The sequence below is a fragment of the Ostrinia furnacalis genome, unplaced genomic scaffold (genome assembly GCF_004193835.3).
Source record: "Ostrinia furnacalis isolate ACB-3 unplaced genomic scaffold, ASM419383v2 OfSCF1350, whole genome shotgun sequence".
In the NCBI taxonomy this organism is placed as follows: domain Eukaryota; kingdom Metazoa; phylum Arthropoda; class Insecta; order Lepidoptera; family Crambidae; genus Ostrinia; species Ostrinia furnacalis.
The window spans coordinates 2,108-74,196 of NW_021131589.1; the positions used below are offsets into that span (position 1 = coordinate 2,108).

At 38.4% G+C, this 72,089-nt stretch overlaps 5 protein-coding genes and 1 pseudogene across 7 annotated transcripts; 3 read left to right on the forward strand and 3 right to left on the reverse strand.

Moving 5' to 3' along the window:
* Positions 1 to 2,672: 2,672 nt before the first annotated feature.
* On the reverse strand, positions 2,673 to 3,665 carry LOC114352388 (uncharacterized). The gene has a single exon (XM_028303979.1). It carries the CDS (start codon positions 3,663 to 3,665, stop codon positions 2,673 to 2,675), a length of 993 nt encoding a protein of 330 aa, XP_028159780.1.
* Positions 3,666 to 20,813: 17,148 nt separating this feature from the next.
* On the forward strand, positions 20,814 to 22,415 carry LOC114352393 (uncharacterized). The gene has a single exon (XM_028303984.1). It carries the CDS (start codon positions 21,136 to 21,138, stop codon positions 22,135 to 22,137), a length of 1,002 nt encoding a protein of 333 aa, XP_028159785.1. The 5' UTR covers positions 20,814 to 21,135; the 3' UTR covers positions 22,138 to 22,415.
* A 233-nt stretch (positions 22,416 to 22,648) lies between these two features.
* Positions 22,649 to 28,350, reverse strand: LOC114352392 (solute carrier family 22 member 5). Of its 2 annotated transcripts, none has more exons than XM_028303982.1 (8): positions 27,902 to 28,350; positions 27,603 to 27,682; positions 27,153 to 27,312; positions 26,466 to 26,792; positions 26,143 to 26,364; positions 25,118 to 25,335; positions 23,461 to 23,660; positions 22,649 to 22,866 (listed from the first exon to the last, which is right to left on the reverse strand). In XM_028303982.1, exons 1-8 carry the CDS (start codon positions 28,117 to 28,119, stop codon positions 22,657 to 22,659), a joined length of 1,635 nt encoding a protein of 544 aa, XP_028159783.1. In that variant the 5' UTR covers positions 28,120 to 28,350; the 3' UTR covers positions 22,649 to 22,656. The 2 variants fall into 2 exon arrangements, with proteins under 2 accessions (XP_028159783.1, XP_028159784.1); XM_028303983.1 differs by having other exon boundaries at positions 27,940 to 28,031.
* Positions 28,351 to 32,040: 3,690 nt separating this feature from the next.
* On the reverse strand, positions 32,041 to 34,700 carry LOC114352390 (putative nuclease HARBI1; annotated as a pseudogene).
* Positions 34,701 to 34,758: 58 nt separating this feature from the next.
* Positions 34,759 to 46,176, forward strand: CCT3 (chaperonin containing TCP1 subunit 3). 2 transcript variants are annotated; one of them, XM_028303981.1, is made up of 13 exons: positions 34,759 to 34,865; positions 34,943 to 35,004; positions 35,097 to 35,273; positions 35,465 to 35,662; positions 36,089 to 36,213; positions 36,973 to 37,168; positions 38,526 to 38,680; positions 39,631 to 39,799; positions 40,250 to 40,342; positions 41,349 to 41,405; positions 41,575 to 41,632; positions 42,532 to 42,710; positions 44,281 to 46,176. In XM_028303981.1, the coding sequence occupies exons 1-13, from the start codon at positions 34,829 to 34,831 to the stop codon at positions 44,404 to 44,406; spliced, it is 1,632 nt and encodes a 543-aa protein (XP_028159782.1). In that variant the 5' UTR covers positions 34,759 to 34,828; the 3' UTR covers positions 44,407 to 46,176. The 2 variants fall into 2 exon arrangements, with proteins under 2 accessions (XP_028159782.1, XP_028159781.1); XM_028303980.1 differs by lacking the exon at positions 41,575 to 41,632 and having other exon boundaries at positions 41,349 to 41,463.
* Positions 46,177 to 51,639: 5,463 nt separating this feature from the next.
* On the forward strand, positions 51,640 to 53,431 carry LOC114352394 (uncharacterized). The gene is made up of 2 exons (XM_028303986.1): positions 51,640 to 51,785; positions 52,057 to 53,431. The coding sequence occupies exons 1-2, from the start codon at positions 51,684 to 51,686 to the stop codon at positions 53,266 to 53,268; spliced, it is 1,314 nt and encodes a 437-aa protein (XP_028159787.1). The 5' UTR covers positions 51,640 to 51,683; the 3' UTR covers positions 53,269 to 53,431.
* The last annotated feature ends 18,658 nt before the right edge of the window (positions 53,432 to 72,089 follow it).

The following is a 72,089-nucleotide window of genomic DNA, read 5'->3' on the forward strand; positions in this document are numbered from 1 at the left end:
CAATTCAAACCACCATGAATAAGTTTTTGTAAAGTGACGAGATCTAAAAGCTTACGACGGTTCTCCAAGGAAATAATCCCAAAGCATGAAAGCCTGGTACAGTAATCAGCTCTACGGGGACAGTCACGTCTTTTATGAGCGAGGAATCGAGTAAACTTTTTTTGAATACGTTCTATTCTCAAAGAGTGGACTTTATATGATGGGTTCCAAATGCATGAAGCGTATTCCAGACTACTGCGAATAAGGGCATTATAAATTACTATGAATGTATTAGTATTTTTAAAGTTTCTACATATACGTTTGACGAATCCTAACAATTTCCAAGATTTAGTTACAATGTTATCGATATGATCGATGAAGCTTAATTTATTATCTAAAAGGACACCAAGGTCGCGGATGTTGGGCGATTCCTGCAAGACCTGGCCTGAGATGGAATAACACGATGAAACATATTTCTTTTTCCTTGTGAATTTTACGTGAACACATTTCATGGGATTAAGTGTCATCTTGTTTGCCAAACACCATTCGCTCACGGCATCGATATCCCTTTGTAACAAGATAACATCAGCATGACTCTTAATATATTTGTATAATTTTAAGTCATCAGCAAATATTGAAAAACGGCTATGTTTAATGAAATTAGAGATGTCATTTATAAAAAACAAAAAGAGAAACGGTCCGAGATGCGAGCCCGGAGGTACGCCGGAAACAGCTATGTACTCAAACGATTTAAACCCATGCACAGTAACTGTTAGTATTCGATCCCTGAGATATGAACTCAGCCAACGCAAAAGGTCCCCATGGATTCCGTAGGCTTTGAGTTTCGACAGCAAAATTCCGTGGTCAACCTTGTCGAATGCACTAGAAAAGTCCGTGTATATTGAATCCACCTGTATTTGATTATCCATTGCTCTAGCTATATCCGCAACATAGTCCATCAAGTTACTGACTGTAGATTTACTTTTACAGAAACCATGCTGAGAATCCACAATAATATTTTTGGAAAAATCCGTCAGGACGGGGCAAATGAGACGTTCAAATATTTTAGGAAACAGGCTCAAGATTGAAACTGGTCGATAATTTTGGACTTCTTTCTGAGTGCCTTTTTTAAAGATCGGTATAACGTTAGAACGCTTCCATTCAGACGGAAACTTACCTGAATTGAGAGATCGTTCGAAGATAAGCTTCAGAGGAAGTGTCAAAAACTTGGAAGTCATTTTGATGAATAACGGGGGAATCCCATCTGGACCAGCACCCTTGGTAACGTCAACGGAACCAAGCACTTTAAGAATCTGATGCTCAGTTACGTCGATACCACCAAGGGAATATTGAGGATATTTATCGCCGAAATCGAGAGGAGCGGAATTATCTGGTGCAGTGAATACCGAGGAGAAATGCGCCGCGAAAAGATTACATATACCTTCGCCATTGTTTGCCACATTATTATTGTAGTGCATTTCCTCAGGAATACCAGAAGCTGCACACTTCTCCTGACGAACAAAAGACCAAAATTTTCTGGGGTTATGTTGTATTGATGTCTCCATGCCATTAAGATAATTAGAATAACAGGATGACATAACGGATTTGATACGGCGGCCGCAAAGCTTAAGTTCCAACCCATCCCTAGGATTTTTGTAAATTTTAAATTTTCTTCGAATCTTTTCCTTTTCCCTGATCATATGTATCAAGCTACGAGTAAACCAGACTGGATACCCCGAAAGCCGAGGGCGTGTCTTAGGAACAGTATCATCGATTATAGAATAGATTATTTTATAAAATTTGGATAATGCGACATCGACATCTTGCAAGTGAGCCAGTTCAATGGTCCAGTCAATTTGCCCTAATCTTGAGTTAACCAAGGAGTAATCCGCTTTTTTGAAGTTATGAGTAGCATACATTTGCCTCTTCAATAAGTGTGGTAGAGAGATATTTATTTCAATCTCTAGAGCGGGGTGATGAGAATTTAGTTTACTTATTGGACATTGACATTTCGTAACATTAACATCATTTAAATCACTCAAAACTAAATCAAGAATCCTGTCGTTTTGATTTTTTACATTGTTAAACTGAGACAGACCGCCAAGTGACATGAAGTCGATCAATTGAAACCCTAAGCCACAAGAATAATTAGATGGAGTCAATTTGCTGCTATTTATATCATTATTCCACTCTATAAAACCCAGATTAAAGTCTCCTAGAATTATAGCACTATTGTTAAGCTCTTGCATTGCAACACCACAGTTTTCGAGAAACACCTCCAGTACACTGGTCGTCACCGGGGGAGGCAAGTAAACTGCACAGAGTAAAAGTTCCACAAGACTGCCATTAATTTTTGCCTTGAGAGATATCCACAAATCTTCGTGCAAACTCTCAAAACGATGTATTCTCGTCGAGCTCAGCAATTTTGAGACAGCTATGAGGACACCTCCTCCGCGCCTACCAGCCAAGCATGTCGAGTCACGGTCCCGTCTATGGACGTGGTAGTTCTGTCCAAACAACTCATTATTCTGTACGGTGTCGTCTAACCACGTCTCTGTCCCCTCAATAATATCATAACTATTAGAAAGTGCTGCCAATTGAATATCTTTCATCTTAGTTTTCATTCCTCTAAAATTTTGGTAGTAAATAGTGAATTTCAAAGTTAACTTACGGACAGAAGCAGAAGGGGCGTATCAAAGTTGATTCAACGAGTCTTGACCCTTTATTAGTTTGGCAGGAGCCGCACGAATNTGGTCGTCTTTCCGCACGAATATACGACCGCTGCGTATCCACACATATTTATAACCCTTCTCGTGCGCGATCCTTCTTGTACTAGCGTGCAACGCTTTATTGTGAGGAGACAGATGTTCAGACACGTAGACAGGGGACTTTTTTCCGCCGTACCCCAGGGAGGAAGTGTTAAGTTTGTCGTTCTGGTTAGCTCTATTAAATCTTGACACAGCCGCCAGTATTTCATCACGTTTCTTAGTAGTTTGAAGTTTTATTACAATTGCACGTGGTCGATCACTGTCTTCGTTTAATTTTCTAACTCTTGTGCCATTAAGGACATCAGCATCCAGCAGAGGGATGGAAACAGCAGTGCACAGTTGGCGGGCAACGGATAGTAAGTTTTCCGATTTGTTTTCAGGGACGCCATTAATCTCGATATTCGTTTCCCGGGAATGTTGTTCCATAAGATTGAGTCTGTTTGTGAGGTCGGTCACCTTGCCCACCAAATTCGAATTTTCCTTAATTATAACGTTCATCCTCTCCTGAGAATCCTTTAAATCAGCTTTCATTCGATCGTAAGCTGCACTCAGGAATTCCATGCTGTCTTTTAATTCACGTAGAACTGACAGTTCCTTTTTAATGTCGTTGAACTCCCTTCCGAAGTACATCCTCACCGTCGATTCCACGGACTCAGCGACGGAACGCTGAATCTCTCGACGAATAGTGGCAAGCAGGGCGTCGTCGACGGGAGGAGAAACTGGGGACGACGAGGTGTTAATTTGGTTGTCAGTTGGGGGTCTTCTACGAGTTACATTGCTCTCTTCAAAAGCCCTGTCGGAGGAACTAGGGTTGGTGTGCATCCTTTGACCTTGCACAGGAGTATTAGTGTTGTCTATCTTCTTTTGTTTACTTTTACAAGCAGGGCAGTGCCAGTTATCTTTCTTATCTTTACTCATAAGCGTAAATAGTTTGTATGAGTAATTGACGCATTCAATGTCATACACTCCCTCGCATAAGCAACACACCAAAACCTCGCGATTCGNGAAACCCTACGTAGAACATACATGGGGGTGAAATCGATAGGTCTAGTCCTCACCTATCACCTGCCTTCGGCTTGACACATTACAAGAAACACCCTGTATACCTACATACATACATACATATACATACATATATACAGATACATACAAACATATAATATAAATAAATATAATTAACATATAATACCATATAATATGTGATAAATAAATAAACAATATTACGCAATCATGTGGAAAGGTGTTTACGTACTCTAATTTTAAATGATGTCCTCGTTTCCGACTCTCTGACATCTTGTGGCAACGAGTTCCAAAGGCGAGTAGCCTGCACTGTAAAGGACTTCGAGAAGAAGGCAGAGTGGTGGACAGGTGTCACAAGCCGAAGGTTTCCGGAAGAACGGAGAGTTCGGTCATGCGATTGGTGCAGATATGTAAACTTTTCTTTAAGGTAGGAAGGAGAGGTGGGATTAGAGAGAACGGCGAAAAGAATGCCAAGAAGTCTAGAGTTCCTACGCTGACGAATGGGAAGCCAATTGAGTTGGGATCTATAACTCGAGATATGATCAAATTTCTATGAATGAAAACTTTAGGATGAAAAATTTTAGGAAGAGTGATCATTCGGATTTAAAATCGTTAGGAAGGACAATTTCGGGTAAATAACTTTAGGTGAGCCAATATGGACCCGCCATAATTATAAAGCGAAGTCAAGCAAGAAGGATCCTTAATACGAAGCAATAAGCGCGCAACACAATGTAACCGGCCAATACCAAATTCTAAGTAGTGCGTCGCTCGTACCAGGCAGGCCGCGAGAAAAAGGACGTAAGCGCCGTGCAGACCTCGTCGCTTACGCGTTCGCTCCAACACATATCACAATTTGAATGTAGGTCGTTAATTTCTTGCACTGGATTGTTTATTTTTAAAAAAATTGTAATAAAAATAAACTTTTTTAAAAACAAGCTTTTATTCTGAATTTCGAAAGTTTGTATCGCGCATGGAATTTATTCCTCTTTTTCTCTGTTTGCGCTACAAGCTTTCGAAATTCAGAATAAAAGCTTGTTTTTAAAAAAGTTTATTTTTATTATAATTTTATTTTACACTTCTAACGTGCTCGCCTTCTTATGAGAATTGAGCGCAGGGAGATCTGTAAAATGGTGGTTAATATCGTTGAGGTTCAGAGAGATGGGAAGGATGTTAGCTTTTGACCGACCGATTCCCAGTGTTCCCAGAAACTTCCAAACATTTGGGGCTGAAGAGTTCTGAATTTGATGGTGAATGTGTCGTCGTTTAGCATTTCGTATCATCTGGTTACACCGGTTACGCGCAGTCTTATACAGATCCCAGTTGTTCTCACATTTGTTCCTTTTAAACCTTCGGAATGCCTTGTCTCGCCTAGACATAGCACCACGTATGGATTGGCTTATCCAAGGTGCTGGCGGCCGCTTAATGCGGACTGTGTGAATGGGCGCATGTTTGTCGAAAAGCTTAAGGATATTCCCAGTAAACAGCTCGACCTTCAGGTTAATACATGTAGTCAACGTCAGTGGCTCCCAGTCAATTTCCAGAGCGTCTCGCAGCAAGTTTTCATTGTTAATACGCCCGTAACTACGCAATTGAACCGTCTGGGGCTTGCATTTTGGAGGCCGCAATCTGTATGACACATAAAGCAAGTCGTGCCTTGAGAAACCTGGTGCCAGCAGCTGACCGAAACCAGTAACAGACTGAGAGGAAGATATAATAACATGATCAATCCATGTATCACAAGAGTCAATGTTATGATGAGTGGGGTTAAAAGGGAGATGGAGAAGACCAGTAGACTTGAGAAGAATTAAGGGAGTATGGTTATTAAAATACTAAAAATCCCATGTAGAGAACATTGAGGTACAGTTGACAGTACATTAGACTACACATTTTTGTGTGTTTACCTAGACTTTTCACTCTAAATGCACTGTGGCACAAACTTCATACTTCGGACCTCCCGAAGAGTTGGCTATAAAGGCTCTTTTGTGCGACCACAATCATTCAGGGATTGGATTTTTGTTTGCGGCTCGCATTTCGTTTATTAGCGGTCTCCCCCGTTTACTTTAATCCCTTGGTAATTGCTATTTGTTCTGACTTGGTTTTTGGTTTTACAACGATTTCCTTTAGAACTGTTTTACGCTTTTAAATCACGGTTATTTTAATTCATTATCATTCTTTAAGCGTCAAAAAGCTTGGTAATAATATGTAGTTTAACCTGACACTGTGATTACGCGGCACCGTGATTTTCATTGACTGTAAGTAAGTACTTATTTTATCCAAGCTTTTACTTAAAAAGTAAGAATGTAATCAAAGACTCGTGTCGTTTCGCGTGCTTTTTAAATAAGGGCCCCACAAACTTCCTTTAAAGTATGTTTCGTACATCCATAAATTCCGTTTGATTTATCAAAGCGCGCAAAGAAGCGGTATATTGCCTCCGCACATGACGTCTTACAGCTTACCCACCTTCTTTATTAATAAAACGGAGATTTATGCGTCCAACTTTTTAATATTTATGGCCACGCAATAAATTTCTTGGCGACGAGTTGGGAAGGGTTGATTATTTCCTTGTAGGGGAGGCATCAACAAGTAGGATTATTGCTTTTTCATTCGTTGCTATACGGCTTTGGATTGTGAAACATTTTGCGAATTTTAAACGTCTTTTAATTGCTTCTTTTCATTCTGCGTTCCATTCAGCGCAATAAGTTTTCAATTACATGAAATAATGTTCGTTTTCTAACCAAGTTTTTTAGGGTTTTCCTGTGTATCATCTAAATACCTGTTATAAGTGGTGGGCATTATAAATTACGAAGGGATTAGTTACTTTGCTCTGTCACAGAAAGATTTATGCTCAAAACGGAATGTAAAGTATCCTAATTTTTCCCTGAGCCTGAAACTAGTCTCTATCTTTCATCAAAACCGATTCAGTGGTTTAAATGTGAAAAGAAGAGGAAGAAGAATGATCTAATTAATTGAAATTCTAGTCTAGATAGATTCATAATAAAATTAACTTAATAAAAGTAAAGTTTAAATTGGTTTATATAGTTTTTTAAATATTCAGGTACGCAGCTACGCTCTGATAAAATGACGAAATAATTTCCAAGCGGTTCGTGCCGTCTTTAATTAAATTACTATTACAAATGTAAGCAGACGCTAGAGCCCATTCTTGACGTGTCACCATAAATCATAGAGCAGTAATTGTAGACTGCCCGCGGCTCCTTGGATTGTCTTTGCGCGCATTACCCTAATTTGTGGGACGTCTGCGAGTGACTGGCAATCGCGTTAATAACAGAGGGACGGATTAAGATTTACCCGAGATATTTGGGGATGAGATTTGAATGTACCCACCCTTGTTTGAATACGCGACTAATTTTCCAAGAGTGTGACGTATTGTGAATTTCAGAAATATCTTAGATACGATACCTTACTTTATTTGTTAGTATACAATAGCCCATGTTAACATGCGCTAGTGTTGGCTCATATACCCATTTACCTAACACCCTGTATCGTGCTCTAAGTAGCAGAGGAATAAAATATAATGTTAGAATTTGAACATTTATTGTGTTTACTGTTCTTAAATGTAGGTAACAGCTACTTACTGGACACTGCAACTCCTCTGTAGCCAGGATCTACAGCTTGCCGCTAAAGTGAGGTCAATTTAATGTACCTTCTTGTATGGAATTGTTTTCTTTCTTGTAGGATTTTTAAGTTTTCAGTCCTTTGCGAGTGCTAGTTGTAAAAAGTGTGGCGTTTTCCCTCCTTTAGAGACTGAAGTGGATGGGAAGCTTCTGAAATGGAGGTTTGCGTCACAAGTCACAATCACAAGATGTCATAGCCCACTCAGAACAAAGCGCCCTCGCTCAAAGCGATGTACACACGATATAACTCCAGGTAGGGCGGATAAGGCGCTTTCACACTGTCGCAGAGTGTTGTCTGGACGCAACACTTTAACAATGAAACGAGTACGTGTTGATGTATCATTAAGGAATCGATATGTTTATTGAAATTAACATTACTTGTGATCAAGCTTAACGACATATTTTATCGGTTTCATTTGCTGTATTATAATGAGTTGAGATCAAACACGTTCTCATGTTGTTGGGTACTTAGGCACTCACTTATGACAATCAATGTACTCGTAATTTTGCAAAAATATTACTTGTAAATAGACTCTACACACGCATCTTGTATCAGCACAGTCAGACCGAAAAAAAAAACACTCACCTTTTACGTGAATATAAACTGTGTCATATTGTTTCATATTGGCCGTCGTTTAAAGTTGCTGAGGAGTGAAGTGACTTCCACAGTAATATCCAAAAGAATGCTTTTACATTTGTTTTAATTTCCCTATTCGGCCAGTAGCTAGGGTTACGTAAAATAGTCTGTTACTATCATTTTACAAAAACAATACCCTCGGCAGGGGATTGTTAAGGCCTGTCCACACGCCGCCGCGTCCGGCACTCGGACAATACGTTTTGTCCGGAACGCAGACGGCATTGTCGTGCAGCTAGTGCGACATTATGCGTTGGAGCCAGCATGACGGATTTTCAGTGATGGCCATCACTTTTATTTAAAGTTGGCCGTAGATACTTACGAATGACATAGCCACGTCACGTGTTTTTATTAATAAAATAAATAAATACATAAATATCCTTAGGACATTTTACACTACGCCCCTATACAGTGTGAGTCACGTTAAAGTGTACATATGAAAATAGATGAAACTAGACCTATTTTTATCGACAAAAAAGAGGTCAACAATTTTTTGAGATTTTTTTTTAATTTTTTATAGTTTTTTTTCTTCTTCCAATTACTTATTGTAAAGAAAACGTAATAACTTTTAAACTAAGCGGTATATCCTGATAAAATAAAAACAGTAATAACGCTAAATAACAGGCGATACTAAAAAAATACATTAAATACACAAAAAAGGCCTCAAATAATAAAAAATGATACTTTTTGAAAAAAAAAATTGCTTTTAAATTCGTGTTTTTTACACAGGTCAACAAAAAATCAAAATGAAAATGGTGCCGAGATTCTGTTGATAGTTTATTATTAGGTGTGTATTAGTAATAATAAAAATATTTTTCTTTTTTTTTTCCTACGTGTAGTTTTGGATCTTCCCTCAGTTTTAAAATTTAGCTTTAATCGGTACTTTGGTTGCACAGTTTTTAGTGTTATCGGTACATTTTTATAAATGCATTTATTTTAATATCATGTCTACATTGCCAAGAAGTTGTCTCAACAATCAAAATGTATTTTTGTTTCATTTGTGGTGTGTACACAGTACTACACAGTTAAAAAGTTCAAAAATTCAGGCAATATTTGATTAAAGGTGCTTATTTTTCTTACTTTAAGTCGGAAATTGTGGTTGTATTCAAGCCGTGGATACCCAAAATTGTTTGTATAAGCTGCTGTGAACACTTAAGGCAATGTTACAATGGTCAAAGAAGCCGTAACATGAAGTTCAGAGTGGACAAAGTGAGGAAAGAACAAAAAAAAATCCTAGTTTGAGCATAAAAAAAGATTTTAATTAATTTATTAAGTAATTTTTGATGGTCCATCAATAACAATATTAATAAAATATACTGATTTCTTAAGTTCGATGGACTATTTGGAACGATTTGCGTAGATTTTGTTCATTGAAATTACATTTTATTTTTCGGAAATCACTAGTCCAGTAACTACGTTGAAATTGTGAGACATGCCTTAAAAACTCAGGATGTCATAATTTTCATCAAAGGGCATTACCTCCACAGTCATCTTGACCAATTCCCAGAGAATCTTGGGTCACTATAGCATGCTATAGCTAAGAACAGGGGGAGCGATGCTATCAAGACCTAAAAACCATTGGAAGAGAGGTACCAAGGCAGATGGGATCGGTATATGATGGCTGATTACTGCTAGAGGATGTAACGTGATAGTTCCATTACACCTCATTCACAAAAGTCATGGAAAAGAAAGTTTTTAAGCACTTCAAAATATTATAAACGCTGATTTTGGTGAAATTTTGTATTTTTCTATACACGTCAAAATCTAGAAAACCACACGTAGGAAATCAACAAATTTGCTATTAAAGCAACCAGGATAAGGTCCTCAATCAAAAAATATATACAGTTCCTTGGCACCAAAACCACTGTTGACCAGTGTTATTTATTTGCAATGATCAAGCTTGAAGGATTACTTCAAGCTCCGCTAATCTAGACACAATAGATAATCAATTGTTATGACATTAATTAATGCCGTCTGGGACTCAATCGGTTAAAAGTAAAGCTTGTACTATGAGTTAAATACTGAAATATTAAAGTTATGACTAGGAAACTACTAGTGACGCTACTGATTACTGAATAACAATAATTAAATTATATTTGGGTAATTACATTTGAAGATTTTGTATTATCAGATTTTTTTTGTAATGCCCTGTTTTGATAAAAATAATGCTTTTCTCCCGCAATATTAGCATTAAACATTAAATTTAATCTACACGGAGCCGCAGACAGGTATCCCCAAAGCAAACACAAGACTACCTCACTTGTTAGTAGGTACTGGGGATTACACTGGGGACGCTTTGTCTGCGGGTAATTTGATTTGATCGTGAATATTTTGAAAGATACTTACCAAAGTAGGATACAAATTCTATCTATCGACAGAAAAACGTTTTGATAAACGAACAAGGTATTGACAGCAATCAATTGAAATGGAGTAGCAAAAAAGTTCAAGTGTACTCATTCGACTTCCTACATCTCTTTTATCCCACCCTTCAGAGAAAACAGTTCATTGGATTGTTTCATCTGTAATTCGGTATAATTAAGCCTATTTATTTTAAAGTAACTGCAAAAGTTACGAATATGTTTTAACTGGCTTTGGCTTTGTTATCAATCTAAGGTTATTCATAAAATTACAGTGATACCGATTTGTAAGTAGTATCATATATGTACATATTTTAGCCAAAAACGTTAACATTCTACATACAAATGTTTCTGCATAGTCAACATTCAACATGCATCTGAGTATAGGTACATCATTTGATTAGGCGCGCAATATTCATAAATTCCACGCGCGCTAGATATGATGCATTTTCAGCGAGCGGAGTTTCACAACATCCGAGCGTGATAGTACACGGCTTTTTACTTTTTAGCGCTGCGGGAATATCGTGTTGCCGTGATGGACCGGTACACGCAAACTCACTCACGTGAATTTAAATATGGCAGCGTTCATTCCGATAGATAGCATCATTCGGTCGAGATTTCAGCTCGTTTTTTGTGAGTCCCGATTGCTGAAAATATTTTTTGGGCGACTTGTTTTTACGGTTACAGTTACCTTCAATGTGTACTTTTACGTTACGTTAAGGGAAAAATATCCAAAAATCTGATGTGCTGTTTTAAATATACAAACAAAAATAATAATATTAAACTTTATTCATTAATATCGATTCCACAATACCAATACTACGTATTACCGATTTCTGTGTGCCTACCATGAGTTTACGTTAGGTGAGCTCGCTAGCGAATACGTCAAAAAATTATATGAAGATTTTATTTCTTGAAAGTAGCCGCTAGGGGCGCTGCACAATATGTCATACATTTAAATGTCATTTTTTTACGCAGTCGCTAGCGAGCACACCTAACGTAAACTCATGGTAGGCACACTGTTCTTGAGTAAAAATACAAAACGAAAAATGCGTTCGAAATAATGCACATCCCTAAGAAAAGTTATTCGTAGCAAGTCGTCTACGAGATGCTATGGCTGTAGCTACGCCGCGTTACGGTGTAGCTCTCCCGTAGCACTGTAGCGCACCTTTATTGCCTGACGACAAAGAAACCGCGTCATACCGCGCTGAATTGCGAAACTTGGAGTGTGAATGTAGCTTGATGGAGGTGGCATAATATTTAATGGCATGTATTTAAATGATCTTTTTAAATTAGCAAAAACGGCAAATAAAAAAATCTAAATGGTCATCTATTTTAATGATTGATCCTCTTTCTTTGAGACATAAAATAAATGAAATCGATCGATATTTTAACCTCTTTTGAACTACGCAAAAAAATTTTGAGATGTAAAAATTATATCTGATCGTTACTTGTTGGTCCTTAAAAATAAGAGAAATGAGCACCAAATATTCAATATTGTGATACTTTTTTAAATAATTCGATTTATATAAATTATTTTTTGTCTATATCAAATAATCTTCAAAATAATTATGTTATGGTACTTATTTTTATTAAGTTGTAGTCAAAGGATGGTAACTATTTAAAGGCACTTGATGTTCAAAGATTTATTTTTTATTAAAAAAGCATACTTAACACGTTCACACTGCGTTATCGGGTCGAATTGACCTTAGGTGCTGGATGCGTTGGTGCGGGATGGATATATTCAGTCTTTTCAGTAGTACGAAAGATAAATATTGTTTTGCAGTTGTTTCCTCAAACACAGTAAATATTTGGAAAAAAGAAATATCAGGTCCTTACGACCCGATGTCGCACTAAAAGTAAAAAAATATCGTTTAGTGCTTTTGTCGGGTCTAATCGACCCGTTGACAGATAAATCTATGGTCACTGATCACGCTCGAGATCGGTATACTAAGAGAAAATCAACCTTGCGATTTGAAAATAAAGAGGTAAAAATTATGATGTCGGGTTCAGGGATGCCGGAAGTAAGAAATTATTTTACATAGCGCCTCTAGTCCCAAACTAAGCAAAGCTTGTAATTTAAACAAACATGGCAATGTACCATTCTGCTTGCTAAGCCCTTGGCCAACTCAGTAAACGACCAATGACGGACGATTGTCACTCAAACACAAAGTACCGCGTAAATTAAAAGATATTTTTTAATCTATATATATAAAAATGAAACCCGTTTCGCGTTGTCACGGCATCACGTGTGAACGGCTGAACCGATTTCGATAATTCTTTTTTTTAAATGTTTGTGGAAGTCCAAGGATGGTTCTTACGGAAAAAAATATTAAGAAAATCTATACGCTAAGGCGGTACGAAGTTCGCCGGGTCAGCTAGTTAAAAATATTAACCAATAATATTTTTAGATAGATCAAATATATTTTAAAGTTAAGTTATACTTAGATCGAAATGTATTTATTAGGTGATCAATATTAAAAGGCAAACTTGATATAAAAATCATCAAATTAACAAAATTAAAGATCAATAACTAAAAAAGAGGATCAAATATTATTTTTGTGTACCAAATATTAAAAGGGTATGTTAAACATAAATTTTATGTTACCTTAAATGAAGATCATTCATAATTTATCCATAGATCAACTAATATAGACCCAATAATTGATATAAAGATAAAATATAATAAAACACATCATTTATATTTAAAAGAGCACATACAAAAAAGATCAATTAGTTTTTAGAGGATCAAATAATATTGTCCCATATTTAATTGCAAATACGGACTTTTTGGCGGGGATGTGAAGCGTTATGATAGCGGTTTTGTTTTATTTCCTAAAATTCGTGTTTGGACGACTTTTAATCTGTAATAATGGTGGATTATTAACCATAAAGTGTTCGTGAACGTGCATGAGTGTGGGCAAATGAAACAGAACAGTGCAGCGTGATTCTTCGAATTCTCTCAAGTAGTCCATATGAAGTCTCAGTCTTTACAACACAACTTTACTGAGACTCAAAGGGTGGGAAAGGGTATCACCTATCATCCTTCATTATATCATTTAATAAAACCAAGTTTTTTTTATGCAAGACAAGGCAGGTATTTGACCGCAATTGCACCTGGTGTTAAGTGAGATGCAGTCTAGGATGGTAACTACTCTGTTTCATCGTATTTTTATGGATGTTCTAAAATATTAACTTTGACAATCTCGTACAACAAATAAGCCTTTGCTTCCCTTAGTACATCTGCGACGCGTGCTTTGACGGAATGTAAACGACAGCGCGGCATTGTGTGGCGATACGATAACGCTTTTATTATTATTAGGCCAGAGGGAGGAAATAAAATAAAAAGAGCCCTCAGCTGAACAGCGCAGACGTTTCACATACACTTCCATTTGTATTTAATGAAGGCATTTTGCTGGGGATTTTTTCATTTATTCCATCCTTTTTGTTATGCATGTTCGTCAGTGTCGTATTTCGTTTATCATTCGAACAATTTTTACTTTTATTTATTGAAATACGGTATCGATGGAACAGGTATTTTGTTGAAACTTACAGTATCTATAGTGAAAGCCAGCATTTATTTACTCTTTTTTGCGACACAACGCTCACTTTTCTGATATTCATAAATTAGAATGAAGATGATGGGGCGGTTAGTTATTTATCAGATACGGCATATCGCTCTAATTTAAATGTAGCTGTTTAATGATTTAACTAACAAAATAACGACGTCAAGACGTTAGTAGATTGTGATAATAATACGCTTGTTGCGAATGTTGACTAATTAAACTGACTCGCGCTAACGTATCTTTGATTAAAACTTCCGAATGTAGCTCTAAGTACACAATTAGGAGATTTCCGAGGGGAGTGTGTGATAATTAATACACGCTCGTCAATTAATCGGGCTGTAATGAAAAGACGTCGTTTAAGCCGAGATTTATTAGGGATTTAAACTGTTAAGTTGGTAATGGAAGGTATTTTTACTTAGCACAGAAAGGGTACTATTTTTCTTGGGTGTTTTTGTGTCTCTGTACTTGGTATAGTTGCGAACTACATAACAGTTTTTTAATTGTTTATTTTTTTATTTTTGCGTTATTCACTGCCTGAATGAAATATTAGCTACATTTGTGAATGAGATGTTAGATTATGCACTTACAATAGTTACAATTTCGTTAATATACCGTTTTGATTGATAGAAATTTACATTATTAAGATTATTGCCATCTTATTATGCCTGTTTAAATAAGCTACCTAACTGAATAATGTGAGTTGTGCAAATACATTACAGATTAATAAACAAGTGCCTTTAAATCTGGTAAGTTAGAAAGAAATCTCAACGACTATGTGATATTTTTAGATGAATAGGAAAACATAAAGCGATCGTTCATTCGAGCGTCATTACATTCGCTCATTCGTTCTTGCTCGCTTTGGGCGGATAGCCATTATCACGGATAGATCTCTTTAGGAAATTGGTTCCATTCAGCTTTCTGATCGAATGAGCTCGTTGATTAGTGAGCTACGATGAGTTTGGGCAAGATAGTGAAGCGATTAAATTCATTTTAGTTTAGGAAGCAAAATCTAGAATAAATGTATTTTTAAAATTTATAAATAACTTAAAAAATCAAACTGCCCAAGGCGGGATTTTTACGCAGAAAAAGGCAGTTACCTACCTACCAGCCTAGACCTATTTAGTAATCACACTTGATTTTTACTGTAGAATGTGTAGGTAGATATGCGGTCTAGGGTATAGTAATTACCGTGATAGTAATTACTATACTTACATCTATTTCAAGTAGCCCTGGTAAATTAAAGCTTATTTTAATTCATTGGGCACTAATGAATACCTTCGTCCACATTTGATGAAATGTGTATATGATTATTCCTGGACTAACGCCCGTATTCACAAACGATGCTTGCTTAAGTGAAGCAGCAAATCGAACGCACAGCGTTGAAAAGAGCTCTGTGATTGGTTCGTGTGTCACCCTGTGCGTCCACGCGCACTGTGAGACCTCATAGTAATGTTTGTGAATACGGGCGTAAATACCTTACCCATATAAAATGTCAATCGATTTAATTAATCCCGAACCGCTTTCGAAAAAATCGCCCAACCAGCAGACCGTAATAAATCATACCGCCTCTTGAAGAGTACACTCAGTCAGATAATCGGGTAGGTTTTAAAGCCCGGCTTAGTCCCCTCCCTCCCCACTTCACGTGCGTTTTGACGCGATTATCATACCCCGTCGTATCTGAGCGCAATATTGTGCGCTTGGAACCAGGAATGATTCAATTTGGACGTGGTATTTGAACATGATAGGAATTATTTTAATTATTATTATGCTTACCTTGTAGGAGGCCTTTGTCCAGCAGTAGACGTCATAATTTGGCTGAAACGAACGAACGATTGTGCTTTTAACTTGCATATTTTTAACAATGATTGATTCTACTGCTAAAATGCAATAACTTTTCCTAAAAAAAGAAAATTCAAATTAAAAAAAAATAACTTTTTTATAAATATTGTTGTCTTCGAACGTCTCCAATCAGTAGGTATGGGGACGTCAAGTTTTTTTTTAGAATTTTAATATAGTTCTTTGTATGGCTCAATTATTACGAGATTACCTAATTGCTCTCATTTCACGTTTGATAAAGAATCGTCATCTTTCAGTGGCTATAGTCCTAATGAATAAAAAAGTCCATCAAATTCACTTTACTACTCTAACATAAAAATATCTTTTTTATAAATATTGTTGTCTTCAAACGTCTCCAATCAGTATTATTTAATATTAAGTAAGTTTTTTTGAGAATTTTGATATAGTTCTTTGTATGGCTTACTACTCTAACATAATTTATGCCGCATCCAATTTGCGTGGTATCTTCCCACCTCTGCCGCTCCACCCGCGCTTGCCACCCATCTCTGCGGTTTTTGAAATCTGCTTCCTTTGTGACGGTTTTAATATGGAAATTAACGTTCGCTGCCGTGTGACGTCTCACACCTCGACAAAAGTATTATTTACCGTTTGATACCACTTCATAATCCTTGTGAACCATATCCCGGTCTAATAAGGACTAGATTCAACAAACGCAAGTTTTAACACTGAAATACGCGAGCGAATTTGTCGCTAAAATTCAGCGAGCCCGCCGGGATTGCGATTCCTAATTGTTTTTTTCTGGAATACATAATTTAATTTATCCCGCAATCTGTAAATGTGTTTTAAGCTTTGTTGGATTCAAAAGATGCGACAATACACCTATTTGTGAGAGTTTTGTATAAGTATTCTCATCGCATCACAATGGTTTTTCCAATATTTGTTCTATATTTTGTTATTGGGTAGGTACTAATGCATTTTGACGAAAGTTGTAATTTCTGGACTTTTCCTTGTTTAATGCTTTAAGATTAAACAAATCTTTCTTTACTTAATTATTTTTCTTGACAATGAGTGTACTGAAAATTGATTTATTTGGAAAACCACAAGTGATTTGTCACAATTTTCGAATGAAATCCACCAAACACGCCGTGAAACTATCGGGGTGTCCACTACATTGTATAAGCTCTATGACAACTGGTCGCTATAAAATACACAAACTCTTTCAGCACGAAGGCGATTGTATTTGTAGTTATTATTTTGCTGCGTTAAATTGCACTCACGTTTTGTTGAATGTTTGTTCTATGTTGCCTACCTAAGTATTGTTACTTTTTCAAATTATTTCATAGAAAATGATTCTCTGATGAAATTATGACTTTTCCGTGTCAATAATGAGAAGAAAATATATTCAGTTACCAGTTTTCATGAGAATCGCTTTAACTTTGATAGCATCTACACACTGGTTTCCTTGCTTTCACGTAGTCTACCCTCTGGACTGTAGGATGCAAAAAATATGACGGTCCAACGGAAATTTATTTTACGGCCGAGTGCATTTGTGCAGCCATCCATCGTATCCACTCCGGGTTTTAATTTACCAGCTCGTGCCGCTTTTTTGTCACTTTTCACCTCAATAGTCGAAACACGAGAGCGGGCTGAGATTCGGAATTTTCGGTCCCTTTCATTTGTGTATAGGAATTTTTATTTATGGGAAATATTTGGTAGGATTCAGGAATTCTTTTGAGCAATGATTTGAATTGAATGCGTATACATATACAGGGTGTTAATTGCATCCTTACCATATTCACAGAGATAAAAGTAGGGAACAATACCTATTATTTTAGATAAACAAGAGATTGCTACTGTATACTCAGCTGTGTGTCTTTTGGGATACCTAGTATACAATATGATTGCAGTTAGGTGCATATAAATTGAATCGAGTTTTAAGCTTCGTTCTGTAATAGCATCTTGGACTATTGTCACATTTTTATGACACATTTTGGTGCATTATTAAAATATCTAATTATTTATATTATCATGAAGTTTAGCTTCGTCATTGACTGAATATTGTTTTGCCTGACATCCGAAGACAAAAATCATTATAATTACAAATCACAATTCTACATCGTAAATCTGATCGATTTCATCTATTTCAAGGCATCCGCAATCTTGGAGATATGTAACAGATTATAATCAATACCAAATAAAAGCGATTCCAATTTGGCGTATCTCCCGTTCTGCGATTAAAGCCTTGTTCACACTCGTAGAGTCATTTAGTAGAGTAACTCGCCTTTAATACCTACTAAACTCTCGCTACTGAGCAAAAAACCGTTCGCACTTTGGTCGAGTACAGTTTACAAGTAAATTGAGGTGTAAAAACACGAACACAACTAAATCGCCTGATTCGGATTGGTACTCGTAGCTGGTGAGCGAGTGAGCAGGGATGCAGGTGTGCTACTCGCATGTCAAAATAGAACAAAATGTATTTGGCTCGACTAAACGATATAAACTACTCAACAAAATTTTTGGTGATCGGACTTGTTTAGTTTCTAAATTCCTCGCCACCTGACTAGTGCGAACAAGGCTTAGCCGCGTTTGAGCAGACGGGAGGCGGGGGACAGCCGTCATGTTTGGCGTAAGATTCCCTCGCGCGTATCAACTGTTTGAATAGAGATACGCTCGGAATTTATTGTGAGCTCCCTGCACGGTAGGGTTGAACCACACAGACATGTATAATCGCCGTAGGTATGAATGAATAAATATGAATTTTTTAACCAGACAGTCATGGTGGGTGATGGCTTATTTGTGAAAGAAAGAGAGACAAGAATTTTGTAATACATACTACAGAGCAGTAACTCTACGCTCTTCACGCAAAAGCGCGAACCGTAAAATAAAAAATAACTATTGCAGATTCAGGTGTAGCTATGAAACGGTACTCAAAGAAAATATTTTCATACTGAACTATGAGCTATGGGTTCACAAACTCTGTTTTCTATGAAACTGTGCCGATGCCGAAGCCAGTTAGTGTTTACTAGCTGTAACACTGTAAAACTTAAATAAACGTCATCATGAGAGCATAAGCTTCAGAGCTTTTTCGAAACTTTCAGATGTTTTTGAATATGATATAACAATAAAGCATCGCTATGTAGCTAAATCCAAACTTATTAACCCTAACCAAAATTTAATAATAACGAAAAAAAATTACATTTCAAAATGGAAAGCAAAAGGAACTGGCACAATTCCAGAAACAGCGTATCGAAAGCCCTACACACCCCACGCTGTATTGTCACCATTGTCACACAAATCCGATGTACTCGTATCGTATCGCTTTCCTCGTTCGCATGGTAATGTGACGTTTAATTCGCGATCGAGCGACGTCTTATTAGTGCCACCCCTACACCCCAGATTATTGAGATTTAACTTTGCGGTAGTTGATTCTATTCAGCCATTGGTACGCTTGAAGAGTACTTTAGAAATGGGATAGTAAGTAAGTTATGGGGATATTTAACAGTGATAGTATAATCATCATCAAGTGGTGAATTAACAATTCTGTTTTAACTATACATTATACATAATATTGAATGTAATTTGCATGTAGAGATTTCGTGTTGAATTCCAAGTAGGTAGGTATGTTCAAGTTGATGGCTCAATACATTTTAGCTTTATAAAGGCAACAAAATATGAGATTAAAATGCTATGATATTAGACCACCACGAACTTTTGCGTGATATTAATTACTATTTAGTAGGATCTTGATTAAAATGATGCCTGAGATTATTAATATCAATTTTTTTTATTTTCATATTGCGATTCATTAAAATTCTATCTGCTATCGCGTCGCATTTCCTTTACGATTATTGTCAATCAAACTGCAAGATCTGTAATTGTTATTCAATTGAGATAACGTTACGTAATATCAGGATAACGAATAATAATCCGCTCAAGAATTCGGTACCAAACTCTGTATACACAGCCCTGGCTGACGCGGACGTCAGCAAATGCCTTTTTAATTTACCCGCAAAATGGAGGCAAGTCTGTCATACGAGGGATCCGCGTATCGGCTTCATTCCGATATTGGCAATAAAACTGCGGTGAGCTGAAAAATCGATGTCGACAGACGAACGGATTGCATACGTGACCGTATTAGACTTACAAGTTGGTTTGTATTTGATTTGGTTATACAATATTTAGAAGCAACCGAATCTTTGGTAATTCTATATTGATATACTGGTACATACCTATACCTACTTCGTTTTATTAGCATTTTCACAGAACCTAATGACGCCATGAATATTTCAATAACACTTTGCCAGATCAGAATAATACATTTTCTAGTCAACATAAGATAACGTCGTGAAAGTCAATTTGCATTCGGAATTAAAAACTGTTTTCTTTCAGGTAACTATATTTATTGAAATAGGTTATCTAGATGTCTCTATTTGATATAAGTTTTATTTGTTTCTTGTAAGTCAGTAAGTAGGCCTGTAAATAGTGCCTACATAAAACCCTCACAGTAATCACATTAAGCTGAAACAAAGCCAGTTTTTTCACTTCCAGAATAGGTACGAGTACCTATGTATCGACTGGGTCTGCCACCGCGACTGCTATATTACTTTTCATATCACTGATTTCCACGAAAGAAAAAGGGTCATACTTATCTTCATAGTAGATTTTAGCCACAGATCTGTCTTTAAAAATAAATCCTGCGCTATATAGGGAGTGAATGCACTTTTAATCAATTTGGAGAGCAATCCTCGGGAGTCATCTCGCGATGGAGGACGATCTGTGCGCGAGGTAATGGGCGGCGCATTGTTCGCGCGATAATCACTGGACTGTCTCGGAAATGGAGCCGGTTTACATTTTACGATTGCGATCGTGTTTTGTTTTTTTATTATTATTTAAACATAGAATTATAATCTACACGATTTGGTAAGCTTACGCAGCTTAAAAACTCAGCAGTAATATTTTCACGGGAAATTATAGTGACTACTTTTTCAGAATTTATGTGGAATATAATCAAAATGAAACAAAATTAATGAAGTAGGAAACTTTTATGTTAGAGATCATAACATCCGTTTACATTACATAATGCTACGAAAAAAAGCTGCTACGAATTTAGTAGTAGGTACTTATTTCTTGCAAATAGTTAAACTGACGTTAAACTTATTTAGGTATGATTTACTTACCAGTATAATGAGTAAATATAAAACACCATGTATGAAATAAACAAATAATACCCCGATATAGAGTCGGAGGGTGTAAACGCCGTTACAGTCAAAGCATCCTATTCACCCTCATACACTCGACGCCTCGCATCTCATTCCTTTCAAATCTCTACAGATCTCTGTCATTTGCGAATTGAATCAAATTGCGAATGCTTTGTTGCAGGAAATGAGTTCCGTGCAGGAGGAGAAGCCGCCTCCAGAGGGCCCTACAAAGACCCATGTGCGAGATATAAGGAACACCGAGCTGGTCTCTCGTCTACTTGCTGCTACTCCACCATATCTATACAGTGCGTTACCCCTGCAGCCACATGCATTCTTCTTCAGCGAAATGCTCAGATCCTTCGTCAACGCACGACACGGCTGTCGGCCCCCGCATTACCATCGCCGCTTTAAACGTCGCGCTCACAAATATTTTGCTGAAAACGAAACCGAGTTTCGACGAGACTGGCACAAACAAGAGGAGGAAAAGAAAGAACCAGAGACACGACCAGAAGTTCCATTGGAATTAACTGTCGATAAACATCCGAGGATGCGTGATCTTTCGCCGAGAAGGCTCTCTCCAAAGGCCGAACCTACTAAGCCGAGTGGTAGCCCTGGTCCCCCTGGAAGACAGTCCTCGTTCGTGGACGTTGGCACTGAAGAGTTGCCTAAGCCTTCCCCGTGTATTGGCAGAAATTCTGCAGAATCTGCTGCGGTGCCGCCTTCGAACTTGATTCTCCCACCGCCACCTCCTATGTGGTACCCTCCGCTCTACAACCCTCAGTTCGGAGTAGATCCCCTCAATTTCTTCATCGACTTGCGCGTTTCTGGACACATTTATGACAGAAAAAGAGCTCTGGCTGAAGGTATCGATACGAATATCTCTCAAGAGGTTCGTCCAGAAGAGGCGAGCTTGGAGAAGCGGCTTGGTCGAGATTTCGGGCAGAGACCACGACACATGTCGGCCTTTTCCGTTCCTGTTCGTTCGGGAACCATCAATGTGGATGGACCGGATAAGTATTTCGAGCATCGTTCGAATTCCGGGCAAGTTAACGGCACTTCTTATATTATGAGGAATTTGAAACGTGTTTATGAAGACCTCCATGCAGGTCGAGACGATGCAAAGGTTAGCAAGGAAGAAGATACGAAAGAAGAGTCATCTGACGTAGATGATGACATCATGGACTAAGTCTATGAGTATGTACTTGTACTTGAAACCTTGTATAATAGTGGTTGTATGTATTGTATTATTACCTAAAATGTATCGTTTATGTTGTAAATACTCAAAAATATAAGTCATGTAGAAATATTTCTAGTCAATCCTAGTCATAATGAGAAAATTATAGTACCTTTTGTCCTGAAATTCCAATGATGTTTACTAAATAATGTACTTACTCAGCAAGAAATGTAATACGCTATTAAAGTTCCATTTGATTGTTTTTGCTTAATTTTATTTCAAAAAGTGCTATTTGGCTTAATTGGTAGGTAGGTACTTAATTATGTCTGAAAATACTTACATTACACACAATACATTGTCATAAAATAAGCACAATAAGTAAGTATCGTCATGAGGACACGGCTTGTGCGAATCCACAAGCGCAAATGGATGTTTGTGCGAAAAGACACGAGTGTAATGTAGGTGTAAATTATAATATAATTAGTTATTAGGTATTTAATTAACTCTACAGATAACATTATCACTCAATTGTTATTTTTCTGATGGATTCTGTCTTGTTGGTTCAGTCTTCAGCTTAATAGCGCCGTATTTAGTTCTATTCCTTCTCCCAAACTCCCGGGCATCTTGTATAGTTTCTGGCAGCGTGGCGTTCAGGGTCTCTGGGAGAAGGAGCGTGGACCCTGTCCCTAGTAAGGCGACCACGAACAGAACTGCTCCTGGAATACGGGCATCTAGACGACCCTAAAACAGTACCCATGTAAGTAAAAGTTGTTTTCTAGATAAAAATATGCTACTATTAATACGTCACATTAAAGGTAAGCACCGTGCATCTTGTTAAAATTGGTGCTATTTGAAATTTTGGTGATTTGATTTTTCACAAATGTGGTCACGCGGTATTTGTTGCTAATGAATTAGCGTGTTTATTTATTTATTTATTTTATTGGTCTGCCAACAATTGTGTGATGTATGAGTTGATAATTTAATTCGCAAATATTACTACAATCACCTTGGCATACAAATCATTACTTAAGCTTGGCGATAATAATGTACCTACCCAAGTCTCAAATTATTGTCTCAATGTTATTGTTGATTCTAAAACCTATAAATGTAGATATCAGTTTTATTGAAGTGTGTATTTGAATTAATAAAATACTGTCTCTACCATCATATTATGTGCCCTGCGTGCCCAAACAAACTGCACGCAGGAAGATTTAATGAATTCTACTGACAACGCCACTCTTGTTTTGGGCAGAGTTTTGGGCTGACACTGTGTAGGTTTGTTGTCGACACGAAGAAGAGCTGTCTCTATAATTTTATATGTTAAGTCATACTTACAAGGTGCATCAAATACGCTCCCATAGCGCTGCCTCCGCTCGAGAATACGTTTCCTAGAGACATCCCTGACTGGCGCAGACAAGTTGGGTACAGCTCCATATTGAACAGGTAGATGACGTAATATGACACCGTACTGGCAAATCTGTTTACAACTATAAGCGTGGAGCCTACCCACCATTCTTGCAGCCATGTGTTTGTTCCTGAAAAGTATTGCGATTAGAAATTTCATATAGAGACTGTAGAGTATCTATAGGTACTTTCTTTAGATTTTTCAAACCATGACGCACTTTTTCTGATCTCTGTTTTTCGTTAGTGTACCGGTGTGTCAATCAACACTGCATGCTGGTGAAAAACGTACTTGAAATTCAATTTACATTAAAGAACTGAAATAATTGGAAACAATAATCGCAAGAGGGATGAAGGCATTCATTTGTGCGAATTTCCTTTGATTTTAATTTATGAGAAGGTACTTTGGTATTTAGTCATGAAAGTTTTTTTTACTAATTAAAATGGTGTTCTTTTCTAATTAAAAAGGTGTCTTTTACAATGGAGCTTTTATGTCATCATAAAGGCTCGTGATCATCAGTTTTCGGATTTGGTTCGGTTGATTGTCAGCAAGCCACGCGCCGGCGAATGTAGCTGGTAGCTCCACCATGCCAAGCGAACTCCAGGCACGGATCAGACCATAAGTATCTCTACTCTAGTCATTTCGGGGCTACCTCTTACTAATCATTGACGTCGAACCTTAATTTCGAACTCCTCCTATGTTCTTCTGATTAATTTCGTTGCGGGTCCAATGACAGTTTAACTATCCCCCGGGACAAACTTGACCATCATTGGTTGGGTTTTTGTGGCGGTCAAGCTGTAGATCCTGGCTACACAGGAGTTGCAGTGGTGGGAATGAGAGGTGGGAATAGTCCCGTAATCATCGACGTGGAGATCGTGCAGGTTCCTCGCAACATCGTCTCCCTAGCAGTGCCTTGGACGACTAAGCGTCTGTTGGCCACACTAGGTCGTCCCAAGTACGCTTGTTTCACCGCACACATCTCGCTTGACTGTCGCCCTAACAAATCATATTATTACTCACCGTATAATCTGAAAGACATCAAGATCCACATCAGGGCGCTGACGTTATACGCCGTAGCGCCCGCATACCGGCGCCCCAAATTGTCAGCAAGCCACGCGCCAGTGAATGTAGCTGGTAGCTCCACCATGGATTGCCAAGCGAAATCCTCACGATGCTTCACTGGACGTATCTCGCTTGATTGTCGCCCTAGATCATATTATTACTCACCGTATAATCTGAAGGACATTAAGATCCACATCAGGGCGCTGACGTTATACGCCGTGGCACCCGCATATCGCCGCCCCATGTTGTCAGCAAGCCACGCGCCCGCGAATGTAGCTGGTAGCTCCACCATGGATTGCCAAGGGAACTCTAAGAACGGGTCAGACAATAAGAATCTCTATTCCGGGCTGTTCTGGGCTACCTCTTACCAGTCATCGACGTGGAGAACGCACAGGTCCTTCGCAACTTCGTCTCCCTAGCGGTACCTTGGACGACTAAGCGACCGTTGGGCACTAGGTCATCCCAAGTACGTTTGCTTCACCGCACACATCTCGCTTGATTGTCGCCCTAGATCATATTATTACTCACCGTACAATCTGAAGGACATTAAGATCCACATCAGGGCGCTGACGCTATACGCCGTGGCACCCGCATATCGCCGCCCTAAGTTGTCAGCAAGCCACGCGCCCGCGAATGTAGCTGGTAGCTCCACCATGGACTGCCAAGCGAACTCTAGGAATGGGTTTGCATCGGTCTTCTCTCCAGAACTTAGTAAGAGCACTATGTAGCTTAAGCTTACGGAAACCCTGGAAAAAATAGTAGTACCTTAATAAGAGTACCTACTTCCAACAGTTCTTCAGCTAATCTACCCTTACCTGAAGAACTGTTGAAAGGCAAAAAGTTAATTAGCATTGTCATGTTATGAAGCCTACCTAAATCCTGAAACTAATTACAATAGTAGAGGTGTAGATAACGATATTAAATTCTGGCGTCATTACATCGCAATCATTCAAAATCGGTTTCATTCAAGGTTTTTATCTAAATGACATTGATTAGGCGTAAATTCAAATTATATTAGTGTGTTATGATGCAACTACATTTATTATGATTGTATAGTTGATTTGATTTGATAACTTCATGATATTCTGCACATTGGGAAGTTTGGCATTAACATTTTTCTGTGTAGCAGTATTTACAGGAGTTTTTGTCACAAGAAAATGGGCCTATTCTCTCCAAGCGACACTTTAATGTCCTTTGATCACCCATGGATAGGAAGTCCACTCCACTTTGACCTGTAACGCCCCTGGGACTACGAGTGTCTATGGACAACGGTAATCACTTTCCATCAGGTGATCCGTCGGCTCGTTTGCCTCCTGTCACATAAAAAATAAAACACCTAGGTGATCTTATCCATGAGTGATCAAAGGACACCAAAGTGTCGCTTGTAGTCTATTAAGTGTCGCTAGAAATCCAGGCGATCAAAGTGAAATAGACCAGAATACGGTAGAGTGACGCTTTAAAACTTGAATATAGGTAAAACTATTTAACAACCTATGATCTTCGCTGATTAGCATCACCTAAGTAATTATAACTAAGAAATATATCTATCTTACCACAGGTATAATTGTAAAATTGTGTTGATTGCCAATCGCCAACCAGAGAACAAAGACAGTGGTCCAATGGCTTGAACACTTGTCGCTTTTGATATAAATATCTCCTCCTTAGTCTCGTCTTCTAGCTTTGTATGGTTTACTTTAGCAATTTTATTCAACTCTTTGAGACAAGATTCAGTTTTTCCTTCTACCCACAGCCACCTAGGAGATTCTAGAATTTTCCTGAAATAATATAAAACTTATTTTCATGGATGCCTATTCTGAGTTGGTTCTACTTACACTCAAGCAAAGGTTGGTAGAAGCAGGCTTGTGTTCATGCTTACCACGAGAGCATTAAAAACGGCACTTGCGTTGCCGTGGTGACGATCATGAAAGTCTTCCAGTCCCGTAGCCACCAATACAGCAGCGGCATCAGACACATGCCCGCGCTATACCCGATCGTACGCAGCGTCGCTATGGTGGACCGACGGTCGGGCGCCGATATTTCCATAGATATCACTGTCGCACTCTGCACGACAGTCCATGATGGAAACGACGCGATGATACAGCCAATAACGAAGATAATGTACAAATGGCTACTAAATACTGATACCACTCTCCCAAGAACTAACAAGCCTAAGGACACAATGTATGATAAACGTCTGCCGTATCTGGAATAAACAAATGAATGTTTAAAAGGTAATCATATTAAGTATTCCATTCTATTTAATTAATAGTCCGCACCAATGGACTTTGACAATTTTAAGGCTAATAAGACCTTTGTCCAGCAGTGGACGTTATTCGGCTGAAACAACGACGACGAAGACGAAGGCCGTAACGTAGTACATTATTATTCTGTGCCGTAACATTTACGTAAAACTTTCCATGGCCCTATTGTAAGTAGGTACTAATACATTGGTTTCAAAGTAAAGTTTTATTAAGGTAAAGTTTAGTCTCTATTTCAGACGATTTTATGATATTTTTTGTACAAAATTGCCAAAGAACGTTGGAGAGGACATAACTCTACATACATGTCACCGAACCAACCAAATAAGACCGATCCAACGGCTTCGCCTATTTTGCTATAGGCGAATACATTTGCTACATAAATCTGATCGTCGCACACCCAATTGTTTTCAGAAGAAACGGTCGATTCGTACCAAGTTCTGTTGTAAGAGTAAACATCGCAAGCTGAAAAACAATAATATCAGAAGACAACATAAAAATTAAGCACTGTGTCATATGTCTTTAGTTCTCATACGTGTAATTTTGCAACAACAGTGAGTGGCATGTGTTGGTGAAGAAGGTACACATTAATTTGTGCAATAACATTATCACAAACACGATCGTAGTTGTCATTTACTTACTTTTGTTAGCTTTAAAAAAGTCAATATAGAGTTTCATTTAAATATTTAATAATTAGTTTCTCGGGCAGTGTAGGTACCTAAATGTAAATCTATGTTAGTTTAGTTTTTACTTACATTTTGTTACATTGTTTTCATCTGGGTTTACGTATATTTGGCAACTGCTGAATACTGTTTTCCCAGTAGTATCATTCACCCTGAAATGATACATAAGAACGACAGAGCTTAAATTTTAATAAGTACCTATGAACTTCTTATTTTTTTGTACAGTTTCAATTCGACTGAATAAGTTTTCAACTAACTGAAAATATCAAATCTTTAGTAGCTGCAGTGAAATCAATGAAAGTCAATTTCAAAGAAAATTGTGTTTGTTTATTTAAAATAATACTTAGTAACTAATAAAGTGAAAAACTTACATGGGTATGTATTTTGATTTCCAGTCAAGTGCACTTACATTTTCAGGTCTGTTTGGAAGTTCACACGAATGAGGTATAATAACTAGCGCTAACAATATGCTGTTGTAGGCCGTAGCCCATAACGCTGTGAATACTAAATTGTAAACTATGTCGAAACGTATCTGGAATTTTCCATTCTGACCTACTTCATTTAGCGCTCTTTCGTACACTGAATCCATAATAAAAATCTACACGAAACACAACACTCAATGAAATGCATTTGAGCATTACTGAGATTGATACGTAAGTATTCCGTGATTAAATGTAGCGATGCTATCTAGTGCGTATTTGCACGAGTCTCTACTATCTTATCGAGATATCACTTATTAAAATGTAATGTTTTGTAATCAACATAAAGTTTGTTTGTATGATGTTGGGAAACCAATCTTCTGTGATGAACCATTTTTATAGTATTGAAATTTGAAATAACATTAATGAATAATATTTTGTAAGTAATATTATTTGGTTGGGTGTACAAAACGCATGGTTTCAGTCTTCAGGATACGTTTTTTTATTTGTTACACGCTGTATAAAGCTCTAACTAAGTAGTGGTACTACTTACTATGAGGTGCAATGACCTACACGAAGTACCTAAATTATCATTCTGTTTGTTACTCTGAGGAGATAAAACAAGCAAACATTTATTAGGTAATATTTATATTTTAACTACTCTGTAAATAAGAAGTGAATGCGAAAGATTATGTTAAGTATTTCTGGTCGCCATAGTCTAATTGGTTACCGAGTTGAACTTTTACTATTCGGAGGTCCCGGATTCGATTCCCATTGCCAGCTTGAACCATCCGAATATAAAAATGCAATGCCGTCTCTCACGTGAAGGTAGGTAAGGTAGGTCTAATGTGGTAAGGTCTTACTTAGATCTTGGAAAACGTGAATCCCAAACCCGAAGGTCTCTTCGGTCTTGAGTCTTCAAGCGCCATCTGTGTGGTTGGAGCCATTTCTCCATCATCAGTTATGCTCTCGGTTCACACATTCGGAAAGCAACTGGAAACGAAGTCTTATAATGTCATAATTTACGTGTTGCAAAAAAAATATAATACCGTTATGAAAATATTTAGGCACTAATGTATAGGATGAAGGTTTATAACTTTTCAAAATTGAAAAATTACATTTAAATAAAAGAAAGGAAAGTTATGTTTTACTTACAGCGCTACAGACAATGAGATCAGGCTATTTATTTAAGTAATTAACTAACTAAATAAACCAATAAACTTTCACTAACTAAAACTGATTCGCGCCAATTTTTTCACCGTTTTAAAAAACATTGCACTAGCGCCCTCTCTGTTACTCATACATGACTTGAATGCTTGAATGAAAGTTAAATCTTAATACTTAGATAAATAAAACATAAAATACGTTTTGTGAAGATTTTGAAATAGCTCATCACTGCCAATTTATAGTTTTTTTACTATTAAAATTATTTATAAATAATAAGTATAAAATTTATAATTTAAACACTACATTGTATAATTTTTATTCTTTTGCCCGGTTACTATTAAAAAATATTTTGACATTTGCGTTCTGCAATGTTGCCATTTTAAGAAATAAAAAACTACTATTAAAATAAGGTGTGGCGACGCCACTACAAACTAGTGACCAACAGATGGCGCTGTCACTACTTCACTATGGCACACTCCGCCGCTCATACAAACCTGCATCGCGGTGACGGAGTTTTATATCCTGCCAAGTATATATAGACAAACCAAGATGGTGTAAATTGGACCTTGGTCCCCGAGCATAACACCCGCTCGGAAAGGAAGCACTAACATCTAGCTTCCTTATTGTGGACGAACATCATATCCCACATTGGTGTAAATTGGACCTTGGTCCCCGAGCGGGTGTGTTATGCTCGGGGACCAAGGTCCAATTTACACCATCTTGGTTTGTCTATATGTTACGGCTAAAGACAGGTGTGAACATAAACTTAAGATTAGCCGGCTAAACTTAAGTTTATCTTCGACGAGGTGTTAATGTTAGTTTCTTCTAACTTTAGCCNCGTTCGTTCGTTCGTTTCAGCCAAATGACGTCCACTGCTGGACAAAGGCCTCCCCCAAGGTTTTCCACAATGAACAATTGTGGAAAAAAATATTAACGCAGATCTATTCTACAAACATTTAACATCTTATGAGTAGAAAGGAAAACTAATTAACGTAGATCTATTCTAGAAAAGTCCATAATCAAATTGGTACAACCCTTGTTCTCTTTTAGTACTCCCACTAAATCCAGGCTGAGGCTACACTAGTTTAATATCATATTTATTAACAGTAGCTATATTTGGAACATTAGGCAAACAATATTTATTTGGATTCTTTGTAGACTTTCTAAGAATGCTAACTTCTACATCTTCATTAATTATTCCTATAACTTTTGCTACATAATAGACTTTTTTCCCTCTCACTTGAAATTCGACCAGTACAAATCTTCCCTCTTCTGGCAAATTTTGTAATAAAGGAAAGTTATTAGGATCCACAACATCAATTTTATCATCGTCTTCATCAAATGTAGGCTCTTCCTCTGAATAAAGACTCATACGCTCCTCTTCTTCACTATCACTGTCGCTTTCTAATATTTTTCTTTTTACTACGTTAACAGACTTCTTTTTATTTTTTTGTTTATTTTTTTCTTCAGCTCTCTGTTCTATTTCATTTTTATTAGGTGTATCTGTTGCGATCATACTTTTACCTCTACGTATAACAGATTTTCCTTTCTTTCGTGGTCCTGCTTTGGGTAATCCCTTAAATTCGAATGGACTAATGAATTTTTTAACACTGGGTGTTCTTTTGCTGCATGCTGGAGAGGAAACGTCCGAATTTATCGACTTTTTTTGCGGTAAATTATGAGGGGAGGGAGGAAGAGAACATAAAGATGAGGATGGAATCGGACTGGGATTTTTGGATGGTGTGCGATGAGATTTTGTTGTGTCAATTGTGATATTCAAAGGTACTGGACTAGTTCTAGTAGAAGAAACTGCTTGCAATGCGGCTGGGAAAGTCGGTTTGGTTGGATAGAAATGTGTTCTTCAGAAGGATATTCACTCGTTATATTACCGGACAGTGAAACTGCTTGAGGCAGTAAATTCACTGAAGAACTTGGGGTGTCAATAGAGTGTAATATTGTATCATTATGTATTATTGATGGAGATGGGGTCCTTGTTCTCACATCATTCTCATTGTTTAATCTTTCTTCTTCTGGTGGCAGTATATTTTCTTTTTCTAATAGTCTGTTTGTTACCTCACTGGGCGCGAAATCATCATCAGAAAATATGTATCTGTTAAAGGGGAAAATCCCGGTTGCCTTAAAGGCATTACATAATATGTTATTTGGGGTCATTGCTTTCATATGTGCTTCTTTAACACACGCAGCTACTTCATAAATGGAGAAGGTCTTCCCGGTGTTCCGCATCATCCAGCTGTCAACAGATTTGTTATATGCCGTTTTAAAAGGGCCAAAAACGCCAACGTCTAAAGGTTGTAACTTACCTGTTGTGTGTGGTGAACAGTGAGTATAGTAACACCATTATCTTTGGCTAAATTAAGAGCTTCAATGCTGATGTGTGACTCATGGTTGTCTAAAATCAATAGACTAGGGTTGTCTTTTCTGCTATTTGTGTGTGTAATAAAGTTCATTGTTTTTACAGATAGTTCCTTATTCATCCATAATAGTGGCATTTTTTGGAGAAATTTATCAAATAACCAAAAAAAATACGAATTTTTAAGCAGATTTTTTTCAAAAAGTGTATTTTTTTATTATTTGTTGGCATTTTCTGGGTAATTCATGTATTTTTTTAGTATTGCCTGTTATTTAGCATTATTACTGTTTTTATTTTATCAGGATATACCTCTTAGTTTAAAAGTTATTACGTTTTCTTTACAATAAGTAATTGAAAGAAAAAAAATCTATAAAAAAATTAAAAAAAATCTCAAAAAATTTTTGATCTCTTTTTTGTCGATAAAAAAGGTCTAGTTTTACCTTAATTCATATGTACACTTTAACGTGACTCACACTGTATAACATGTTGTTACCAGAGTCCCTCTTTCTGCGCTTGTGACTTTTGATACCTGTTTTTGTCCCTTTAATGCCAAAACTTTGGCCGATTTTTGAACAGTCATAGTATTTGTCTCGTCATGGTTATACACTCTAGTTCCATTCCCAAACATTTCGTGTCGAGACATTGCAGTTTCTAGGTTGTTATTACCGAGAGCCTCAATAAACCATCTAGGTATTAAATCAGAACCACACGTCGAAATTTTACTTTACTTAGCAATGGTTTAATTAAAAGCCTAGGGTAGCCAATGTTTAAGTTAAAAATAAATATAAACTTAGGATAGCATAGTTGAAAATGCCAGGAGTGTGCAAGGTTGAGTCGCACACATTCGTAACACCGTTCTTATGTAGCAAATTATATTAAATGCCAGGAAGAAAAAATAAAACAGCGCGTGGCGTGATATATTGGATAGACACATAGTCAGGGAACTTCGCCCTTCTGCCAAGTTCTTTCATAATCAGCATGTACTGATAATATGTCTCGTCAGCACGTTTTTTCCGCTTTTGACTATTGTAAAAATTGTCCATCACCAGTGTGCCCACGATTCAGTAATGGCCTGTCAAAATCGAAAACAATCTTGCTGGTGGCACCCTCTGGCTCTGGTTCATTACCTTCACTAGATATCTTCAAAAGATATTTCATGCCCTTTGTCGGCATAGAGCATCATCCTCCACAAATATCCCGACTTGGACTCGCACAACTCTTATCATACCCACCCGAGCAGCTTTTGTTTTGATCAGTTGTGCGAAAGATAGTAAGTACATACAATAGGGCATAGACACCAATTTTAAATTAGGTATATTAAATAATATACATTTAAGAAAACTCACTATTTACTAGTGCAGCACGTACAGCACTGTGTGCCGATTGGGAACATAAAGACAATGGAACATTACTATTTATCTATTGTAATTTCAATGTCGTTTGGAGGATCAACTTCATTTAATTCAATGCAAATGTTATGTAACACCACATATGCCACAATCACCTGAAGAACTGTTGATGTTTTGTTCAGAGTAATTATTTACTTTTTCTAAGCATGGGCAGCGACGTTTAAGTACCCCAAAGCATCTCTCCACAGTGTTTCTGGTGGAAATGTGGCTTTTATTATAAGCTTCCTCTGCACTATTTTGAGGATTCAAAAAAGGGGTCAGCAAATAGTTCTTGTTAAAGTAGCCACTATCTCCTAATAAATAGTATGGGCTATATTTTCCCCTTTCAAAATCTGCACACAAATGGGAATGATTAAATATTGTAGAATCGTGTACAGATCTGGGCCATCGAACAATTAAATCACTTATTTTTAGCGAAGCATCGCATTCAGCTTGAACGTTTATGGAGAAAACCCCTTTTCTGCAACGATACAATTTAGCTAACGACCCTCTTCGGCTAACTATTTTGATATGGGTGCAATCTAGGGCTCCTGCAACCCGAGGAAATCCAGCAATCTCATAGAAATTCTCTGCAATTCTTCTCAGCTCTAGCTTATCTGGCATTTTAATATATTCTGAGCTTAGATCTGCAAGCTTGCGTGTTACTCTCTGTATTATTCGACATACTGTCGATTTGTGAACATTAGTTAAATCACCTAATACCTGCTGAAAACATCCAGTGGCAAAGAACCATAGACAAATTAATAATTGTTGTAGCAAACGCACCACGATTAGAAGGCGATTGGTGGCTTCCTGCTACACCTGGATCAAACCGTAGAAGGCTTGCCGGTAAAAAGGGATCGATGTTCTGTACGAGCAGTACGCAATGACAAAATACTATGCACTCACGTACCTTGAGCAGATCGATGACAGTTCCACCTCGAGTATGGGCAGCAGCAGTTGGGAATTCCTTCGGTTTCTAGCACATTTGGGCGTGTAGATGATGAGGTAAGTTGAGATCACATGGGAGGGTGACTAGCACACGCGTCGACGGGCCCGTTAGAATACGAATAGAAGATGGCGATGTGACCGGTGCGGCCTCCAAAGCGTGACTGCCCTCAAGTTGTCAATAAAAATCCAACTCGAAGGACGGAGCGCATAAGCAGCCTAGTTTGACTGCGTTTTGTCACTACATCGATACTTATGCAGAGACATCGATACCCGCGATTATTATGAAAATTTAAACGAAAAGTTACGATGACGGAACATCCCGCCCACCAAAAAGTTCAGTATTTAAAATTACAAAATAAAACTGCGCGCGCGTTGTCTCCCCACCGCCCCCTCAAGCCCTCCGCCGGCCTGGCGCGCCCATCGAATACATTTTTAGCCGTTTCGTTTTGGCTAATGTGAACATTAGCCGGCTAAAGATGGAATATCACGACGCAAACTAACATGTTATCGAACTTTAGCTGCTTCTCGAAAATAAACTTAAGTTTAGCCGGCTAATCTTAAGTTTATGTTCACAACTATCTTTAGCCGTAACATATATACTTGGCAGGATATAAAACTCCGTCACCGCGATGCAGGTTTGTATGAGCGGCGGAGTGTGCCATAGTGAAGTAGTGACAGCGCCATCTGTTGGTCACTAGTTTGTAGTGGCGTCGCCACACCGTTGGGTAATTTTTCTTACAATGATTATGCAATAAAATTCACATTAGTCTTTTTAATTAATCATTTATAAGTTTTCCTTATCGAACAAGTTACAAATCAACAAAATGGACGTGAAAATACAAGTAAATACAGGAATATTACCTAATCCAATCATTACAGAAAACTGTCTTTGATGGTTTTTTTTTCGTATGGCAACATTAGTTACACCACGCGATTTTTCGTGAAACAGTGAATTTTCTGAAGGAAATTATTTTCACGAGTGAATCCTAAAAATATTTAAAAATGTTTGGTGGTGGACAACAGCCTATTTTAGTTCTGAGTAAGTGCTGGATATATGGTTTCCCTTGGCAGTTGTGGGAGTAGGAAATTTCATTCATTACTCATCTTTCTTTACAGGCCAAAACACAAAACGTGAGTCCGGCCGGAAGGTTCAGCTCGAAAATATCAATGCTGGGAAGGTATATCCTGGGATATTTAACGATTTTCAGTAAATTTACGCTGTAAATAACATGTTTCAAAAGATCTCATGTCGTTTGTTTTTGTATTTTAGACAATAGCCGACGTTATACGAACATGCCTCGGACCGCAGGCTATGTTGAAAATGCTCATGGACCCGATGGGAGGCATCGTGATGACCAACGATGGCAATGCTATCCTCAGGGAGATCACAGTGCAGCACCCAGCGGCCAAATCAATGATCGAAATCGCCAGAACACAAGATGAAGAGGTTAGAATTTCGCTTTCTTGTTCTAACTTCTGACAGCTTGGGATTAGTCATAATAAAAAGCGTTATGATTATTCAGAAAATCAGACTTGATTAATAACAGCGCATTTCTTAAACAAATTACAATCTTCTGAATTTGTAACATTACAATCTTGCTATTAAAAACACTCAAAAGTTTCAACTTTTTCTGCAAGGTTGGCGATGGAACCACATCAGTAATAGTTCTCGCTGGCGAGATGTTGGCGGTGGCCGAGCAGTTCCTGGTACAGAACATCCACCCCACAGTGATCATCCGCGAGTACAGACAGGCCCTTGAGGACGCGGTGAAGTTGTTGCAGGACAAAATATCTGTCCCAATCGATCTAAATGACAGAGAAAAGTTGAGAGAAGTTGTGAGTATCAAGACCAAGTTCCTTTTAATTTATTTAAACTTAAAATGTAAGTATTACATTACCTTCAACAGTTGCAAGTGAAAATGATAACCTATAATTATTATTTGTTGACATACTATGATTTTGGGAGAGAACAGTGATAATGAAAAACAATTAATTAAAATACATATTTAAAACATAGTAAAATACATTCAAATATAGAAAGCAATACTAAAAGTTCCTTTCAATATTTAATATAATTTAATTTACAAACATATTAACATACATAAATTAAATGATATTAAATATTAAATGATATCAATGGTAAATCTTTTCCATAACTGCTGGAATAGTTTAGTTTAATTTTTAGCACTTAGCTTTGTATGATTTAGCCCTCATGCATGAGCTGTAGTTTCTGGAATTTATCTGATTTGTTGTTTTTTTCAGATCCGTTCATGTGTAGGCACTAAGTACATTGGCCGCTGGGCAGACTTAGCAGTGGACATTGCGTTGGATGCTGTCAACACTGTCACAATCAATGAAAATGGCCGAGTTGAAGTTGATATCAAGAAGTAAGTAAAATTAATGCAATTCTAGCAAAGACCACCCAATTTTCAGATATAAAGCTACTAAATAACAGCTAATATAATTTAATTGGTTAATTAGGCATGTTTCATAAGAAAGCTGAAAAAAGAAATCGGGTTTATTTATTGTGTTAAGCTGATGAGACAAAGCTTCTTATTATTATGATGAAGTCCAAAATGTGTACAGTGGGGTGTTTCCTTCCTTGTATTAAAGTAGTGTAGAGTGATACCTGACCTGCATGGCTTTTGGAGACTAGCCAAGACAATTATTTTACTATTAGCTTTTGTTGTGATGAAAGTTATGTGAGTAAAAGATGAGTGTAAGATAAACATGTATAAGTGAAACAAAAGTTCAGCAATAAATCAGCAATTGATTTATTTAATGGAAAAAATCTTCAGAATAGGTTTTATTTGCATGATATGAACTGTTGACTCTAGATTCCTAGAAGCAGACTAACTAACTAAGATTCCCACAATGATTATAGATCATTGTGGGAATCTTAGTTATTCACTTTTGAAAAATGAAAAATTTCAATTAGACTGTTGGAGCACTTTTTTATGCATAACATGGCTGGTATTTGAACACAATCGCACCTGGTGTTAAGTGGGATGCAGTGTAGGATGGTACATCTGCCCTGTAAGTGCCTATTCACTTACTGGTCAAGTGAAAGGTTGTGCCTTCAATTTATACCTCAAGCAGTTATTTTTCCTGTTTAAACTTAACGTAACTATCATCTTCATCTCCAGCTATGCTAAAATCGAGAAGATCCCCGGTGGGTCCGTAGAAGAGTCGAAGGTGCTGAGCGGAGTGATGATCAACAAGGACGTCACGCACCCCAAGATGCGGCGCTACATCGAGAATCCTCGCATTGTACTGCTTGACTGTCCTCTCGAGTACAAGAAGGGAGAGAGCCAGACCAACATCGAGATTCTGGGTGATCAGGTATTTTTTTTTTTTAAATAAATATCCTTGGACATTTACACTGCGCTTCTAGTCCCAAACTAAGCAAAGCTTGTACTATGGGTACTAGACGACGGATATAAACATACTTAAATACTTTTTTTTTGTAAATACATACTTATTATACATAGAAAACATCCAGTCCAATACAAACAAATATGTTCATGCACACAAATGTTTGTACTGTATGGGAATCGAACCCGCTACCTCCGGAATAGTAGTCTGTTTCGAACCACTACACCAAACCGCCGACAAATTATGACAAATTACTTCTTCTTTTTCTTTGTCCTAGCCATTTCCCATTATTTGGGGTCTCCTCATACTGCGGTGCCAGGACAGTCTGTCCTGAGTTGTCGAAACATTTGTTTGGGCAAGTTCTAAGTCCTTGGCAACTGTTAATTACAGAAATATACAAACATTTGTTTGGACAAGCTCTAAGTTCTTAGCTGTTCATTACAGTAATAAGCAAGAATTACTTTGTTTTGAATATACATTTGGCCACGGGCTGAAAGACGCGGTGTGGGCAAGCAACTGACAATCTAGTAAAGGTCGAGGGAAGTACCTGGATGCCGCAGCGTAGGACCAATTTAACACATAAAAGTGTTAAGTCACTAAATAACTTAATAAAGAGCTTGTTGATGACCCTATTTCACAAAATAATCTTATATTTTCTGATAAGATAATTTTTAGATTATGAATAGTGATTTCAAATTAAATATTGTGGATTTACCTAAAACCCATCTCCTATCTAGGAGATGGACATGAAAATAGATTAACCATTAACTACTCTAACTTTTGCTTGGCTAAAAACTGAAAAGGAAATTCCCATACAATACGGTCTTTTGTGTCCTTTTATTTAAATAACACAAGAGCTACATTTTGTCAGTCATAACTGCCAAGTCTTGGTCTAAATTGAATAAAAACATTTCCTTTTCTGTTCTGTTACTTAGCAATCTGTTTCCGTGAAACAATAATCCAATCATCTGTTGTGATTCCAATCTGGTTCTTGGGGCGTTCAGTAACAGACTAGTCCAGTGAGCCATGTCTTATTCTTTAGAGAAAAGATATGCTTTTTTCGCTAAAGCCTGGTCCGTGAGCACGTAGAATTTTGTCCAATGACCCCTAGCTACCCATCCTTATCGCTCGCGCGTAATTATGTTGCTATCGCGCTCGCACACTCACTGCGGGTGCCAGTCGCACAGTCGCGACAGCAATATAATTACGCGCGAGCGATAAGGATGGGTAGTTAGGGGTCATTGGACAAAATTCTACGTGCTCACAGACCGGGCTTAGGTGTTTTTTGCAAAACATTTTAAATGAAAATACCACATCTTCGCAGGACTTCACCAAGCTGCTGCAGCTGGAGGAGGAGCACGTGCAGAGACAGTGCGAGGACATCATCGCGCTGAAGCCCGACATCGTGTTCACAGAGAAGGGCGTGTCCGACCTCGCGCAACACTACCTCGTCAAGGCCGGCATCACTGCCATCCGCAGGTTAATTATGACGCAGTTACACTGAGGAAAATCGATTGAGACTTATAGGGCTACTAGCTGACCCGGCGAACTTTGTTCCGCCTTAATGGCAACAAATAAGCAGACTTTTATTTTATTTCGAACGGGATAAAAAGTATCCTATGTCCTTCTCCTGGCTCTAAACTACCTCCCTGACAATTTTCAGCTAAATCGGTTCAGCCGTTCTTGAGTTATAAGCGAAGTAACTAACACGACTTTCTTTTATATATATAGAAGATATTTCACCGGGACACCATGGCGGCGCAACCAGTCGCCGGCTACCAACAAAATGTATACAACTTTGGTTGCGGAAAGCTGCATAATTTTTTTTGGTAGCGGCGACTGGTTGCGCCGCCATGGTGTCCCGGTGAAATATAGCCCATAATGTAAACACGTATTTCAGTTAGTTTCGTCGTGCGTTGCCCATACTTTTAGCCTATGTCAATAACCCTCCTGGCGCAGTCAAGTAACAACGGAACTATTCCCATCGCTGTGATTCCTGTGTAACCATTGTCTAAAGGCAAACCGCGAAAGTCATAAAAAAAACCTGTGTAGCCAGAATCTACATTATGATGATAACCGAGACTGGCTTGCTTGACCGCCAAAAATACCCAAGCACTGAAGGAAGACCAAGCTTGACCCGGCTGTCAAAATGCGACCATTATAGATTTTCTTTATTTTAGCTAGCTGACCCTGCTTCGTACCACCTAAAAATTCTGAATTCGTCAAAAGTAGGGTTAGTAGTAGTCAAAACTACTTGTAAGGTGGTTTACGTAAGTCATAAAGAATAGTTTGGTGTTAGAAAAGATTACAGTTAATTGCGGAAGCTGACGGCACTGCCAACGTTGTCTATTTTAAAAATAATGCTCGTTTCCAGATTCCCTCTTAAGGCAGTTAATTTATCAATTTTAATGCTCACTTCCTTTATACAGACTGCGCAAAACCGACAACAACCGCCTGGCCCGCGCTTGCGGTGCTACCGTCGTGAACCGTACTGAGGAGCTGAAGGAATCCGATGTGGGCACGTTGGCCGGCCGCTTCGAGGTCAAGAAGATCGGCGACGAGTACTTCACCTTCGTCACCGAGTGCAAGAACCCCAAGGTAGATGCCATACTCAGTGGCTATTTACAAACGAGAGCACATTACAATATTAGACATTTTTGCAGCAAAATGGCACCTATTACACACAAATACTTTACTTTTTAGCTTTATATGCATTGTGCAGTTGTTATCTGTACATTTATTTCGTTTTATTTGTTTGCAATGATGCATGATGCCTAAATAATGCGATGTGCGTATTCAGATAAAATGACAATGTGTTTTCAAAGAAACTAAAAATTTAAAATTTATAAACAGTACATTTCTATAATAAATCCTTCTTTTTCCCAAATAATTTGACTGTTTTTTAAATTAATTATTATGATTTTTACACTTTTATGGGATAGAATATGGGATAGATATTCAGAAATTTATTGGTATGAACCTTATGCCGTTTATTTTCATTTTATGTTAAAAAAGTGAACTAGTTGTGTTAAAGTAAATTTTTTTCAGGCCTGCACAATATTGCTCCGTGGTGCTTCAAAGGATGTTCTCAATGAGATTGAAAGGAATCTTCAAGACGCTCTGCACGTCGCGAAAAATCTGGTGAGTTACAATTAGCATTAATAATAATTTTATGTGGTGTACAATAAAGAGTATTTATTATTATTATTTGTACGCTTTGGAGCTCACGGGTCAAAAGTGGCCCGGTCCTTTATAAGGCTTGCGTGTGGATACAGATCCAACACGTAGAGGCCGTTTTAAGCGTAAAATAATCGACAAAAGTGAAAGTGGTGCACATACTGGATCTAGTCTCTGACTATATCATGGGATGTAGCCAGAGACCATCCCCAGCTTGTGCACAGGAGCTATTGCAGTTAGTGGAGAATGGACTAGGGTTATGGATGAAGGATGGATGGACTAGTTACTGGGCTATGGATGGAGACTACGGGACACCTGCCTGGTTCATAGTCTCTGACTGAAAAAATGGCAGGCGGTGACATAAACAGTGGAAGAGGGAAGTTTGAATTATTTGTACAGTAATCTAAGGGTTTTTCTGTCATAGGTCTGGTGAACATTTGCAAACATTCATTGTAAATATTGTGATTAGCGTTATTGTATTCCCTTTTTTACCCATAATGGAGAAACTCTGCCTGTGTCTCATTTGATGAAAAGTGATAATCAGGCAAGGAAGAAGCGAGCTTTACTCGGAAACCTCAATCACAGAAAAGCTGACTATCCAACCTTTATCTTTGGAAACACAACAATGCTGTTAACATTGTTATTTTTTCGATTATGTTTAGTTATGATGGTGGTAGCTTGCCAGATGAACTATACTGAGCAGAAATGTTGCCTCCATTAGGAATCGTACTTGGAACCTCCAGATTGACCGAGTTGTAAAACCAGCTGCTAGGTTTTACAACTGGACCACAGAGTTAGATCACAGAGCGACTGTGCGACGGGCGCCCGCAGTGAGTGTGCGAGCGCGACAGCAACATAATCACGCGCGAGCGATAAGGATGGGTAGCTTGGGGTCATTGGACAAAATTCTACGTGCTCACGGACCAGGCTTTAGTCGTTGTCATTTTAAAAACGTGTATGATTTTGTCAGGTGTTGAGCCCGCGCCTGGTGTCGGGCGGCGGAGCGGTGGAGATGGCGGTGTCGCAGGCGCTGACGGCTAACAGCGCGCACAATACGCCCTACCGCGCTGTTGCGCAGGCGCTGGGTAAGATAACGTTTAGATAATATTGCTTATTCAGTTATTGATAAGTGTCAAAATAGCGTGTGGCGTTGGCAAGAATAGAGCTGGACAACCTCCACTCTTGCGGTGTCGCAGGCGCTCACGGCTAACAGCGCGCACAACACGCCCTACCGCGCTGTTGCGCAGGCGCTGGGTACGTTAACACTTAGATAATATTGCTTATTTAGTTGTTGATAAGGCTCAAAATAGTGTGTGATGTTGACAGAGTGGAATAGGACTCGCCAGTTTTCACTTGAATGTCGTAAAGGCGACTAAGGGCAAATATGCGAACATTAGGCCTTCCCAACCTCCGGATTGAGAAAGCTTACTCTCTGGAGTAGGTCAAATACACTTTTGCCTCTTGTAAATAAGAGAGGTTTGTCTTCCTGCAGTTGGAATGACCTGATGATGATGATGAAATGTTTTGACACTTCAAAAACTCATTCAGTCCGAGAAGCGAGCTAAAAAAAAAATAGGTACAGAGCGCCGCGACAATTATTGTACGCGACGCACACTCTTATCGATCGTTTATTGAGACCGATAGAACGTTGTCATTATTTACGTGCACAATTAGTTTACACGATGTGAAGTTATTTTTTAGTTAATTTACACTAAGAATATAAAAGGCCACCAGCCGGGCTAGGATGCGAGCCGTCATAGTCAAAATGTATGGGCAAAATCGATAAAATGCCGTGATAACCGCTTATCGCGGCGCACATCCTACAGGTTTCACAGTATTATCCATCACAATGGGTGTTAGGTAAATGGGTATATGAGCCGACACTAGCCCATGTCAACATGGTCATATAAATGGTATGGTGAAGACAGAAAATTGATATCTTCATTTTAATTATTTTATTTTTCATACAAATCGGATTTTTCAAAATTAATTTTGTATGAAAATTAAAAAAAATAAAATGATATCAAATTTCTGACTTCACCATACCATTTATATGACCATGTTAACATGGGCTAGTGTCGGCTCATATACCCATTTTCCTAACACTCTGTATAGAAGTCTCCCGTATAATAATAATAACAATGTCATTACAGAGATAATTCCTCGTACGCTCGCCCAAAACTGCGGCGCCAACACGATCCGCACGCTGACAGCTCTACGGGCCAAGCACGCGGCCGGCGGCGCCTGCTCCTTCGGCATCGACGGCGACTCCGGGCAGATCGTCGACATGGCCAAAATCGGCATCTGGGAGCCGCTCGCCGTCAAGCTGCAGGTATGTACTAAGTAGCCGGTAGATCTACACTGGTCATCACAAAAATCGGCCCACCTACGTTTTACAAGAAAACTCGTTTCTACTGACAATCATGGTGCCCCAACAATATTGGTGTTATTTGAAAGCCCAATAAATATCCTTAAAGAAAAACACATTTAATTTCCTAATAAACGATTAACATATACAATAAATGTGACTTGAAAGACTTGAAAAAAGACCTCACTTTGGGATCACCTCTGGGATCAATTAGACCAATTTTTTTGGTTATAAAACCAAATAATGATCTCACGTGTCCTCTTTAACAGATGGATAGCGATTAATCCCAACTTAACAGTTTTATAGCCATAAAAGTTGGCTCAAGCGTAACTACCTATTTTTTGAAGAAGTGACTCTGGATTCTTCTACAGACACATTTTTGGGGTAAAAACCTTTCCTTTAATGAAATGAAGTTTAGAACTAGGCTTTTAAATGGTAATATAGTATATTGGTGGGAAGTGGGGATGCATACTTTTGAAAGTGCTTGTCGCGGGAGGGTCGATTTTTATGATGACCAGTGTATTTTTTTAATAAACAAAACATAACTTGCACATTACATTGCCTCATTTTAAATACAATTAATCGCTTAGCATAAAAGCGGGCGGAAGGGTCCGCGCGCGTTTCTCGCATCTGACCTTTTTAGGATGACATTTACATTACTTACGTCAATGTCACCCTGGCAGCAGCTCATTGATTTTAAAGATACCGATATTTTAACGTTTATATTTTTCACAACTAACAGTATTTATCATAACATAAATTATTATTATAACATAACAGGACATAATTAAAGAAAGAAACATCTATTACAACATAGCGCGACATAGACATACTCGTACGCATGACATACCCTAATATTCTCTGACTTAGGCTGAGTTGCACCATCTTATTTTAACTTTGACAAACGTCAAAAATCTGTCAAACTCCATACAGATAGCACCGGTTATCGTTAAAGTTACCGTTACTTAGGTGGTGCAACTCAGCCTTAGAGGGACATAGCGTGACATATCCTGACATAGCGTGACACTCTTTGACTTATGCTTCAACCACACCAACGCGTGCAAATCGCCATCGCCGGCGCGATCACGGCGCGATAAAAGGCCAATGACAGATCGCGTGAACTGTCATAGGTTGCGCGCCTGGACTGTCATGGGTCGCGCGTTAGAGTGACAGTGTGATATACCCTGTCATAAGCGTGACATCCCTGACATAGCGTGACATTCTCTGACTTATGGTATGGATGTATGGCGTACACTCACTAGGCTGCACCTACGTGTTAGATCGACGGCAACTGCGATCAAATCACCGATAAGACCAAGACTGGTATCCGGGTATTGCTAGCTATCGAACTGTAGATGTTTTAACGTAAGATATACCTCGACACATTGTGACATACTCCCACGAGGCCACAGCCACGGGTTCCTGCGCGTTAGGCGACTAGATTTATGATGATGGATAAGTTATCTCTCACTCTTTTCCCCCCATCACCCGCTATATCGCTGTCTCGCTCTAACGCCACCATCTCCCATTCCAGGTGTACAAGACAGCAGTGGAGACAGCCATCCTGCTCCTCCGAATCGACGACATCGTCTCTGGCTCCAAGAAGAGAGGCGGCAACGAGCCCGCCGCGCCTGCGCAGCAAGCAATGATGCAGGAATAGCCGCATACTTACATACATAGTGTTCTCGATAACTCACGCTAGCTTATCACGGGCTCATACTCACACTTACTGGGCACAAAAATTCGTCTGTTAATCGGTAAACTGGGTATATTTTTGAGTAACATCGTCGCTTGCCTCTCTAACTGAAGTATCTGACATTTTTTTTCGAAACTGTGGGTCTAGACAAAGTGCAAATTATAATCGCAAACCAGTCGAAAAGTGGTCGAAAAGCCCCTTTTTTGTATGGAGTTTTGACGGGTTCGATTTTCGATTCGATCAAAAAGTGCGTTTTGTCTAGGGGGGCTGAGTTATCTAAACCATCTTAATCAGTTTTACAAGACGAATCGATCTGTCTAATCGCCTGAAAATTTTGCAAAATGACAGTTACGTCAGCTAGAGAGGCAAGCGACGACATGAATGTGTGCTCAGTGAAGACACATGCTGATATTATTGAAGACTTCAGTACGGACTTCATAACCAGGCTGAAAAGTTTGGCAAAAAGATTCAACTTTCTTATATTGGAAGATATAAAGTACGCAGATATTGGAAATACTGTATCTTTGCAGTATGCAAACGGATTGCATAAAGTTTCAGAGTTTGCATTGAACGTTTTCGCTAGTGAGTGCGTTAAAAAATTCTATGAAGATTTTAGTTCTTGAAAGTATCCGCAAGGGGCGCTGCACAATCTTAGCGATGACGTTTCGTGTAAACTTGCACTAAGCACTCTGTTTGATTATTTTCTGTATGTGACCCACTTTCTAGTTTACTTATTAACATTTCAAGTCCTGCTTTAAATTCCATAGCTTATTAAATGCAGTTTCAAGACGGTTAAAGTTAAGTTTTTAACTGTAATAATTTGTCGATTAACAGAGTTTGACTAACGGTGCCCAGCTATACTTATTATTGACACTAAAGACGCGACAAAAGCGTCTGCGCGAAAGTAACGCGACGCAATTCATATTACGTACACGTTTCGGTACGAAATATTTTTAAACTTTCTTACTATAATTGTATAAATTTTAAATTTAATGCAACTTATATGTGGTATGTTATTGAATATAATTAGGGAAGTCTGTTGCTCATTTTTAACGGAAAATCATCGTAAAAAATACTAACCAAAGACAGCGTATAAAGTTTTTTGATCACATGTTTGGTGTGATGAAGTTTATACCGTTATAATTTCGATATTAGTGTCAATTGTGAAACATCACTGTATTAACGATAGAAATGAGAATTTTGCCCGTGATTTTGTTTGTATTACAGAGCCTTCTATGAAAATCGTTAGATATTTGCGCTGAAGACATGACTGAATAATAAATTATTCTAGTTCTGACGTTGTTTTGCAATATCCAAGTAAATTGACGTGGATGTTGCTAAAGGGCTCACAAATTAAAGATTTATTTTTTCAATGTATTAACCGCTTGAGTCCCAGACGGCATTCATTAATGTCATAACAATTGATTATCTATTGTGTCTAGATTCGCGGGCCTTGAAGGATTAAATTGGCTTCAAATGTCTTAAGTTTCCGATTTTCTCGGCTCGATTAAGCTTTGAATAACTTTAAAGTGCTAACGTTGCCTTATACCGTGATGGTTTGTTCCGCGGAACTTCTTATTTCCATGTATTAAGGTTTAGTTTATTTAACTTTCTGTTATTTATACGGTCACACGTGTCTCGTCTTATCTTCACAAGTTTGTGCATTTAAGTTGTCGAATGTTATTTTAAAATGGAACAATAATAGTATTAAAGTTTTATATATGTCTACTAATATTTTTTGTTTTATTTATTACATCGAAAAGTACAATTTTCATTGAATATAGGAAGTAAGTGCGAGAATTTCTCAGTGCTGTAGGTAGGCTGTAGGCGTATACTGTCACATGACCTAAATAAAGTATAGTATGACGTAGACATGATATATTATGACGTTATGATGTGTCAAGATGTTTAGTGTTCATCAATATGTTTGTACATGTTTTGGAAAGCTTTACTCTGCAGATCTCACCGCTGCAAAAATACTACTACTGTAGCTATACATCTAGTAAAAATATTTTACACATGAAATGAAATATCAATAAAATTGTCAAAGACTCATTTTGTCAATTTCACCGAAAAAGCAACAATGGGAAAGTGAGTCCAACACCTATTGACTGATTGCGGTTGGTTTGGGCGAGTCATTAGGGTTAACCCTAGCTGACCGATTTGCGCGACACGCGTTGAACGCATTGTTCGATAAACGACACTCGAATGCTCACCGTTAGATTGAGCGCGTTTCCAATGAAGTTTAGGTTTATGAAATCTATCTCGGTTATTAAAAAAATATGCATAACATTTTCTTTTTTTTGATGCAGTATCGTAACAATACCTGCTTTAATAAATAAATAAAAGTTTGTGTTAATGATACTGAACTGACTCAATGTTAATTATGATAAGGCAGATTTTTAATTTTATTTTTCTTGCGGGAACGTAATCGCGCGTTCTCAATGTTGCTTTGTCTATTTTGTTGTGTGGTTTCTGTATTACAGAATGATGCTAAGGCTCTTATTCAACTTAAAATCCAAATACAGCAAACCAATGTATAGCTCAATTAGTAAAACACATTCCACAAAACAATGATGGTGTCTTGTCAGCGCATGCTATTTAAACCATTCGCTCGTGAATGTTATCTGCCTCCGCTAAGACTACTTTGGCGAGTTCGGTTAAGGATATTTTCTGATCTAGAAATCTAGAATCCTTTGGATATTTAGTACATTCCATTTTTCCATTAGTCGTTTTCGTTCCTTACAGTGTCGGTAATTGAAAATTGTGTGAAAGTAACATCTGCGACTTATGGTGGCCACAACTGGACAGTGTTAACTTTATAATAATGTGTGATTTATGAAAGACATGTTTTAAGTATGTGTATTTAGAACTTTTATATTTCTACAAGTTATGTGCCACTGCCTCGATAATACTCGACATACCGTCGGTCTGGTGAAGGTGAAGCACTTGGCGCAGGACCGGTCGTTGTGGAAATCCTTGAAGGAAGCCTTTATTCAGCAGTCCATGGGAGTTTTTAGGATTCCGTAGCCAAATGGCAAAAAACTGAACCCTTATAGATTTGTCATGTCTGTCAGTCCGTCTGTCTGTCCGTCCGTATGTCACAGCCATTTTTTTTTGTTTAAACCGAACGAATAATGATTCGGATACCCACCACCCATCCCTAGCCCGAACTGTCAATCAGATGCATAGATAACGTGGTACAATGGAGCCGGTGCGGCGTCGCAGCGCGTGACGCCGGCTGCGCAGGCGGCGGCGATTCTCCCGGCACTCCTGGCTGGACCGCGGTATGGTGAGTACTGGTTTTATTTACTTTTGCGGAAATTGCGAAAAAAAAATAGCGAGGATTTCGGATTCAACTGTCTTAAAAGTTCTGGATCTGCGTGCGAAATTCAAAACTAAATATTTATAAAATAGTTTCCGTTTTATTTTTATTTTTTGTCTATTTATTTTACTTTTTTATTTATTTATTTACGTTAAGGAACTTTGTGAAAATTTGAAGGTATCGGTCTGTGTATAAAAATATTACCTACTCTGGCGAACGCTGTGCGTTCCATCAGAAGAGCATGCCTGGATTTCCGTCTGCGTTTGGGACAGCATTTAGTGATAATCTGCAACCATTAGGAAAAGCTGAAAATGTGTTGTGTGTGACACAATATTTTGGAAGTACTACTTATCCGAATGGGGGATGTCGCTATGAATAGTGTCCGATTCCCTATTGCATGCATACGAAAATAGCAGATGAACTTTTTAAAGTTTTTTGTGTTTAATAAAAGCAGTGTCGAGATTAGATTTTAAAATAACATTGGTAATGATAGTAGTAATAAAATAGATAGGTACGTAGTTTTTTCCACCAAAGTTAATCTGAAAATTCAAAAAACGTTTGGAGATAATTCTTTCTATTCACCTTGATGCGATGAGGGGTGAAAATATTTCTAGATGTTATTTTAGCTATCATAATGGTTGTGAATTGTAATCTCGTATTTATTTATTTAATCTTTGCCTTAAAAGGCATTCTCTGCCAGTTAAATTTCGAGAATTTTAACTAAACAGATATCGTGTTGTTTAATTCCGAGATTCAACTATGTATTGCGAAGCCAGCAGGTGACTTGCGGTAGAGAAAAGGCACCAATTTTCATTCACACATTTAATAAACATTTTGATCATTTACAGTGAAATGTAGAGGTGTCGTTACCATATTGAATATTAGGTACTTCTTTTCGCATTTTGGTAGCATAGCATACCTACACCGCACTTGCTACCGCTTTTTGAAAGCCGTACGTACTTAGATAAGTAGTTAGTCTAGTCTCTCTTAACATTGGGGAATCAGTGGGATTCCAAAACCAGCAGCCTCCATTTTCATCCGGTACAGCCCCTGTCGTTGTCCTCTCCACAAAATGATCTCTAGGGACCTTTGCCTTGCACCAAAATCCGCAAGTGCCTAACTAGGTCAGCCCTAATCGTTGACCCTTCCATTGTGAATCGCTAATAGACCATGCGTCTAACGGTGATCAATACAAACCATCTGAACTATCAATCGACAATAGCTCAGCATTATATGGAGCGGAACTGCTATGTCTGTCAAACTGACTCCTAAACTATTGTAGATTTGGTGGGAACTGCAAACTATTGTGTTCTATGGCTATAGTAAGTCTACATGATCTTTTATGTTACTTACTTAGTCATTGTGGGATGATAGAATATGATAACAACCGTTTTTTTTTAACTCTAGGTCTAGCGCTTAAAGAGGCAGGGATGTTAAGGATATGAAGTTTCGGTTATGGATATGGTTACGGATATTAGAATAATATTATACCGGTTTCGGTTACGGATATGAAATCATTTCGGATTACCCGAAAGTTTCGGATAATTTCGGTTACGGATATTAGGATTTTAAAAATGTAAAATTCAAATAGCAATATGCTGCATGACCCACAGCCACTTAGTGTAGGTACTATGACAACACCTATGATAAAGGTAAAATAGGCGGGGATATTATAGATGGTGCCAGGGAATGTCAGACAATAACAAAATAATATTAAAAAATAATAAGATTTTTCTCCGCCTTTATCCGAAACTTTTGAATCGGTTTCGGTTACGGTTAAGGATGTTTTTTTATTTCAGATATCCGATAGTTTCGTATACGGTTACGGATATCCATATCATCCCTGGCCTGAGGTATGGAAGCGGAACGGGAGAGTGTTTTTTGACGGTCACAAAAGTCAGCGGGACTCCATATTTGTATGTTCTGTCACATCAATGTCACGGTCCTCTCGTAGCGACCCCATACATCAGACACTCAGTTAAGCACTATAACTAATGAGCCCCAGCGAGATTAGAATCTGCAACCGCTGGTGTCGTAGTCCTGCGGAAACGCTTGGGCAGTTAGAATTTTCATGGGTTTGGTACGATATGAAAAACATAATTGATGTTGGCAGTAGTGATGACATATTACTATGAATGAAGTACTATACAGTGTTGAAATAATTATAGTTATTAGTTTTGGTAGATTTAATACCTACATGTTGCGCAATACCAGTCGCATGTCACTTTCCATATTATATAAAATTGTAAAAATTACGCCGCCAATCGGAACAATCAGGTTTCTAATTTCCTTAATTTGAATTTAAGATTGTAATCTGTAAAGCCAGTGTCTGTAGACAATTTAAACTATCTCGAGGAATGTGATCCCTCCTCAGATCATATGAGGATCCCTCCGTTTCGTCTTCAAACTGCAAAACAGATTTCTAGCATATGTGATGTTTAAATGCACGGTTTAAAAAAAGTTAGAACACTAAAGTTCGGTGTACTTATTTGTGATGAGTTATAATGAAGCTTATCAATTCATCATCATTAAGGTAATGGCCGCTAAACAAGCGGCGCTGCAACCCGCAGTAAAATTGAATAGCGATCAGCATAAACATTGTCATTGCGATTCATATTGTTTGGCAAACAATCAATTTTGACCCTTATATTTTTAGGAATACGGAAAAACAAAATGGCAATTTTCGCCGTACAGTCATGTGCGCAATTTTACTTTTTTATTTTATTTTTTATTGAAAAAAAAATCGACTTTTCTCTACCTATATGCGAGACAGTGCAAAGTCAGTTTTTATGGGATTCGATACCAAATCGAAATCGAATATTAAATTTGTCTACCCTTATTCTGTGCTTTGGGGCTATCAAACCATCAGATTTTCGTCATTCAAATGGATTCTCTACAAGCTTATGACTAAACTAACAACAACTATCATTTCATAATTTTTCACCAGGTTACATTACATTATTATGCTATTACCGTTCCGGGACGTTAATTATACCCAAACAGAGTAGCAAGCGTAATATTGACCTTCAGATATCAAAAAACCGTCGCTATAGTCAAAAACGCATTGCTACTAAGTGATTGTATAGCAAGTGCATGAATATCAATAACTTAAAAAGTCCTCATAGGTACGAGCTTTCTCAAGTTTTCTGTACATAAACGTAGTCGTAACCAACTCTAAAGATTGTTCTTGTTTCCTTTCATTCAAATTGATTTGTTTCTACAATTTACAATTTGAAGTTGACGAATCCTAAAACGCGCTAAAAGCTACACAATTAATTAATATTTGTATAAAACGTATTTTATTTTTGCAATTAGGCTTTTAAAAACCACTTTTACACGTTTGGTAGGGCTTAAAATCTGATAGTCGTTACCCACTGGGTAGGCCTGTGTAAAATGTGGTAGTCGTTTTTACCCACTGGGTAGGCCTGTGTAAAATGTGGTAGTCGATTTACCTAGCTGACTGTACAGGGGCCACGCTCGGCTGGCGCGGGCTTCCGCTCGTGTCGCAGCTTCCGACGGTCACTGGACTCCCAAATGTATTGATAATGAGCGCTGGACAATATCCAGCGATGGCTCTGCTAGATAGCTGGGGTAGATACATCATCACGCATCGGTTCTGTGGTATTTCCTTGTTAGATTATATAAAAAGGTTTTTTTAGACAGCCTGGTGAGTTGCGTACCGAGTAACGTCAAACTGTGGTTACACGATCGTGTCTCGCCGAGGGTAGGAAACTATCTATAGGTATAGTTGCCACGGTACAAAATGTAGGTACAAAGCCAGGAAACGAAGCCGATACCCAAGAGAAGACTGATATTTTTTTAAAGAATTCATAAAATAACTAAGACATTTTATGGTGATAAAGTTCTTTAAGAAGTTTCTTAGTTGGTATGTTTTGTGTTTCAGATTGCCGTTACAATGGGGACGATGAAGAAACAGATGGTTGCCTTTTGGGGCTGCGTGCTGCTGCATGCCGTGGTGTCGATGGATATCCAACATGAATTTGAGAAGCATACGGAGGTAAATACTAAATGCTTTATAAAATCTATTATACCTGTAGAACAACATACAAAACAGCGTCAAAAATAAAATAAAATAATAAATAATCTTTATACACAAATATCATTTCCTGTGATGTAATAAACCATGTAATAAATTATGTCAACATCACTGTTTTTATTGTAGTTTTATTCTCATAATAGCCTTGACTGTAGAAATAGTCAATGGTACACAATAATATTATGGTATATTTCAAAACATTTCAGTTAATTTGACTTTCTTATATTTTAAGGTAAGCATCGCATCCGACACGAGAGGACGTCGCGACGTCATCGAAGAGGAAAAGTTCTTCAACATCAACTCCGAAATTCGAAAAGAAAGCAACATGAACCACCAGACGCCTTGGATGCCCGGCCCACTGCCTCCTGACGAGGACCCTACTACTAAAATATCACTCACGAACCCCGAAGTGAAAGAAGTGCTGCCTTTGTACCAAACCACTGAAAGAGTCACCGATAAGCCTACTGGTAGAGGCGCAAGAGCATCTAATGAAAACTGGATCAAACTGCCTTTCCCAGATCGCGATGACCACAGAGATGACATCCTCACTCCTCCCCAACCCTCCGGAGACCTCATCAATACGAGGATGCCTCGCGTCAACTTCGTCACCCAAAACAAACAGCTCGAAGCGTCCGAGTCCCGCAACGACAAGGAATCCATTCAGCGAGCCACTCGCACCGACGATATCCGAACCGAATTCGTCCGCCCAGGCGAAGAAACTAAACCTTACAAACCTGTCTATCCCAGACAGGCTGTTTACTACCCGGAAGAGTCTCGGCGACACTATTACGATGACAGGTTCTATCCTGCCGACGATATATACCGCCGCGATCCCTACTTTGATTTATACGACCGCAGGCGGTACCCCGTATACCCCGGGCCTCGCATCGACAGGTACGATGATACATACGACAATTACGTCCCGAGGAAGCCCAAACGCATCATCTATTACGCCCATTTACCAGAGGTCATGCGGACGCCTCCGAACGTTGATCTCAGAACTAGATTCGGCGTGGACCCTTACAGACGCTTCGATGACGATTATTACGCGAGAAACGGCAGGTACGACTACAGATTTAGAAGTAGATATCCCTACGCGCCTTTGAGGAAAGAGGAGAGGAACTACAGAGACCTCGCAGGCGCCGGCACCGCCACTAAAGACAAAAAAACCGACGATAAAGTTACGCCGACTCCCGTGCTGCCGCAAAAAGAAGACAAGTACAAAAATAACAACGCCAATAATAATAACAACAACAATAGGAATGTGAATGTCAACAGGAATTTGATAAATAGCCACCAGTACCACGATGGTTTAGACAGCTATAGCGACCAGCTGTCACATAAAACATTCCAAGATGTTTTGCGGCCTGATGACGGATATCTTCGATTTGAGGAGCCTCTATTTCAAGGCGCGATAGAAGACCCGTATCAGAGGAAATATTAGACTGGTTTTCCCAAAGACTTGTCATAATTTCTGGCTCGTTTTTACATAGCTGAAAACCAGCCATAAATCTTGTCAAACGTCGATCACATAATTCAATAAGTTTTGCCTACATTTGTGTCTGATTTAGTATTTATTCATAGTTAAACTTAAAAAATAAAAGATACAGATTGAACAAACTATTTGTGTAAGTCGTTAATAAATGTAATTACGCCAGCTCGTTTTAATTATTGGAGGGCGGCGAGTCGCGACAAATTGTACAAGTAATAAATCGAGCGTTTAAATTAAAACACGGGAGGGTGAAGATGAATTTCATTAAGAATTAATTAATGTCATTCTTAAACGGTTTTTGTTTTTCCTCGCGAATAAAAAACATCTGTCGAGATGTCGGGCGCGACGCGTATTCTTGAGGTAATTAAGCAATAAATTTTGCGGCTGGCAACATCCCTAGGTGGGGCAATTATACAGGGCGTTTAAGAAAATGGATGTTCACTGTAGCTACAAACCAACGTGACTAATTAGAATTGAGGGCTTAGAAAAAATCCTACGACGTGACAGCTTGTAATCAAGGGGATAGATTTGGTTTTTTGTTTTTTTCGCTTTAATTCCAGCCTGGATTAATGGGGCGGCCATAAATTAAGCGGCAATTTGACTGCTTTGGGGGCTGTAGATAGTCTACACGAAATTTTATGCATAACTCGCGCGTTTGTGTAAATATTTTTGTCTTCTTATTCTTTTTTTTGTGTTGTAACAACTTAGTCAAAAGTATGATCGGGTACTTTATTCAATTGTGAAAACCAAACAGGGAACAAACAACAGTGGCATTTTAAGATCTATCTGAGAATCGAACCTAGAGCCACCGGCTCAGGTGAGTTAAAGTCTCGTAGCACTAAGCTATGAAGGCGATAAGTAGAGTTAACAGGTCACACTCTAGAGACAATTTGAGTATAATGAAATAGAAAATAAGTAGGATTGAAAACCTAGATTATATGAATGCATTATTGAATTGACCCATGTGTGGTGAAATATTTCATTTGATGTATGTAGAGTTACGGTAATTTATCATCAAACACAAATGTTTTGACATTGAGCCACATCTGGTGATGGGCCATTTACCTAACTACAGAAATAATGATCATATTAGTGTCATTATAATCCAATGATCATTGCTTCATACCATGATATTGATACAGGCAGTGAAAATGCTTAGCTTTCTATCAGAACAATTTATTTGTAAATGGTGTTTTCTTATTTTAATAATAGTGCCTATTTTCTTATAAAAGTTTCGACATTGTGTTTGAAATCATCAATTTAATTATTACGGACAAACGATCTTACGTTAAGATTTTTCGTAAAAGCAATATTGGTATAGGATCGCGATATGCGCAAACAGAGAGCTATTGGCACGGCCGACCCCTGATGAGGTGAATTATTTATCAAGTCTACTCGCTGGGGTGACCATAATACAGGACGAACCTAGCAACATTTAAGGTTAAAGAATCCATCCAGGAACTACTTAGGCAGAGGGCGCTACCAATTCGCCTCCATGGAATTTAACGAGGGAGATGTGTGAAGTATACCATTACTTCGGCTAGGACATTATGACGACTTTTATGCCAAACAAAATAAGAGCAATTCTTGTAGTGCAGTTTTACTCGAACTGCCAAGAAACAGCTTATTTGTCTTAGATAATTATTAACTTTAGCTGGCTCGTTATTTGTGTATTTTTGGAGAAGTACCTTCGCTAACTCACCCTAATAAAGGATTTTTCGCGAACTATTCATTATTTTTAGAGAATTTTTAAGGAGCCCCCTAGGTAAGACCCTAACCCATGGCCACCCTATCACCGTAAAGGGTTGTGACAGATGCGGCGGCCGGCGGGCTACGCAACTCGCAAGCAAACAAAACTGATCTGTCTTCGGGCTAAATTCATTACCGAAGCGCCAGGGTCGGACCGAAGACGAAATGTGCGTTGAGTTTTATTTATATTTAATTTTAAAACTAGTAAATTCATCTCCGAGGCGCCAGGGTCAGGCGAAGGAGCGCCTTAGGTGCACAATTGTCTTGAAGTTATAAAATGACTACTGCAAGCATGAGAACCAGCGACTGCAGGCTATCGTTTGTTTAGCATTTGTTGAATGCCGTATTTTATCTGAAGTTTAAAACACGGGGACATTGTTTTGTATTCTATCCTTGCCACATTATCATGTAGGTGACATGTTTGTTCATATGAGTATTTTTTAATATTGAAATGGAGGCTATGCCTCGGCATAGTATAGCGTAGCGTAGGACACCCTCCCTCCTGCTCGATTGACCGACGACCTCAAGAAGGTGGCTAGCAGCGGCTGGATGGAAGACCACAGCGGGAGATTTGTAGAGTTCTATTGTGAAGGCTTATGTCCAGCAGTGGATTGCCATTTATAATGATAAAAAAGGCGAAAGTAATAAAGTAGTAGCCTTTTCAAGACGAGAGTGAATAGGCACTTACTGGGCAGATATGTATTATCCTAGACTGCACCCCACTTAACACCAGGTGCGATTGTGGTCAAATACCTGCCTTGTTATGCATAAAAAAATATATCCCTAGGTCTGTGCCTGTCTCCCAAATTGGCCGCAGATCTAATCCCGTCAGCCACCTAATTGGGCTCTTGTTGGGCCACTGAACAACGCCATTGTTGTCGACAACATCTCAGAAAAACTACATTGTTGTAACAACCCCTTTTCTTTCTTCCACGCAAGTAATGAAGTAATAAGTCATCTCTAGGTAAAAGCGTATTTTTAACGAAAAATTACATAATAGTCTTTGAAAGTCATGGAAAATGTGTATGCTAAATATTTTAAAATCTTGATAACAAGACACGCATAGTCTCTGATATTGTCTAACGCTCGTATTCACAAACATTACTGTGAGGTCTCACAGTGCGCGTGAACGCACAGGATGATACACGCACCAATCACAGAGCTCTATTGAACGCTGTGCGTTCGATTTGCTGCTTCACGTAGCAAGCATCGTTCGTGAATAAAACGTAAAACTTACTTGTCCACCGGTAAAGATTTAAACTCTCAAATAAATATCCCTTCTAGAAGCTCCTATCTACAGTAATAATAATATTCCACATAATTTTATCACTAAACAAGGCAATTCAATTGCTAAATTAATTGCCTCTTAACCCTTAACTTACCGACGTATGTTCCTAAACAACGGTCGGGACGGTCCGACCCCGCAATGACACATGATGGAGTAACGCCACGACACGCTACTAGCGACATCTACACTGTGTATTAACATGCCAATAACAATTTGCTGAATTGCTTTTATGTTGTTTTGGATATGAGGCCCGAAGGGGAAAGGGGTGAGTTTAGGGTTGCCGCGCGACCGGAGAAAACAAACAATATAATTTTTGTTAAACTGAAAATAACTTAAATACCTGACTATTAGAGTATGGAACTAAGTAGGTATAAAGTTTAGTAGTCAATTAACGTAAAACTGTTACATAATAGGTAATTTCTTGTAGTTACTGTTACTTAATTTTGCGTTGCTTTTACTAGTAGGACACGAGTGTGCTTTTGCTGGTCATTTCGATAAGATGATTTTGTAAGGTAAAATAACTTTAAAGAAAATGATACTATTGGAGACTTTATCAATTTCAACAATAAATCCCAACTAATATTATAAATGCGAAAGTAACTCTGTCTGTCTGTCTGTCTGTCTGTCTGTCTGTCTGTCTGTCTGTCTGTCTGTCTGTTACGCTTTCCCGCTTAAACCTCGCAACCGATTTTGATGAAATTTGGCATAGAGATAGTTTGAGTCCCGGGAAAGAACATAGGATAGTTTTTATCCCGGTTTTTGAAACAGGGACGCGCGCGATAAAGTTTTTCTGTGACAGACAAAATTCCACGCGGGCGAAGCCGCGGGCGGAAAGCTAGTCTTTACTAAACATTAGCCTTTTTGATTGCTGTACTTATTAAATTGGTTTTAATAATCTCCTAACTGTGACAGCCCTGGCCCGTCAAGTAGTCCCAAAGTCAAGGGTCGCGCGTCCCGCCGCGCCCGTTCCTCCCCGAAAATTGATAATTTTCACTTGGCCTTAGCGCCGTAACATTAGTTATTCATTAAACTAGGATATGATCCAGGTCCGTCACTATTAATATTTACAGCGCGGTCCCTCTGTCCCATCGTATAATTAATTTGGGAATTGTTGGGATTGCAGTGTGCGGGTTAATACAGTATTAGGGTAACAATTTCCTATTTGGTAATTAATTTCGTAGATTAAGATTACTGTTTATGTTGTTCGGTGTGTAGTGAGATTTGCATAATCTATTGAACTAGCTTATAGTTTTTGTTGGCGAGTTTTCTTCTATCTTGTAAGTTTAACTTACACTGTGAATACAGGTAGTAGTAGAAATGGGATTCATACATACATGAACTTCATTGATCTATGACACTTTTACATAAACTATATTTAACATTGACTAACATTGTGTCTGTGTTTTCTTCTTGAACCGGTTGGCCTGAGGCTTGGGTGAATCCTATTAATTTGACAAAATCTATTCTTAGCATTATATTGTTTTCATTTAATTCATCATAAACGTCATATTTAGGGTCCAAAAAGAGAATGGCGACCGTAATCGAATATGTCCCAATCGGAACCATTGGCCACCTTCCCAGAATCGGAACCAACCGGCTACAGACTTACTCATTTTATTTTATGTGACACTTTATTAGAATTTAGCTGTCGAACGACGAAGTTATTTGGCTTCTCAGAAAAATCTGTCATCGGAGTTTAGTATCAAAAGATAATTTAGATACTTTGTTGTGCTGGAATTTATGGCAGATGGCGCTGCGACACGCGCACGTTAAATACTTGCGATTTTTGTGAGCAGTAAAACGTCCAGAAAGAATGGGTTTTTGAGTTATTGGGACACGCAGACTTGACCGTGAACTTTATTGTGCTAAATTGTTGATTTTAGTGTGCGTTTCTAAAGAGCTTGAAGGCACTTAGGTAGATACTTCTTTATTTGTGGATGAGTAGTCTGGATGACTCAGTAGTTTACTTAATAAAATATTTACAATCCATAGTGGTTACATCCACAATGCTGGTCTCATAGTGTGCAGTGCTAAAATGTCTTTACAGTTTCGACAGGTCTTTACCTCAAACCGCGATTGTTTTTGTGTTCTGTGAAGTTATCTAGTGACATATTTACCATAGCTAAGTTTTTTTTATGACCGCAATCGCTGAGATGCAGTCTAGGATGGTAGGTACATATCTTGTAAGATTGTGGCTATCAAGCAGCAAGCAGTCTCCCGGCAAGCAAAAAGCAACTAAGGTAAGTTATTTCCCAATAACAATCGCAATGTAAATATTTTTTTTGTGGAATACCTCCACAAAATCTAGTGCTTGCATTTACGTCGTAAGTTTGAGTAGTTTAGACAAGTGCAACAGCCACGGGACTCGCGAAAAGGAATCCAGTGCAGTGCGCAGTGGCGCGAAGGCGGCGCGACAAAGCTGCGCCGCCATTACGGTATGACACGACTATAAAGCAGCCCCGCCGTGGGACGATGGCGCGAGGACCTGTGAAGAGGCTCCACTAAATAAATTCTAATTTAATCAACCATAGTTTTGCAAGGCAATCGAGTCGCACTTAGTCTCTTAAATTGGCCATTATGCGCGATTTGTAGTTCTTCCTACTCCAACCATTCCAGATCCCCCTAGAAAGCAAGAATCTAGGCCGCTAGATACAGGATTCTTGCATCGATTAAAATGTTAGTCAGTCATTATAAGGTCATTAGTCTTCACTAAAGGAGGACGCGTACCGGAAAACGCAGCGGACGTCCACCCACAAAGTGGATCGACGACCTGATGAAGGTAGCAGGAAGGCGCTGGATGCAGGCCGCTACCAACTTGAGGGAGGCCTATGTTCAGCAGTGGACGTCCTATGGCTGAAATGATGATGATGATGATGATGATAGGAGGACCTTTCTAGTTTACCAGTGGTCCATAGGATTTGGCTAGCCAAGGGGCTAGAATCCAGTGCAGTGAGCAGTGGCGCAAAGGCGGCGCGACAAAGCTGCGCCGCCATTACGGTATGACACGACTATAGAGCAGCCCCGCCGTGGGACGATGGCGCGAGGACCTGTGAAGAGGCTCCACTAAATAAATTGTGTTTTAATCAGTTATCATATGTAAGGTAAGAGTAGGCGCACACCGTTGAGTTTTAGTTGGCCGATAGTTGTGCCCGATTTTAATTTGTATGAAGAATCGGCCAAATCGAATCGGCGTAGTGTGCGCACTCCCATACATGCCCATACTGATCAACTGCCCGACTAAACTATCGGCCGACGAAAAATCAACGGTGTGCGCCTACTCTTAAAGTTCTTGCAACTCACGAAGGCGAGTGAGCTTTAGGTACTTGTGTGTGTACGTGTACATGCACATAACGATGGTGTATAATGTCTATCAAAACTTTTGGAAAACGAACAGTAGCCAGCCACCACACAGTCATGTAAAGCTCACTCGCCTTCGTGAATTGCAACAACTAGGTAGGTACTTAGTTTTCACTGCAGGACGACAACTCAGTCTAATTTACCAGTGGCAAATGGAAGATTTGGTCTATACTTCGAGGTAGTGTTCGCATTTTCCCCTTAGAGCCCAGATATTTTTCCGATGAATATTTTTTAGGTCTTTTAGCAAAAAAAGCCAAATTCCCAAGGCTGTCACAGTACAAAAAAGTTTGGGAAGTCTTGGAGTACACAACTAAATGTCAATGCTTTAAATTCTCATGTTGATTTGAATCTGAAATTAATAAGCTTTATAAGTCAAATTGCAATAATTACCAGATATAATTTTAGGTATTTTTGCCAAGCTACACTTGAGCTTTTTCCAAGACCTAAGTAGGCACCTTATGCCCGTTTTCACCATCACTCCCTAATTTTTTAAGTGACCCCTATGAAAACAAAATGCCTGTTATGTGTTACCATAGGGATCACTTAAAATTAGGGATTGATGATGAAATCGGGCATTAGCTCCTCATAATAAAGTAGAGCCGCATTCCCCACGAGCCTCCCTGCAATATTTCGCGCGATACACACATTACGCGATCATTGCGCATTATATTACCGCGCGTTCTGTTCGGTTTTTGTAAACGGGTATCGAACCCGGGCCGTGTCGCCGGCCCACTAACCATAAATACTCGTGCTACACCGCCACTCATACGTATCAATTGTCTTTATGGCAGTTACTTTTTATTATTTACGACCGACAATGCCGTGTCAAGCGATTTTATCGACTTATTTTTTGGTCTTGCAAATGGCTACTTTTGTGCTAAAATATGCGTGGCAGTTCCCACGGTGTTACGAAGTGTAGCTACAGAAGTTTAACTTGTCTTCTTTAGTGTACCTACATGTATTCCAAATATGTATTTTAATAGGTAGGTTCAGGCTGTCGATTTAAATTTATTAATGGTGTCTAAAATAGTAAATTTTAAGGTAGAAAGTAAGGTACAGTCAAAGCGGGATTGAATCTCGAATCGAAGGCTTTGATTTGAAGCTCTTTGATTATTAATCTATAGTAGGTATAATAATCAGAGTTTTTGTGAGACATTTTGCTCTTTATTGACTCGTTGAAATTATTAGGTACACGTAGACTATAGTTAGGTAAGACAAAAAGTCACATGTTTTTCGAAGAATTTTATTACATCTGAGTAAGAATTTAGCAAGCATTTTACTGCTGTGGCACCGGAATAATTTCTCTAGAATTCCTCAGAACAAAAAGGATAAATCAAGGAAAGTTTGTTCTTTGAGAAGTTCGCGACCGCAGCGGCAAGCTCCGCCACTTGCCAGTTGCGAAGTGGCAGAATTGGCACTGGCGGACTGGCACTATGGTACGCAGGTAGACAGGGTTGTCTATTGCTGAAATAAACGGTAATACAGTATTTTTAACGGTAATACAGTATGCCGTGTGGTGACGGCAGAGTAGAATACATTTGTCACCAACCCCTACTCTTCCCGCGGGTGTCGTAAGAGGCGACTTAGGGACTACACATCAAACAAAGAACGGGTAGCAGCGCTCTCTGACAAACATCAATCTTTTAAACTGCGATCTCCAACCCGCCTGCCAAGCGTGGGGATTATGGCAAAACCCTCCACTATAGTGGAGGAGGCTCATAGTCCAGTAGTGGACTGTAAAGGGCTGTTGATGATGATGATGACAGTATTTTTAAAAGAATATTAGTAATCCCGTTAACCCCTCGTGACAAGCTAAATATGTTCCTAGTACGAGTTGGGTTCACCACAATAGTCGAGCAGCGGCGTTCTTCGGATCACGAGTCGGCCTGTCCAACACCTTCACCGTTCGGCTATAAAGAAAATAGCTATATCTTCAACGTATTAGTAGGACTCTTTATCAAGTCGGTACATCGTTGATTTGAAAATTCTTTACGACCACTTTAAGTTTAATCGAATTATTTTTAAGAACTGCAACGATGATGCCTTTCATCTACACCTCATCTTATGGAAAGAGATGATCAGGCCGAAGCCATCTTCGGCATCTGCTTCCATAAGCTTCACCCGAATTCTTAGAGCATAGAAGATCTTACCTCCAATTACGGAAACAATTCAGATTCCGACAGACTTGTTTGGTTTTTAGCATTCTGGGACTGGGTAGTCAAAGCGAAAAAACGCTCAACGGTTGGAATGTGCAGGTGTCAAAATGTTCATACGGACCGGCTGTTAGTGTGGCAAAAAGTATGAACGTCGAAATGAGCAATGGTTAAAATTATCTGAAGTTAAAATGTCTTCGGGTTTATTTGAACAAGCGTCTTATTGTATAATAGCTAACGTGAACACGTGTTTAACCCATTTAGCCCTACCGTACCCTATGTGGTACGGTACCTTTATGAAAATATTTCGAAGAACCAAACTGTTGTTAATTTGTAAAAATGATTGTGACAGTAAGCTTAAAGTGATTATTTTACATAAAAATATTTAAAAGTATGTTTTAACAAGTGGTTTTTGAAATATTTATAAAATTCCTCGACAGAAAACAAATAAAATATTTACAATGTATTTAAGAAGGTATAATTTCTTATTATTCATGGTAAATTATGTTATTTATCAATTTTATTTAAAAAATAGAGTACAATAGATAACATGACTACAAAAAAAATATTATTGAGATTATTTTTATAGGGTTTATTCCAGTCTAAAATAGGTGTACCGTATAAGGTACAGTAGGTCTATGCATGAGCACATCATGCGAAAAAATATAATTGTATTTTTATTTGTTTTAGGCTATTGATGCTTCATTATATTGGCATAACTCTTGAAAAATTTCATAATTTCAGCAAAAATAAAGCAATGTTGGTATTTATCTACTGCTATCTTGTCAGATGACCGCTAATGATGATCAGACTGACGAAGATTTAGGCAATAAAGATAGTGTTAATGTAAATTTTCTTTGATGGATTTGCTAAATTTACATCGTCGTGTTGCTAAATGCGATTATGGATAGCACTAAACGTAACAAATCAGAAGACGCCAGGTCTTCTTCAGCTATCCTCACTAACTTCGGAGAAGGTAGGAAAAAAGAACCGAATGTAGTTAATATCACAGAAAACGTCTTACAAAATATGCCATGTGTGATACTAGTGATTGTGTGATTTTATTTTTATTTTATATCATACAAAAATAAATAAAAACCTTCTTTGAACAACGACTATGTTTTGCTTGCTTATAGACCTACTGTACCCTATTTGGTACGGGCTCCCCACGGCCCCCTATTTATGGAATATTTTTTCAAATATTTTTTTCATGATTTTTAGGCTCCCCTTTGTAAGTTTTTGCTGAAAAAACAATTTTTATTTACAAAAATAATTATCGGTCTAAATGGGTTAAATGCATCAAGGTAAAAATGTCCAAAAAAACTTTATTGACTAGACTACAAGAACATTGAACATTTTGACATTTAATTTTATTAATTTATTCATGAGCACAATATATCAGTTGATCATTTTATCTATCACACCTTTTGTTGTACTTGTATTTTGTGATGTGTACCATTTGTCACTAAACCATTGTAACCATGGTAACAATGTACATTTTGGCACAGGGACTTTTTGACGTTCATACTTTCTGCCACACTAACAACCGGTCCGTATGGACATTTTGACACCTGCACATTCCAACCGTTGAGCGTTTTTTCGCATTGACTACCCACTCCCAGAATGGTTTTTAGCACCAACCTGGTTGATTTTTGCCTTATTTTGTCAATCAAGGGAGCAAAGCCGTCTGGGAATCAAACCTAGGACCTCTTTTACATACTCTATATTTATTTATCCTGGTCGCAGCAGCCCTGAAAGTCCCGATTCCCCCACGTGTCGTGCGTCTTCCGGCTGCTTGATATTCCCGCCGCTCGCTCAGGTGATTGTGCCGTTTCATCTTTCATATTTATTGCGGCCAAATAAAAATATGTTCCGTTGCTCTTTTACGTAATGCTGCGTAAATATCTGACTGGTGTTGGTGGAAAAGTCAATGTCACCTATAGTGTCACCTTTTTGAATCAAAGTCATTAAAATACAATATTTTCTAGAATAAAGCATACCTACTTACCTAATAAAATAAAACAAGACTCTCGTAAAAAGGCAAGAGACGGAATACAACAGCTTTTTCTAATTCTTGTAGTCATTTGATAACTTATCAATAATTTGGAAATTCCTTCTCTTGCTAAAAGAGTTTGCGATATCCGGGAAAAGTGTAATATTTTGGTGTAACCACTACCTAATTTAAAATTTAGAGTTAAATTTTGTCTTTCCCATTGTTAAATTGATACCAAATAAACTTTTTCTTTCTTTTCTTCAACTTCATGACATCTCGTACATCCACCACCTTAATCTTTAACAAGAACATTGCAACGTGTTCCATATTTATTCAGTCATGTGTAACAACACATTCCCTCCGATAATGAACTAAGAATAAGTCAAAAGACGTCCTCCCCTCCCTGAGGAAGTAGGTTCCTGAGGGTATTTATTGGCGGTAATTAAAAAGAAAACAGGCAAACGCCCGCGGCTATCGGAATGTGCTCGGAACACTAATGTCTAGGGATGTGGTGCGATGCTAGACAAATATCGATGGAAAAAGCACACAATAGGGGTTCAGTTCAATATCTAACACGATCATTTTCAATATGTCTATCTGGGTCAAATATGGCAAATAGACAAACTTAGTGGATGGGAACAGCTAGAAGCTGGAATTAACTGCCTGCTGACTTTAATTTTCCCGAACTTTATAATCCACCGGACCTCTTCAAGGTGAGAGTGAATAGGCATCTACTGGGCATTGCGGTTAACCTGCCTTTTGCTGCTTAAGAAAGTTAATTACGAAGTATTTAATAAGACAGTCGATATCTTAAAGTTTTGTAAAATAATTTGAAATTTTTAACAAATCATAGAATATTAAAATATTATGAAGTTATGCTAATCATGATTACTTTTATCCGAAAACAGAACTTTTTCCCAAACTCGCATGCGTGATAGCACGTTTTATCGATACCCCGTCTCCGTTTCCCAACCCTGTCCCGCGGTAACTGCAATCGCTTTGATAGAAGCTTATCAGTCGGCAGTCGCTATCTCCCAGATAGCTGGCCGCAGCCTTATTTATAGGGCCTTCTTTGTTCTCTACACCGTCAACTTCCTACTTAGTGCGTCTTCGAGCAATGATAATAAAGATTTCCACTGCGATTCAGGTTCTCTTCGGCGTTGATTGTGTCTTAAGTTATGGTCAAGATCTTTAGTAGTGCTTTAGTGGATCCATTAATTGATTTTGTAATCAATACTGCTTTATACTCTTGGAGCTTTTAAAACCTAAATTGCAACTTGGGGTTTTCAATCATCAGTACCTCTAGTAGGAAAAACTTTCGAGTTCGTTTCGTTGCGTATTCAAAGTGTCATCGAAAAATTTTGTATGAAAAATTAAACAGCGCCCCCTATATTATAGCCGCCCTAGGGGGCGCTGTTTAATTTTTCATACAAAATTTTTCGATGACACTTTGAATACGCAACGAAACGAACTCGAAAGTTTTTCCTACTAGAGGTACAGTTATGTTTACGCCCGTTTTCACCATCAATCTCTAATTTTTAAGTGACCCATATGAAAACAAAATTCCTATTATGTGTTACCATAGGGGACACTTAAAAATTAGGGATTGATGGTGAAAACAAGCATTAGTCTGTTTTATGATGATAAGTTCAGCAAATATGTTAATCATCATCAACTTCGTCAATTCATTCAATTCCTTTACACAAAGATATCTAGCTTTTTCTCGTCAAGGTACCCTCAGATTTCATGTAGATTTTGATCCGCAAGTATCTAGCAATGTCTTAGTTAAAATAATTTAATAAAAAAAACTAAAACAACATAAGTAAGCTCGCGATTTCGAACAGAACGTTTTTTTATCGGAAAGTACACCAATACAGAAAAAGCCCTGAATTTTTCACACGGTCAAAGTGTTTTCCAACGACACGTCGCACATTAGTGGCAATAAAACGACACGAGTGAATGTAACTCTCGTAAAACGCCAGGTTGCGGTTAGTGTCGCCATTACAAAAAATAAAGTGTCCCATCAAAGGGCGGGCCGCGACGTGGCAACACCAATCTTGGACATGAAAACTTTCTGTTTTTATCTGTGGTAAAAATAAGACACAATCGTCGATCACAATCGACACAAAAATAAGATACAATCGTTCAAAACATTTCTGAAAAAATATTTTAATAAATTCAAAGTTAATTTATTTGATACACATTTTTAACAATGAAACAATGATTCTAATTTAATATTGATTTCCTGAAATTAGCTATCAAGTTCCTGAAAAAAAGAATGCCTGTATGAGTATGAAACACGACAGATAAAATAGGATTTTTAAAAATTGTTTACATTTTTTTCGAATGAGTGAATTTCTTTATGACGTTTCTATGATTCTGTCAAGTTAAAGAGCATCATTGGAGACTTCACCTCGCTCAGGGGCCATTTGTAATCCGGGGCGCGCGCTACGAGCCCCCGGGGCCCCGCGGGGCGCGAGTATTTGTGTTTTATTGATATTTTAGCGGCGAAATGATTTTCGTAGCGACTCTACGACCCTCGCGGGGTACGACCGTTAGTATTGATGACCAGCGGTGACGAACTTGGAAGGTTAAAAAAAATCGCGAAATGGACACATGTTTTTTGGCCAGTTTGCAATTATGCAATAATTTTATAGCATCTACGAAAAACGTAGGTAGTTATGGGGTAGCGTAGCACAGTTTTGGTTAGGTTGGGGTGAATACAGTACCGTTGACATGAAAAAGGAAAAATAAGGTAAGGAGCATCATTGTCTGGTATGATGAAAATGAGGATGCCAATCAATCTTCTCTCATAATGACCACAAAGCCTGTTTCACCTGTCTTCTATTAAAAACTAAGTTTTTGCGCCCTTCTATTACTTCGATCCTTAAATTCCATTTACTTCGATCTTTATCTAGCCATTTTATTTAAATGAACAACAAATAAATTAACCTATTCCGATATAGGTAGAGCTTTTTTTAAGCTTTTCTTAAGTGTCGTTCATATTTAAGTTCCTTGGTCCGTCCCTGTGTTCTTTGACGGGACACAGCCAGGGCCGCCTCAGGTCGCGTACGTCACTGTAATGGCAACACTACCGTTTCCCAAAACACGGTTATGATTGGCCGACTTTACGGCTACGAGTATCACTCCGAATTTATCGGGACTTTTTGCTCTGATACCTTCCGAGTGGATAAGGGGATTATGATAAATATTAAAAGTATTACTGAGTTTTTTTGGCGGTTTTTTGTTCGTAAAGTTGTAATTTTGTGAGTAGATGTTTACACGTCGACTCATAAAATTCATAATCATTTAATAAGTTAATTAATTAATTAAAATACTTTGTAGTTTCGAATGAGGCTTGTAGAATGTAGAGCCACCGTGTGTAGTGTGTATACAAAAACCATCCATCTGTGAAAATAGCATTCAACATTTTGATGAAAAAAAAAAAAAAAAAAAAAAAAAATTAATAACAAAATTCGACACCATATGACTTGTATAGTCTCGTTTTGAAATGGCTCTACATCATTATAATCATCATTATTTCAGACACAGGATGTCCACTGCTGAAAATAGGCCTCTCCCAATGATTTCCACGTCGCCAGGTTGGTAGCGACCTGCATCCAGCGCCTTCTTGCTACCTTTATGAGGTTGTCGGTTTTGTGAGGTGGACGTTTTAAACAGTCAAGTACCCGAAGACTGCCTTTACTAAAAACAAAAGACGACAAACCAATTCGCTAATAACATCTGACGTCAAAGACAGCCTGCTCGTCGGCGGCGCTCTTTCGATAAACCGTCTCTATCAGCTGATCTACGCGTTTGCGCGCGCTTAAATCGGCGCGCGCGCGTAAAGCACGCCGCGTGCCTACGAAATTCTCCACCTGTGAAAATAGTATTCTACATTATGATAATTAATACCTACAAAATTCGACATCAAATAATTTGTACAATCTTGTTTTGAAGTGGCTCTACGTAAGACCGCAGATGACGTACCTAATACTAGTAAGACAAGATTTTTTCTAATCTGAAAAGTATGTCAATTCAGTACGTTGCTAAAATCTAATTTAGCTAAACAATTGGCTAATAACATTTGACATCAACGCCAAAGACAGCCTGCTCGTCGGCGGCGCTCTTTCGATACTCTATCAGCTGATCTACGCGTTTGCGCGCGCATAAATCGGCGCGCGCGCGTAAAGCACGCCGCGTGTCTACAAAATTCATCCACCTGTGAAAATTGTACGTTACATTATGATAATTAAACTACAAAATTCGACATCATACTTTATACAGCCTCATTTTGAAGTGGCTTAGATGACGTAATAATAGCAAGACAACTTTTTTTCTTATCTGAAAAGTATGTCAATTCAGTACGTTGCTAAACATCTAATTTAGCTAAACAATTGGCTAATAACATTTGATATCAACGCCAAAAACAGCCTGCTCGTCGGCGGCGCTCTTTCGATACTCTATCAGCTGATCTACGCGTTTGCGCGCGCATAAATCGGCGCGCGCGCGTAAAGCACGCCGCGTGTCTACAAGGATGCACACTCAGCGTGAGATAGCGCGACAACGGCTTATCTGCGCGGTGACAAATACCGGCGGGAGGGCGCACAATGCGCGGCGCAACAATGTGCGCTGGTTGTGTTCAGATAATGGAGCTGGTCTGGTGAGAACTGAGAATATTGCGCATGCGGTTTCTAAGCTTTTACTTAGAAAGTAATAGATGGGCTACATGTAGCATGTGGGCGATGTTTGTGTATAAAGATTACTTTGTAATATGGAAAAATAACGGCTTGTAAGTCAGTTTCATTTTCAATGTTTCCAATTATCCAAAATTTTCTACTTAGAATCTCTACCTTATGTAAAATAAAATAAATATTCTGACCTAGGATTTTAAAGTGTTTTAAAATTTTCTAATTTACTATTTTGAAAGCCCATCTAGCGAAATACTTAGTTAATCCTTCCTACTCATAGTAGTAGAGCCATTTTCTTACAATCCCGAGGTCTTGTAATGAGTGGATGAATAGACTCTACTTTTGGAATGCTTACATCATAAATAACATTTCATGTTTCAATGATCGCATGTTTTTAACACTACAGTTTTTAAATTAAATTAAGTCGTTCCACCAGAATTTGTCGTCTGAACAATACAATAGGCGTCAAGAACTAAGCTACGGTTGCTACATTTTGTCGCCGTTTTATTTTTTAAGCTCTCATACATTGCTTGGTCTCCATCATCCGTTTCTCTCACCTGAGTTTCGACTTATCAATGTGTGGCTACAATCCAGTGTTACAATGTAGGTGACAATGTGGCCCAGAGAGCTTGGTGCCAGCCGTGTTATCGAATTACGATTTACATGCCCAAGAATATCTGGTGAAGCTCATGTCGGGTTAGTATTTTTTATCTTTTGCCCAAAGTATTGTTTCGCAAGTTATGCTTTGTGTATCGTAGGAGGATGTGTTTGTGTCTAGGGCTTGCAATATCGGATAGTTTTCAACTCCGGAACTGATTTCCGATTTTGGGCACTCAACTCCGGAATTCCGGTTCTAGTTCCGGAATTGGTTAAAAAAAGAAAGCGCCTCCTGACAAACATGTACACGTATGTGGCCTCCACTTCAGAACCTTGCCCCATCGGCCGTCTGTTCTACGTACTATGTGCCCTGCCCATTGCCACTTTAGCTTGCTAATCCGATCGCTATATGTCAGGCGACTTTAGTTCGATTACGAATCTCCTCATTTCTGGTTCGATCTCGAAAAGAAATACCGAGCATAGCACTCTCCATACCATGGTGTGCAACTTTGAGCTTATTATAAGGCCTATAGTAAGAGGCCACGTTTCCGAACCGTATGTCATCACTACTGGTAACACACACTGATTGTAGACTTTCGTCTTTAGGCACTGAAGTGTTTTGGTCGAAAAGATGTTATGTAGTTTCCCGAACGCTACCCAGCCGAGTTGAATTCGACGTATTATTACATCTGCTGCAGAGGAATCGCCCTCGTGCTCAGCCAGGCTCAAAGACCTTCTCATAGTCTAAGAACGCCAGGTATATAGGCAAGTTAGCTTCATTTGTAAATTTAAAACCTCGTACATAAATAAACGTCTATAAAGTATGGAGACTACAAGTTTGCTCGTAGACATTAGCGAGAAATTTCCTGCACTTGCTATAAAAAAATACATTGTTGTTTTAATATACAAGAAATTGTTTGTCTTCAAAAACCGAACTCCGGCAATTTCAGCTGGAGATTTAAAAAAAATAGGCAAGTTAGACTCTTCGGTCTTCTGTACAACCTGCTGTAGCGTATAGATGCGGTATATGGTAGTGTAAACTTTTCGATAACTGGCTTCCTCGAGAGGCTTAAAGTCATCGAAACCTACGCGCGAGACTATTCGTGATGGCTCTCAAAAACAGCTTGTAAACATGACTCAGAGTCAGAACCCAGATTACCCCATTTCTTGAAGAAAAACACCACCTAGCCTTTGTCCAAGACGGAGTTACAGTCTTTGAAGGACTTTCAGTATCGGCTTATCACCCGCCGCGTTCAGAAGCTCCGAGGTTATTCCGTCATCACCTGGTGCCTTGTTGTTCTAGAGCTGTTTGAGAGCCATCCTAATCTCGTAAGGATGTCCGGGATATCTTCGGTATAGTGTCGAGTTAGCTTAGCTCTTGGAACTGACCTGTGGCTGAGCTATTAACAGGTTTGGTGACCGAGTTATAATATAGCTGTCCATAAAAACTTTTCGATCTCACCAGAACCCTCAGCTTTTGTTGAATTTACACTATCATCCGCTGTCTTCAGTCAGCTGACTTCACCCATTAGTTGTCTCTAGGGAACATTTTGGAGCTTTAGTTCCGCTCTATTGCCTCTTTAATATTATTAGTAATAAAGTTGCGAATACATATGTTAAGGACTTCCTTATCTAAGGACCTATTTTGATACTTAAACGTTTTGAAAACTTAAAATAATTTATTAAAAATTTCAATTTCGGAATACGATATTGGCTTCAGTTCCGGAATTGAAATATCGGAAAAAATCTATCCGAAATTCCGGAGTTACGAAATTCCGGAATTCCGGTATTCAAGCCCTATTTGTGTCCCGGTGAGCCCTTTGATTTACCTTGACTTTGAGCCCGATTTATGTTTTGTGGGGAACTAAGTGAAATGTGACAAAATATTGCAGTTAAGGTTGAGATTTGCTGTGACAATAAGCAGGATTCTAGCACAGAATGCGACTTACGTCTAAGTAGAGAAGTTATATGAGTAAAAATAAGTATGGATCTCGTTTAAAGGGACATACCCAAAACCTACTACATAATTTGGATAAATTAAACATACACACAGAATAAGATAATAAGTAAGTATTAGACTTTAGAGCACGGACATCCAGCGTAATTTTGTAAAGGGGCCAGGTTAAGTATTTTTGTAACCGTAACGGGCCAATAGAGCTTTATTTTACATGTTAATATAATGTCAGTATAGCAAACCAATCGGTTATTGTTTCATACATACTCGTACTTTACTACTAAGCATGGGGACCAAATTAGATTACAAGTGGTTGTAATAGTATTTTCACAATTCCACTCCGCGGGTAGACAGTAAAGTGGCGTGTTTATTGTTATTAGATCAGGGGTTCGATTATCGGCGGGAGCTGCGGTGAAAATGCAAACTTATGGATCCACATAAAAGTGGATAATAATGCAGTGGGATGACAGTAAGTACTAACCATTTTTATGATGGGGATGAGTTGTTGAGAGCTGTGTAGCAGCTCTAAGAAAGTATTAGGAAAATTATGATTGTTTGTATGTAAATAAGTTGCTTGCTGGTAAATAGTCAGTCAGATTTAAGGTTTTCTACTTTTTTGAGAATCCTGTTATTGAATTTTTTCAGAATTTTACTAGGCCTGAAATGCCCTAAAATTATTTTTAAATAGTTTCACGGAATAATTTATAGATTAAATACCTCTGGAAATGAAATCCAAGGCACTTAGATCAAAAGATCCAATAGATCAATGAATAAATACCAAAAAATCTATTCCTAAGATTATTAAACCATACTACCAGAAACATAATCTTTATGTAGTGTACATTTTATTATTGTAACAAGTTCACATTATGAACACTCTTGTTGCACATTGAAACATGACTAATTAAAATAATGTTTTACATAAAAATACCCACCTAAAATTACACATAGTAATTTAGCACACACACGTTCCAGATTCTTGGAGCAATTT

Coding starts and splice junctions, on each gene's coding strand:
- LOC114352393 (XM_028303984.1), top strand. CDS start 21,136: ATGAGTTCCGTGCAGGAGGAGAAGCCGCCTCCAGAGGGCCCTACAAAG.
- LOC114352392 (XM_028303982.1), bottom strand. CDS start 28,119: ATGGATTCAGTGTACGAAAGAGCGCTAAATGAAGTAGGTCAGAATGGA. Junction 27,313..27,602: donor TGAAAACAATGTAACAAAAT/GTAAGTAAAAAC, acceptor ATTGTTTTTCAG/CTTGCGATGTTTACTCTTAC. Junction 26,793..27,152: donor TTTGGTTGGTTCGGTGACAT/GTATGTAGAGTT, acceptor TGTTTATTCCAG/ATACGGCAGACGTTTATCAT.
- CCT3 (XM_028303980.1), top strand. CDS start 34,829: ATGTTTGGTGGTGGACAACAGCCTATTTTAGTTCTGA. Junction 40,343..41,348: donor TGCACGTCGCGAAAAATCTG/GTGAGTTACAAT, acceptor TGATTTTGTCAG/GTGTTGAGCCCGCGCCTGGT. Junction 42,711..44,280: donor CGCTCGCCGTCAAGCTGCAG/GTATGTACTAAG, acceptor CTCCCATTCCAG/GTGTACAAGACAGCAGTGGA.
- LOC114352394 (XM_028303986.1), top strand. CDS start 51,684: ATGGGGACGATGAAGAAACAGATGGTTGCCTTTTGGGGCTGCGTGCTG. Junction 51,786..52,056: donor AATTTGAGAAGCATACGGAG/GTAAATACTAAA, acceptor TTATATTTTAAG/GTAAGCATCGCATCCGACAC.